Source organism: Clinocottus analis, unplaced genomic scaffold (genome assembly GCF_023055335.1).
Source record: "Clinocottus analis isolate CAN_PGR_092001 unplaced genomic scaffold, fCliAna1.0.p SCAF_3, whole genome shotgun sequence".
NCBI classification, from domain to species: Eukaryota; Metazoa; Chordata; class Actinopteri; order Perciformes; family Cottidae; genus Clinocottus; species Clinocottus analis.
Genome location: NW_027176042.1, coordinates 9,357,672 through 9,428,492, shown reverse-complemented (window position 1 = coordinate 9,428,492; position 70,821 = coordinate 9,357,672). Strand labels below are relative to the sequence as shown.

The following is a 70,821-nucleotide window of genomic DNA, read 5'->3' as shown; positions in this document are numbered from 1 at the left end:
TACTTTTAGTGCCAACATGCGTGATTTTTCTGCAATACCATAAATAACCCTGGTGGATTTGGAAGGGGGTTTGTCCTCATGTTCGAAAGATACGCAGGGAAGAAAATGCACTTGTGTGTGATGAAGAGCTCTCTCGGGTGCCCTACCAGTGGAGAAAGCAACATGCGGTGCACTAATGGGTGCCTTCAAATGGAGAAAACGTGACGCACTGCCACAGGCTGCCATACAGTACATGCTAGAAAGATTTCTGGACGCTGGTGCCTTTTTTTTAAAATTTATTTTTGCCCCTGTCACTCCGACAGCCTGAGCCCGCCACTGATAGATAATAATGGGAAATAATATAACTTTGGCAAAATAACCCAAACATGAGGTGTAGGCAGTGGGTTGCCTAAATATCTCAAACGACCATCTGCAAGTCGTTTTTCATGCTGTTTACACGCCGTACCAAGGTGCAAAAACTGGCTTTTGATTATATGTATATATATTCAGCACCTGGTGTAAATCTGTGGGATAAAAGCCAACAAGAAGGGCTGCATTTAGCTCACAGCTCTGCTGCTGAAGGTTGTTAGCACACACATTCCGTACCGCTCAGCTGGCACCGGTGAGCAGGAAGCATTAGATCAAAAGACACAAGTGGTGTTCAGCATCTCTTGCCATTAAACTCTATAAGCAAAGTGTGTCCTTCTTTCTGACGCGCGGTTAAAAACTAAATCCGTGAGATGAAAAAACAGCAGTAACAGAGCAATGCCACCTCAACCTGCCTGTAAAAAAATCTTTACAGCTTCGTCTAAATTTATGTTGCCTGTCAAATTTTCCAAATGAGATTGTGGTTCTGGCTAAAATATAAAAATGCTCTTGTTTTTTTTTGTTTTTTTTACCAGACCCTAAATAAATCTGCTCTGCATCTTAGATGTGATGTGAATTCTGACCAAAACAAGTGTTGCTGGCATTGATTCATGAGAGCAGGAACAGCCGTTTACAGCTCCAGCCCTCAAAGGTCATTCACAGCCATTTAGTTTGATTTGCCAGCGATTTTGCGTTGGCATAATGTAATTGAAATGAATAGAAATATACGCATACAAACACACTTAATCACGGGTTATATGTTTTAACGTCGAGCATAAATTTACTCACTATATTGAAGAGCCACAGATAAAACTTTTATGATGTGCTGTCATTTAAAGCGCTTTGATGTCATACTGCATTTCATTTCACTGCGGCTTCAAACTTGATTACATCAAGTCTGAAGTTCAATTGCTTGTAAGAGCCACCATCTGACAGCTGTTTTGAAAAGAAAACCACACACACACACACACACACACACACACTACATCCCCTAAACACCACAGAAGTAAACAAGAACTGAGGAAAGATTGGTCTAGTGATAGTGGAATTGTCGGAAAAACAGACTTTAATCACTGGCCACACTTTTTTGCAACGCCGGAACCAAGTGAAGGCGCAAAGTCTATTTACAGTATATGGCGTCTTCCATTAGCAGATATCGCAAAGCACTTCACAGCTTTAAGGTTAAAGTGCATACATCGTAGTAAGACACTGAGATTTAAAACAAGCACAAAGTGTTCTTTAACAAGCTATACACTTGAACAAAAGCCGGTCTGCACAGGCTGTGAGCTGTTTTTTAAAAGTGTACAGTCCGTTGGGAGTGGGTTCCAAAGTCTGTGAGTTACAACCTCAAAAGAACGATTGCCTTTGATGGTCTTAAAGTCCTGGCCGATGGCCTTAGTGAACTGCTGACAAGATGCAGCACTGTAGTAAGTCCGTAATGTGAAAAGGAGACGAACCGTGTTGATTCAAGAGTGATAAAAAGGATTTTGCAATTTCTGAATTTAATGGGGAGCCATTTGTGATGCGCGGCGCTGCCGCAATTTGCGATCTTCGTTTGAGCGGCGCTTGCTTTTGTGAGATGAGCGCCTGTACGAAGCCGTGCTGTCGCCCTGACCACTTGTAAAACGATCAAGAGATGATGTGCGGAGTTTGGTAAACCGAGCCGATAATGACATCATCATGTGGGCCGTATGGTTGATATCAGGCAAAACAGCAGCGTATACGTATTCTGCTGGACTCCAACAGAGAGAGACCTCTGGCTCTCATCTCTGTTTAATCACCTCTCCGAGGAATACACAGCTCCACTGAGCCAGGTTAGCTGCAGGTGACACACACATGCACACACACACACACACCCACACACACAGCAACTTCAATAACAGAACCTTTAGCTACACAACACAGATGTAAGCAGGATATTCTGCAGAGCAATAGGGATGTGCATTAGTGGAAGTTACCTTGTTGCTTTCAGATTGCTGCGTTGACAAATTACAAAACATTTGAATTAAATAAAACTGCAGTCAACATAAATGAGGCGAAGCCTGTGAGCTAGTTCAGGCAGTCGACTTAAGTTCACCATTGCACTTCAGTGCAATATCTTTTAAATGTCCTCTGTGTAGGATTTAAAGGGATCTATTAGCGTGAATGTAAAGAAAATCCTCTGAACATAAAACAACTGTGTTTTTATTAGTGCATTAGTAACACCTTAAATTAAGATCAGTGTGTTCCCGTGACCTCAGAATAAGCCCTTCATGTCGAAAGTTGGTCCTTTTCATGAAGCCGCCATATCGCAACGCCCTGTTTCTACAGTAACCCAGAGTGGACAAAACAAACACTGGCTCTAAAGGGAGCCATTTACCTTTTGACGGTACTTGATGGCCAGTTCTCTGACTTGCTTGTAAAACTGCACACCAGCAGCTGTCTGACTACCGTTGCTCCAAAAAGCAGAAGTATCATAATAAGGATGGACTCTGAGCGATGCTAGCGGTCTTGGAAAGTCTTGGAAAGGAAAGAGTGAGCAGAGGAATATTCCTTTGGTTGCAATCTGCTTCCTCGGCATAAGATGACACTAAACGCGACACACTGTTCCATTAAACACTTCCAACGCACCCTGTCTCATTATGATTCAGTTGATTTGACAAACTTGTTCGCAAACAGTAACTAATTTACACATCCAGCAGACACGGAGCAACGTTGTCATTCATTTCGACTTGTGTTTCTGTCTCCCTGATGACTCTCAGTCCAATATTCTCTCGATTTCCCCTCTGTTTCTTCTTCAAAGGCGAAATGCTGCGTTAGTTGATGTCTGCCGTTTGTCGCTGGGCAGGTAACCTACAGTGGGTTTCAAAGACTGGTTGCCGATAAAAGGTGGCGGCTGCTACTGAAATGACGCTGGTGAGAGCTGCTTTGCGTCACAAATTTCCTTTTTTTTCCCCCCAATGATAATATAAAAATATTACAGCTTTCATTTGGATTGTCTGCATCCCAACGCTGGGTTATAAAAGAGTTGAGCAAGATTCTGTAACAATGAAAAAACATATCCCTCAAACGGACGAAGGAGTGATTGACAGTCATATTCATTCTTTTGGAGTTGTGTTTTTATGGCCACCTCCAATATTCACTCTGTGGTCCCTTTCATTTTTGGTCTCTATCAACACCTGAGGGAAATATCTGGCTCTGTCGCCGCTGAATGCTCCGCTATGTTCACCGGATACTCTTTCAGTGTGTCTGTCTGTGGTGTGGTGCTGAGCAGGTGTACAAGGCAGTAAAGGAGAGCAATGAGAACAGAAAACCAATGAGCTGAGACTTACTATGAAGCTGTAAAGGCAATGGGAGTTGCAGATTTGGGTGATGATCCTCTGTAGGTTTATAACTAAGAGTGAGGCCTTTCACATTGTCGTTGATACATTATGACGAGGATCGCTTATAGCAGCTTGAAACAGACGGACGGGGAAAACACACATTGCCTCATCAGTCCTCTGATTGTCTGGAGCTAAACTGGAGAAACACACGATGACGAGCAGCTCAGCACTTGATCATCTCAATATGGGAAAATTGTGAACTTAATCTGAGTGAATCTGTGTGAAATCATAACGGATCAAGATGAGGGTTTCATTCAGCACTTCATGGGACATCGTGTTAAGTCATAATCCAAATGAAGATTAGTTCAATCATGAACACCGTCTGCATGCTCTATTTATTGACATTCTCTCACTTTCTTGTCCAACTCAATCAGCTGACTGAGGACGGTCACTCTTGCGGTTGCAGTCCACCTCATTCACCTCCAGTTCCTCACCCGTGGGTCTTTCCACTGAGCTCATCAAAATTCCTCCTCAATACCACATCCATCCAGATCGTCATCAATCGCTCTTCACCCCTCGTCCATCGGTGTCCATCGGGGAGACATTCCCGTTAAGCTCATGGCATCGCCACCCCTCAAATAATGACGTCATGATATACACATACATCTTTCTTTAACTTTCATATTAATATTAAATCATTGAATTACTCTAAAAACCTGTTTTCTATTATTTCTCCTCTTGATCGAACTATATTAGGTCTAGAAATTATACATGTAGGCCTTTTAAGAATTTATTGAAATAAATCAAAAGTGAGTCTTGCAATTAATTCAAAACATCGCTCTATTTAAAGCCACCAGACTTCCACTGTTCCAACCATGGTTTGGTTGACAGAAAAGCTGTAATTTACAGAGTTAGATGTAAGAATAATATGCTTTCTCTACCCTCTCCTGCTTCTCTCTCTCTTTCTTTCTCTCTCTCTGCTGTTGCGAGCTCGCTCTACGAGTCTGTCGCTGTGCGACAAAAGTCTGAACAAGCCTCTCAATTACTAGCCTTTTAGATCTAATTTGAGTGAAGAAACAGCAACTTTCTCATCTCAAATTTGGTGTTGGCAGACTGCTGAGGGGAAGTTATTGAAGGTTTACTCATATATTTTGTTTGTTTCCAAATTGAGCAAAAGGAAATAGAGGGTTTCAAGAGCACTGAGGATGCACATATACATCCTTAAAACATGCTCTGAACACAGGCCTTGACACTGGAACAATCCTATGACGTGATTCGATGAGGAAACATCCTTGAAATTCAGCTATTGATCCTTCTTTGACTTTGAGAACTGTCCCCTGAGCTGAAGGACGGTGCTCTGCACTGCGCTCACATGTGTTGACCCACGTCAACACTGTTAATTCTGTCAGAACTGTTGCCATTGTTTGTTGCCGTTAGCACTGTTAGCACCGCTAACAGCTAGCCGTCGCCATGTTCTGAGAGCCAAGGAAGCGATCCTTTTTTTTTTTCATTTCTAGATACGGTCAGAATTTGGAATTCAGCACCTTTAAACAATACATGACAAGTTATGGGATTTGGGTATGAGATAAATTGATTTAAAAGTTTGAATTCTCAATACCAAATCCTCAGTGGCCTTAAATCTGATGATGTTTGGCTCTCTCTGATGCAGCGCAGCTAATCAAAAGGCTGCAAAGAGAGAGCGAAACAAAGAGACAAAACCAAGGCATGCCTGCATTTCTTTGGTGTTTCAAAGTGTAAGATGTTTTCTTTTTGGTTTTTATCTCTTAATGACTTGCACCTGCTGAACAACTGGTGTTTTGTGTGTGTTCTGAATAGCAATTATGTGGAGTGTCAAAGGAGCTATTATATAATAAGTATTGTTTTTTTAACAATCCGATTCTCCGTATTGTTTTCCCCTGACACGTTTACACATTCCTTTCTGTGGTTACAGGAGATAATAGCTGGGCACTGACCTTGTGCTGAACAAGACCTGATTCTTATTCTAACGCTCACCTCCTCCACCAGACTACATGTGTTAGTGTCAAATTCAAGTGTCATTATGCAAAAATCATTTTTAAATGATCTCTGAGCCACACATTTAAAAACACAAAGTCAGCATCCTCACCATAAATCATAAGATCTCAGCTTTCTTGAGTTTCTTGTGGGTTCGCCCATATTCTTGTTAGAGAACGAGAGAGAGAGGGAGAGAGAGAGAGAGAGAGAGAGAGAGAGAGAGAGAGAGAGAGAGAGAGAGAGAGAGAGAGAGAGAGTGACTTGGAGGATCTCTGCAGGTGGCGGAGCTGTTTGGGGACGATGAGCGATGGTGTGTCTCGGGCCCATCTTTAATTCAGATGCCTCATGGTTCTGTGGCGGAGAGAAAACAAGAGACTTAAGAAACAAGATTGATGCTCAAGTGGGAGGCGTGCACAGCCAGTGTGAGTCACACATCTGAAGCCTCATGCGACAGAACAAGTGGTAGATTCGCAGTTCATATGTCATTGCGAATCGATCGCCTGGGCGGTCTGGTTTGATTATTTATTCATAAATCACTTCAGACGCTGTCTTTTTTATGAGTTTGGTTGTGCTGAATTGTGGCTGACATATCAACATAAAATGCAGATGAGAGTATATGAGAATTAGTCGAGTGAAGGAAACTTTCGATAGTGACACATATTAAACATTGTCGGTAACACACAAGAGGGCCCTGGGGCAAAAAAGAGCCTCGTCGGACTCCTCTTCCTCTCGCTCCAGGTTGCATTGGGTCAAATTCAAGGACCTGTCAAGGTCAAGTACTGTAAAGTACAGAATAGATCGAAGCCCCCGAAACCAACCAATTCTGTGTCAGTTTGTTGAAGAAGCGACTGAGACAAATACACATGATATAGCTGATTATATTAATATGAAGAGGGGAACTACCTTTGACTTTAGTTCTTGCATAAATTACTAATTCATGCATACAAATTTAAAAAGAAATAATCCAGACATTTGCCTGGTAGTGTCATTTAAAATTCTGAAATTACTTGTTTATTAAATGATCATTGTATTTTAGGATATATCGTTGACATGTTGACCTGATGATGATGATAGAGGAAATCAGGGGGTGACCAAAACCAACAAGATTCATTTATTTTTGACTGCATAATAAGACAAGCCCTCATAGTACACTGTAATACACTCCCAATACAAGCCCTCAGTAAACACAGAAACTGTACAAGGCTGGATGCCATGTTGTGTAAGTCTTTATCTTTTTTACATGTTTCCTGCCAATAGCAGCAGCTCAAGACACAACACGTGTCTTGTTTCTGGTCTTCCAGCTGAAGTGTGTGTGGCTGTCATCCAGCACTCCCTAACCAGCAAAACAAAGACATGCTTTAGGGGGTTAAAGGGAAGCGTAAGGAGTGGTATGAATGTAGCGAGACGGCAGGTGCTTGAATGAATTGTATGTACAGCGGTTCCCATGTTCCCCCAGAGACCGCACACCTCAGAGAATCAAACACAAAAGCAACGTATGAAAGAAACATGAATCAGAATAAAACGGTATGTCCTCTCACTCCCCATGTCACATATATCCACAATTTAAAGAAATCCAATTTAAACCCTGCTGGTCCGAGTCCACTTAAAAAAACTATAATAAAAAATGAATTGAGCTCTGGACAGCATCACAAAACCACTATGAACTGGTGTTTTATTCTGGATTTACTTCAAGAGAACTGGATCACAATGCCGATCCCTGAGAGCCTCGTCTTCATTTTAACTCAGTTTGAGATTATTTTCCCTTCCCCACTCGTTCCACCCCAGTTCTTCTCTTTTATTTGACGAAAACAACTGGTGCTGTTGTGTTCAGTCAAAAATAAACGCTTCCATAAACTGGATCTGCAACAATGACGAAAAAATTAAATAACGAACAGGACACCCACGGATTATTATGAATGAGTGGGAGAGGTTATGGACTCAAGTCATAACCTGACAGTAATGTATGTTCTTTTCATACCATCAATATTATGATAATACGATAACAAGTGCCTGTAACTGACATAATATACCATATGGAAGGCAATTAAATAGTTATTATATACTGAACATTTGTATTTAACAACAACCTGCAAATTATCTGCTGTGAAACTGTCAAAGAAGCGTGTGTGTGTGTGTGTGTGTGTGTGGGTGTGGGTGTGGGTGTGTGTGTGTGTGTGTGTGTGTGTGTGTGTGTGTGTGTGTGTGTGTGTGTGTGTGTGTGTGTGTGTTGTATGGCAGTGTATAGGAGGTGCTAAACACTGACATTTGTAAATGTGAAAAATGTCATGCTGGTATCTAATATTATCTTGTGTGTGAGTGTTTAAGTTTCGGACCTTTAGTGGGCACACTTTGCAAACAGATGTTTACAGGTGTGGTTTGGATGAATAGCTGTAGTGGATGGTCTTCATGAATGTGTGTGTGTATCCTTCTTTCAATCGTTTTATTTTAAGTTGATACAAGTTATACATTACCTCATAAAAACAAATAAATAAAAAATAATGCACAACAGCATAACAACCAACTATACGAACAATTGGACAAGGACAGAAAACACCAACATAAATCCATCCATCCTCCATATTGAACCTACTATAACAGTTGTTAGTGTGTATCCTGTTGTGTTTAGTTAAACCACTTAGTCCTCTGAACACCCCCTTATCACATTCCATATGTTGAGATCATCTGTGACGGACAACAATTGTGTTATCCCATATTTGTCTCCGCATGCCAAACTTCCACAGCCAAACTAATTTACTGCTGCCACCAGCACTCTTCATAGTTGCCTTGGAAACAAAAACTTGCAGTAGCTTGTCTGTTTAGTGAAAGTGAAGTAATTGATGCATTATATGCTAATCAGAAATAACAGTGTGGGTAGGATGGTGTGGATGTTCACTCAGCTGGCATACCAAGCAGATGCAGATGAGTGTGAAGCTGTCGGTTTCCTGGGCAGACCTTTGATGATGAATGCCAGACGCAGCTCTGCTGATGGAAACGTCTGCTTCCTGCTCAGCAGACCAGCAAAGGCGCAGTCAATGGAATATTAAAATCATTATATCCGAAAATGAAAAAAATAAAATAATAGAGTGTTGGAGGCGGGAAATGGTGGAGCGATAAACAGCAGCGATTGTTCAAAAGGAACCATCTCATCCAGCCGGCATCCCATGCTGCCGTGGTCATCCTCGCTCCTCTCAGTGCCGGTGCGACGCATTTGTTTTTGGTTTTTGAATGTTCTGCAGACATGTAAGGTTAATTTAATTGGCCGCGGGAGTGAATAAGATCACAATAGAGGACAATAGAGACAAGCACATACAGTAAACTGTATCACGTTCATGTCCCCATGTGGACGACGACCGAAATGGATAAAATCATCCCTCTTGTCATTGTTTCTCTTTAATGTCATCATATATTCCCAAAAGGCTGCCCCCTAATGAGCACGGCTCCATACGGAGAAAAAATATATACAGCAGTGCCTCAAGATACAGTGGCAACGATTTTTAGGCTCCTGACAGTTGACGGGGAGAAAAAAGAAGAAGATGAAAATGGAATAAAACTGAAGTGCAGTATTGTGAATTATTTAGAGCCGTAGCAAAGATCTGACTACTTGCTCATTTAGGAAGATTAACAGATGTGGCAAATCCCTTTGTTGTCAATCTTTTACAGTTCCGAGCTGAAGAACTATGAATAAATCGGATGTCATATCTCCACTGGGAACTATTCTTTATGAGGGTCCTCTTTTCCTCTTTTCCCTGCACAGTAGGTCTAAAAATAAAAAAAAAGGATACATTTGTTATCCAACTCAACTGAAGGCCATTGTGTTGCATTTTTTCCCTGTGGCCTTATCTCACTCATTCAAATTCTGCCCCGACAGCAACTTTTGAATCAGTCTTACTGATTACAGGAGGAAACACATTTGTGCAAGTTCCATATAGAGCTGCACATAATGAGAAAAGCATGGCGCTGCTGCCGGACAGCAGATAAGTGTGACCTGTACGACAATGGGAGGATATCAGCCACAGATTCAGTCGAATAGATAAATGTCCTCGTCTCACGATGACGTATCTCTTCAAGCTCGGCGTCTGTGCGGTTTAACTTTGCTGAGTCTCCTGTGTGCCTTTCCTGTCACGATAACACTTTGTCCCGCCTTCTTTAAAACCTGTCCTCCAACCAAGGGGCCCTCGAACCCAATGAAGACAGTTTCACACAGACTTTAATCCTCCACTGGCCGCAGCTTTGCTTCATGGCCGCAGATATACTGTCTGAAAAGAAAGAGAACCTCACATCACCACCTCCTCCTGTCTCTCTTTCCTCCCATCTCTCCCTCCGCCTTCGAGCTATTGTTTAAATAGGAAGCCGTGCGCTCAGAGAAGCTGTTGTCCTGTTAAATGGGGCAACTGAGGAGGAAATGGATAACAGCCAGCCTCGGTAATTGTACAGACTCAATCACTGGGAATGATTTGGCTCAAAGGCCAGCCCCTCCTTTTAGGCGGCTTTATTTGCTGTCATGCCTTCTCCAGCTTTCCCTGGAACTCCTCAGCATGTGACAAAAAAAAAAAGTCCATCGCTCCGCTATTTGCTGTGCGAGGCGAAATGCGAACGTCGGCACGTTACATTGGCTGCTAACCTGCTGAGGCTCAGCTGATATAATGTTTACCATGTTTACTTCTTAGTTTCACCTGTTAGCACGCTAACATTTCATTTTTAATAAATTGAAGCTGAGCTTTTTAATGTCATTAGTTTCGAAGATATTCGGTCATGAACCAAAGTATTGGACAAATGTCAATTCTGGCGTGATGATTGCGCTCGAGGAAACGTTAAAGGATCACTGAGGTCTTTGCATTTCATCTGGAGGGGTGCTTGAATATTTGGAGCAAATCTTCCAGCAATCCCTCAAATAAATGTCAAGTCACTTCACTTTGAACTATAAGAAGTAGAGGTAGTCACTGTGACATCACCCATGGTTGTAGACTACGGTTTTGAAGCCTCAAGTTTGGCATTTTGGCCGTCTTGGGTGTTTGTAAAAGAAGAATAACCGAAAGCCAAATAATATTTTTTTTAGGTCACCAAAATGTACTTTCATGGACTGAAAACACACTGTGAAAGGGTTAGAGTTAAAAGACATAAACAACGTCAACTCTCAGTGCACACAACGGTGTCGTAGCAACCTGTCAATGACAAGGCACACCCAGCTTTACGGTATATTTTACAGTAGATGGGGGCAATATTGACTAAATGCTTTATTGAAGAATACTTACAATCAGGTGTTGTAAGTACATGTTGTAAAAAAAATGTAGTAAAACATGTTTACAATGTTTTACCAACGTAATAAATTTAGTGAGAAGTAGAGTCGTTTTCTCATAGACTTCAATTGAATCAGAGGAGTCGCCCCCTGCTGGCCAGAAGAAAGAACGTAAGTTCATGTCACTCCCACATTGGCTTCACTTTTCAGACCGCAGACAAGCTGCCAGCCTGCTCTGAAGCACAAATGTCAACCTCAGGGTAGAATCATTGATCAACAAAGGCTTCATCTTCTGGGAATCATGAACGGCTCTGCAGAATTATATTACGATAAATCCAATAGTTGTTTGATATTTCAGTCTGGGACCACCATTGCCAAACATACCTCTGAAAACACCTCAGCTTCTCCAGGACATGAATTCAGTGGAGCATTTTTGCATTAAAATGGAAAGACAAAGGAGTGTTTGACAGTGTCTTGTTTGACCAGAAAGTCAAGCACCCAAAGCACACTAATGTGGTCACATGAAGGCTTGAGTCGCCTCGCCGCGAGGTGACATGGACATTATGAACAAACACAGAGAGTGGTTTTATTCACTTTACTTATGACAACTGTTATCAAATGTGGATGTCATTACTGCGGAGCTGTAGACCCATCAATTAGGAGGTGATCCACCCTCTCCTTTGAATATCTATCTATATATCTATATATAGATATATGTATATATATATATATATATATATATATATAGATATATAGATATATAGATATATCTTAATATATGTATATATATATGTATATATATACATATATATATGTATGTATATATATATATATATATATATATATATATATATATATATATATATATATATATATGTAAATACAAGCGATCAATAGCAGCGTGATCCTTTTCACACAAAATGTCAAGAGACACAGAGTCAAACCCAACGTCTGATTGGAGAAGACAACCACAGATTAAAAACAGCCTTTATTACACTGTTCAACACAGGCAACAAATTGGCTAGAAATTGAAACTAATGAGCAATTACCCAACCAATGAACTCCTATTAATGTCTGCTTTCTCAATGCTCTCCAACTGAATCCTAATTTCTACTTATTTAATCAATCTGAATAAATACAACACTTGTTTTTAGTTCCTTAATCTTTCATTGTTTTCACTGGGAGCCTCGGAGAGTCTGCGTCTGCATTCTGATAAACATCCAAGAAAGTAATCTCCGAGCTCCTCCTGAAAGACTGTGAATGCAGTGTACACAAACATATTTCTCCATAATCAAAACATGGCACCCGCTATTGGTTCAGTTTATTTATACATTCATGAATACTTCATTTGCATGCGGCTTGTATTACGAACGTCCTGCCCATATTTCTGCCATATAAAATGTATTATTTACCCTTTACAAAGAGAAGAGTTGCACTCTGCTTGAACCAGCGGCTTGTTTCCGATTTAATCTGGTATCTCTGACCATGCAAATGCACATGAAAGGCCCTTCAACGCGGGACAGTAATGACTTAACAGGGTGTGCTCACAAAGAGAAATCTCTAAAAATATAATCAATTATTCACCTCCTCTCTGTGCCCTGAACAGCGATGATGCAGCAGAGGATGAACATGTGTGCATTGCTTTGGTGATGAATTCAACACTAATCAATGAACACTGAGTTAAACTGAAGGTTATTGTTGTTATTTTAATGAACTCAAGCACTGCTGCGTGGCCTTTTACCATTTTGAATTACACGTTTATAGATTTGCAATCGCTTTCTCTCCAGCAGAGCTGAGCCTAATGTTCAGCAACCTCAGCAGAGCTTACTGAGGAACCTGTGTGAAGATTCATCATTAAAGAAGACAAAAACATAATATCAAAATGACCGGACTTCCCACAGGACTGCATTTCCGTTAATGTGAACAGATGGTTGTGTGTGTGTGTGTGCATGAAAACAGGATGTGGCTGTTTTTAAAAGATCACTACCACCACCCACAGCTCACCGCCTGTAACAACACACACACACAGGTCTTTGTGTCAAAGTGAAGCCACTCATTCTGCATGTGCAATTAATTGTACACTATCGTATGCCTCTGCTGTGTTGGGGTTTTTGTAGATACTGTGTGTATACTTTCCAAGCATTTCAGGCCCAGAGTGTTGGTGCTGCAACAGTCACAGATATGAGGAGGCATCTTATGCATCACTACAGAATAAAAGTGAAGCACCATCTGCAATATTAATGGGCTAATTATGCAAATTAGACACCCAGCTTTCATCAGTTACAAAATAGTGATCTGTGTGTTTATTGTTCAGACCTATCCTTTTCTGGCTAGTGAAAGCTCATGTGTATCTGTCCGCTTGATTGAAAGGCGTGTGCTCGCGTATACAGCAGCCAAACATCTCATGAGTCATAGTTCCTGCTGTCAGATGAAAACAAAGTCCTGCTGTCATGCTTTAATTCCATAACAATGCTGACGGCACGCAGGAGTAATGCTCACCAAGGACAAAGTCACACACAGACACACACACACACCTTTGGATATAAGGTGTATTTACATCTCTGCAGTCCTTGTGTTTCCATAAATTCCTAAATTAAAACTTTATCATGCAAGAAGACAAAGCAAACATGACTGCCTGTGTTGCAGAAGTTCATGTGTCGTGTATGTAGACCATTGCTGTCCCCTAGTGTCGTAAATGGGAACAAGAGGAAAGAGGAAATTAAACGTAAGTCACTGCTGTTCACTTGAGGTTCCGGTTAGTAATATAATAAAATGCAAAATTTAAGTGATCCTCAAGTTGACCCTCCAGAGGGAGGTCAAAGTACAGGTCAGATACTGATTCCTGAAAGATGAACAGGTGGAGATAATAAATGCAAATGAAGCCATTTAGGAGCTGGCAGTGGGCAAGCATTTCTGATTTTAAAATGAGCCACAGAGCAGCCTGCCTGGTTAATTAATGCCACCTTTCCAGTTTGTAACACAGGCTTTCTGTTAGAAATGTTCAATTCTTAAGCCCAATTCAAGTCATCCGTAATGATTTAATCACCTGATGATATTATCATGTTTTCAGACTTAATACAAAGCTCATCCAAAGCCCCAGTGGCCATTTTCACAGGCAGAGTCATATGTGATGCCTCTGTGAACTGATTTCTGTGTAAAATCGCTGAAGTGCCCTTTGAAGTCAATTTTGAGGAAATGCCTTATTTTATAGAGAAAAAAAGACAATTTCTTTGTCTCATGTTTGAATTAAGAATCTATGCGAATAATAGCACAGTGTTATTCAAACACACATCCAAGAAGGCAATTAAACACTCATTTGGAGACATTTTTAAATTGCGACTTTTCCGTGCAACTGCTTGTAATCTATTCTTTGTTGACACACTCATTCATCACGGAGAACACGCTCTGGACTGGATGCTGCCTTCAGACGATCCTCGCTCACTGTACTGTACACATCTTTCTCCAGTTTTCCACTGCGCTGAGCAATGAGGATGGAAATGTTACCAAGGGAACCAACCAGAACGACGGCGTATACGTTCCTACTGGAAGACACTGATAATTACTGAGTGGAAATAACTGAAGGTCACAGGTGACAACACTGCAGACATTACGATACTTAAAAGATGAATGCAGATAACCAATCCTTTCCCGGGAACATTTACAGACATTTCCTGCAGACACGCTTTTTATAACGCACACAGTATATTTGGTCAGTAATTGGGGGAAACATGGGTATCACATACTTTAATAAGTTTCTCTTTCGCAGCAATATCTAATGTGAAAAAATATATTATGAACTCAAAAGGGATTTGTTATGACATGCTACAATTTATTGGGTGGAAAGTAAGTATATTCATTAAAGCCACGGAGCAGAAGATCAGAGGTCGGTGGTGTGCATGAAAAGTCCAGAACAAAGGCCACTAACTCAAAGGGTTTAGGGCGTTACAGCGACTTCCTCCTGGTGTGAGGATCGCTCTTGCCCGGAGAGAGAGCCACGCTGCTGGGCGAGGCCTGTGACGACGCGGTGCAGGAGCTGCAAGAGGCGTGGTCCACCCTGTAGGAGATGGAGTTGTAAAAGACGGGGTTGCTGTGGCCGCCCGCCTGGTCGCTGTGCGGCGGGGTGGGGCTCTCGTAAATGTCCGGGCCACAGCACATGCAGGAGAGCAAGGCCCCGAGTCTGCTGGCTTCTGAGAGTATCGGCCGCTCAGATAAAACGAGTCTGCGCTCCCCCTGGGGAGTGGCGAGGAGATTCGTGCAGCTGCTGCCCCCCTCCATGGGAAGGCTGCACAGGCTGCTGTGTCCGTCTTCCTGGTCTTTATAGCAGATGCCAGCAGTTTCCGCCTCCAACTCAGACAGCTCCCCGTCCCCCTGACTGTCCTTCGGGCGCGGCCTCTGCTCCTCTACCCTCGCTTCAGGCCTCGCGCCAGCCTCCTCGGTGCTGACAGTGAGAAACCTCAGGACCACCAGGTTAAGAAAAGCCCCAATGACCGTCAGCCCGACCAAAATGTACATGAAGCTGAACGCCACATAGGGGGGTCGCTTCTGCAGGGCATTTGTCTTCTGCAGGGCCACAAAATCCCCAAATCCAATGGTGGTGAGGGTGACGAAGCAGTAGTAGTAGGCGTTAAAGAAGGTCCAGCCCTCAAAGTGGGAGAAAGCCGCAGCTCCGATGCAAAGGGTGCCCATGCACGACAGCAGACCCACCAGGACCATGTTCCCCATGGACACCTCCGTCCTCTTTAACCCCAGGCCCCGCTTGGCTCTGCGCAGGAGGTAGCGGACAGCGGTGTTGATCCTCTCGCCCAGGCTCTGGAACATGACCAGGGTGAGAGGGATGCCCAAGACTGCGTAAAACATACAGAAGGCCTTGCCAGCATCAGTGCGTGGAGCAGCGTGGCCATAACCTACAAAGTCACAGTATAATGCAGGTCACACACTGTCAAGGGCTACTTTTAAATATCTAGAGAGATTCACAGTCTCTGCTTCTCAGTTTCAAGTAGGTCATAAACACTGATTAAACCATAAGAGGTTTGATTTCCCTGGTTTGAACCTTTGTCAATCAATATTTCCACATCATCACAGAATCATACGCGCAATGTGAATCTGATCATCGTGACACAATCACCAAAACTTGTTTTTTTTCCCATCAACCCCAGAGGACCAGCCGTAGCCGGGGAATAAGATCTAAGGTCCGATCCCAGTGTCCTTGAACCCTGAACCCTCAGGGTCTTGCTGACATGGCCTGTCAGGGGTTGAGTGTGAGACACTGTCAGGTCTTGAAATGTAAATACACACGGGACAGGCCTTTACTGTAACATCTTACGTTACCATGAAAACATATGATGTACAATTGTGGGTATTTATTATACACTTTTTAAACAAGTCATCAAATAACTCTTTTTTTTTTCCAAATGAGCTTCAATAAATAAATCCCTAGAATAATATGTCTGTTTCCATTCCTCTGATTGTGTACTTATGTTACATCTTAAATCCTAAAAGTTTCTGAGTGAGCACCCATCCTACTTGATTACCTTTTATTTTGTTTACGTCTCCATGCTTTCACTGCGTATTTAACATCATATTGCTATGAATTGTGGGTAATTTCCTTGGGCGGAAAGGGTCCGTAAGGGGCTTAACCTGTCAGAGAGCCCTCAAACATGTGACGGTTTGACAGTGGGACAGAACTAAACTCAACTAAACTCTCACAGACTTGGCGGGAACCCGTCTCAAGGAGTTTGTGAGTGTGGAGATTGGGATTGGGCCTAACAATGGTTTGCGTTTTTAGATCTTATTCTACCCTCTACTGGCCAAAGTGTGATCAGTGTTCACACCTGTTCAACCTTTACTGACCGGATGTGGTCAGTCAGCCAATAGAAACACAGAATTTTCTGCCATGTGGCATGTAGTTATCACACTGCAACTACAAACTGTTGCAATCCAACACAATGCTTAAACATTTGATGTAATCTCCAAATTGGGGATTTATTATTCAGCTTCTCTTGTGCCATCATGTTGTGTTGCAAGTCCACAAATCAAAAATGCATTTAGATGCATTATGCAAAAAAAAAACTAAATGAGGACATTTTAGGAGATACTCCACACAAAATTAAGTAATTGAGTAAGTCACCACCTGAACGGCTCAAAAGCAGCTGTATATAGGTCAGAGTTTCATCCTCAGAGGCTGGGCCAGGTTATATGTAAGCGGGAAATATATTGAAAAGTCCACAGAAACTTATTAAAATTTAGACATTTTCAAAATTACATCACTCCACGTATCTGAGGTCCATGTGGTGAATATGTCCCAGTCATATTTTCATCAAAATGTTGATGAATAGATTTACATTAAATTGGCCCTCATGACTTTGCTTACAAGTTGAAACCTCTCATGAGGTTTGAGACAGGCACAGTGGAGAAGATAATCATACTGCATGAGGAGATTTGAGACATTTTAAAGAAGAAGCTTCTTAAAGTTGTACTATTTATTTTACGCAATGTAAAAACGGGTCGCTATTAGAATTCAGTGCAACCACTGTCAATGTTTGTTTACGTTTTTACCATCAGCCTGGATAATGTACGTGTCACATGCACAGATTTCAGGTGGAACATCCCTTTAAGTGCTTTTTAAAGTCAACATGCCAGTTACTGAGATGTCGTATATGGAGCAAATCAATGGGAAGACGTTAAAGGGCCAGGGCCAGCTTCAGTTTTCTAAATCACACACAACTCAGACTTCGTCCCGTTTCACCTGTTGCTCTACTAAGTGGCCCCGTGGGGGCCTATATCGGGGCTGCACCTGTAAACAGAGCGGACAAGCTGCGTGGCCTGCACGCTTTTTGTTTTGTTTGAAGCGTGGATGGAGAAATGGCAAAAGCATACTGACCAATTGTTGTGATAACAGTGATGGCAAAATAAAAAGAGCCGGCGAACTTCCACTGCCTCCCGGCGCGGTGCGGCTCTGACTGGAGCACCACCCTCTCGACGTCTCCGTAGTCCTCCTCGGTGAAGCCGTACTTCTCCTTCAGCTCCTTCAGCTTGTGCTCCAGCGCGCTTTTCCTGGAACTCTCGCTGTCCGACTCCAGCGCGTCAAATACGGCGGCTCCTATGAGCAGGTAGCAAACAATGGAGACGATGAGAGAGAGGGTCCTGATGTTCTGTGTCTTCATCCTCAACTCCGGAGTGCGCGCAGACCGGAGCGGAGCGGAGGAAGGGAGGGCAGGACGGAGGGTGCTGCTGCTCGGGGGGGGGGGGGGGGGGGGGAGCGGACGCACGGAGGACTCGGGAGCATCCTCCACGAACTCCATTCGTCACCAGCCATGGGTCGAGGCCGCTTTCGGCCTGCTAGGACCGCAGCACATACGCGTGTTGAAATGGCACCAAACCCCATGTGACCTGAAGAAGTTATCTGAGCTCGGTGTGCAGCACCTCGCGGTTCCACAGGACGTTATAGGTGCTCACAGCGAGACCGTATACGCGTGCAGAGAAAGTTATAAACTGTGAAGTGGTGCGTGCATGCGCATGTATTCACCCTATTTGAGTCCCCTAAATAAGATCTGCACCAGCAATATCTTCAGAAGTCCCATCATGAGTTTAAAAGTAGCAGTAGAACTGTATTTAACAAATGATGGGACTTCTGAAGGTCATTGAGCAGATCTTATTGGGGCTTCACGACAAATGAGATTAATACGTACTCACGCACAACCCTCCATTTTTTTATTTTTGAAAGAAAATATATATATATATATATATATATATATATATATATATATATATATATATATATATATATATATATATATATATATATATGTATATGCCATTTCACTTATCAGATTTTTGTAGGTCAGTTACAAAAATGAAAATCCCCAAATGTTAATTCCAGGTTGTAAATAGGAAAACACAGAAGGGGTGGAGGATCTTTGTTTTCAACCAAAGAAATTAAAGAAAAAAAATGCATGAGCATCTAAAATCATCTTGGTGTCCTATATATTATTCACACGTTTTTATATTGTGAATGTTAACTTGTGGAGATCTTTACAGAAATAACTAAAGCAGAACAAATGTTCTCATGAACTTCTGTAAGTAAACATTAGAAGAGAGAGATTTTTTTTGGCCACTTTCCTTCACTTGTACTGTTAGTTCAAACAAATGTTTTCTCTTTTCTGTAAACTTATCAAGCAACCATGCAAAATAAAATGGGTTACTTCTCAATCATCACTTTCTTGCTGCAAACTTTTCGGACCGACTCCTGATCACTGATCCTGGAGAGGTTTGGGACCCACAAATGTGTGTGTGTGTGTGTGTGTGTGTGTGTGTGTGTGTGTGTGTGTGTGTGTACCACAGAGAAGCTCAGCAGAAACAGCTGTGCTCTCCAGACTTCTACTCTCTTGATTATTTTGCCCCGTGAAGCGTTCATGTGCGGAGTATTCACAATATACGCTCGGCTAAAGTATTACTCTGAGCGGTGAAGCATTAGCTGGTGGCAGCGCTGACCTTTACCAAGCACACTTAGTCTCTGAGTGATCCAGCAAGCCTTCGTCATTAACTAAGTCCACCGCACAGACGGAGAGGGAGACAGGCAGGAGTGGTGGAGACGCACGGAGGCCGGTTCATGGAGGCTCTCAGTGGCATCTGCTGGGTTTCTGCTCTGCAAACAGGCCGACTGCTGTAGCTCCATGCTAGCAAGTTATTTCAGTTTAATATCCTGCGTGAAGTTCCCATCTATTTCAGGAAGACATTCCAATTTGTGGGACCCATTCATGCACTAAACCAGGCCATAAAAGAGCCTGAAATCTGTCATTTGAATCCACATTTATTGCCTCCATTCCATATAAAACATATGGCTATCTCTACGCTGTGTTTTTATCTTCCAGAGACAGCGCAGGACCTCATCCCGCTTTAGTAAGCACAAATGAATCTATAGCCGGGCAGATGTTAACAACGTATAGCATGCAGACAAGACTTGATTTTTCCCACTGGCGGTGAGAGCAATTATCTCCTTTTGAAAGGAGTCCCTGGGAGATAATAGCCTTGCCAGAGTCCACTTAATGAGAGCGCACGGTATTATTCAACATCAGTTATTTATGTAGATTTCACATCGTTTGCAGGAAACAAATAGACCAACAGAAGAAATGGTCACATGGCTTATCGGCGTCGCTTCTCTCAAATGAAAAGAGCGATCTTATTTTCGCCCATCAACTATAGAAGAATTACGAGTTTTGCTTTATAGTTGTTGTGGAAGTCACAAAAACGTGGGAACATCAAAAGGCCTCCTGTTTGGGTTCATAACACCATCCGTAGCTGCACACAGCTCGGTGAATTTCACTAACTCCAGGACCTGCGGCTGGTGTTACGTTACTGTTTCCGCCATCGACCGTAGAAATAACCACTAGTTCTGCTTTATAGTTGTTGTGTACATTCCACAAATGTCGGAACATCAAACTCCATCGTGTCTGGGTTCATAATATTATCCGTAGTCCCACAACAGCGTCTGAATGTCAGCCGCTATCAGCGCTCCTTCAGGGGGACCGGCAGCAGTTTGAATCAGCAACGGCGATGGGCGGAGCTTCTCAACGCTGATCGGCTGACGCGGCTATGATTCACGCAATTTTTGTCTCTGGAACTGGGATATTTGAACTCACGTGAATTTGCGCCAACGCTCCCTCAAATGTGTCAAACCGCCGAATAAAGGCTTTTCCGCCTAGCGGCGCATCGTCGCATTGACTTCACATGGACTCCGCGTTCGGTGCGAACAAAGACGAAACAGCTGAGGCACTGAAGGCACAAGTAAAACAATCCTCTGCACTGAGTATGAATGAATCTAGATAGTTTGGATGTGAGTTAGCTATAGTTTTAGAGAAATCGTCCGTATGTCTTTCTCCCAAATGTGACTGTATGGCACTCGGCTTGTGGTGCCAGAAGCACGTTTTAAAACTGCTCTCAACAAAGGCCAGAGGAGTATGTTCAGTCATGATTTCTGGTGAGACACTGTGTTGAGCTTTTCAAGTGTTTGTTTTTGTTGGCTCTTTGATCAAGCCGATGTTCGAGAAAAGGCCGACATCGCAATGCCCGCAATAGCACAGCGAAGAGGAAAGATGAATGTTTATGTGTGAACTGTCCCTTTTAGCCCGTGTTTACCACATCATTTCAGACATCTAACCAAAAGCTCATTCAAAAGGCCGATTGATTTTGAGACGAGGGAACCGGAAGCGCTAAAATGCTCATTTCCTTGTCGTAGGACTCATGAGCACCACATTCAGCAGTAAACTATGCAATCACTGAGAAGGACAAGTGACTTTTTATATATAAATCCCGTGGTTAAACAACTCTCCAGCCATAAAGTAATGATGGCGCCTTATCTCATGTGTTCATCTCACCTTATCAAATCTCTCTGGCCCACGGGACGTTTCATACATCCCTTTATCTTCCACAGGAAGACATTAAGAGCAGGATGTCAACTGACTGGAGTCGAGACACTCATCTGTCCAAATGCCATTCCCGTAGAAAACAAGGCGGGGGAATATACTGCAAACACGATACTATCTTTACACTGATAACAGCGGGGGACAGTGGTAATAACGGCCATTATGATGATCGTATATTACAGTGACATGATCTATTTTGGTCTCAAAAAAAAACAATAACACAGCATCTTTTCAAAGCCTGTGTAGTAAGAAAAGAAAAAAAAGGCTTTATGTGAGCTTGCAGGCATGTCATCCGTGTCACAAAGGGAAACATGCAGGCTTGAACTTTGCAGCGAGTGTGAACAGTCCTTTGAGCCTTATTAGACAAAAGGGCACGGACGTGGTCTTCCATCACTCTACACCACTTTCAGGGAGAGGTGCCTCATTCAGGTCGAGGAAACTGGTGTGTCGTTGGAGTGTTGTGTTTCCTTTTTTATGCGGATCACCGTTTCCTTAAATGACAGTACATTGTAGCTGGCTGCAGTCTTTTGTGTTTTTTGAATTACAGTCATAGTGATATTTGCTGTTTAAGATCACAGAGTTGAAACAAAACTGGGTCTATTTGGCACTCGGGGAATTTTTTTCCAGTGAATGATCTGGTGAGTAGACTACTTCTGCTTTATTGCCCACATGTTAGTTTACGAAATGGGTTGGTAAAAAGCAAAGGTACAAACCAAAATCTAATAATTCAGATTGGATGTCTTCAACAAAAATCTGTTGTGGATGGCTGGAGAATGTAAATGTTCACATTAAAAAAGAGGCCATGACATACAGACCGCTTGCAGTTTTATGTTCCTGTTTAATTAAATGATAAGCACCTCCCAAAGGTCAGAAGGCTCACATAATTGTTGGATATGTGATAGAGAGCCAATTAAAAAACATGTTCAGACTCAGATACAATTAGAGTCGCCAAACTCTTTTTTTTCACTTTTCAGAAATGAGAACCAAGTAAGTATACGTTTACATGCACACAGATAGTTAATGAAAATGATACAAATCTGTGTAAACAACACCCGGCAGGCTCATTTCTGATTTTCCTGACAGCATGTGGACTCATGTTGACAAACAAAAACATGCAGTCCCTAATTTACCCCTGAAAATACACCAAATATCTAAATCAAGGTGTTTGGTATGTGGAAGCCAGAGAGCCTTCATTTATCCATGAACTTGAAATAAAAGGCTTAATTTAAAGAAGAACAAAAAGATGCATTCCTTATATTGTGTTATAAACCTGAAACTGGACTTATATGCTCATGTAAAGCCATGCTGTGCAGTTTGTTTTGCTATGTCACATCAGCTTTATTGATTCATGGGACTACGAGGATTTGGAGAGTACGGAAGAGATCCTGATGAAGAATTCATCTTTAAAAGCACATAAATGGATCAATTAAAGTGTAAATTAAAAGCTTCCCCTGAAATATGGGTTTAATTGTGTTATCGTGGTATTTTCAATGGATTGCCGATCATTTGTGGGGTTCAAAACATTTTTATACATTATTATATTGCAAATCATGAACATAATCATTAACTATTTCATTAAAATGCCTTGCTTATAGGCTTATAAATTAATGGTGGTTCAAGGAAAGCGCCCTTTCATTTTTTCCTGCAAACCTGTCTCCTGTCTTCCTTTGCGACTGAGTCCCACCACACACGGTCATGACAGACAGAGGAATGAGGTCATGGTGAACTGTGGTGTCTCGGGTTTGCCATTATTTTCCTGCTGACATTACACAATAACAACAATGTTTTTTTCATCAGGAAATGACGATGCCTTTGAATGTTGTATCAGAAGAGAAAAAAACGCCGCTCACCGGCTGTCTGACTGAGCTGAGGTGCTGGAGCTACAGACAACTAAGCTCAATGGGGGCACGCACCCGCACACTCAAACTTGTGCAAACATCTGTTTTATAAAGTGCCATTTTGGTCAGATGCCTTTGTCAAGGCAAGAAACAGGTAGCAAGAGAATGAAAGGTTACCAAAAGTACAAAATCAAGAGTTCCACCTCATGCTCTGATCATTTTCACAGCGGGGCCCAGTGAACGACAGCACGTTTTGTACGTTTGTGTGTCCTTATGAGATTTGAAGCTGTGTGTCTTCTAAATGTATGCAGACCCCTCCCTGACCTTCTTTGTTTAGCTTCCCTGGACACAATGAATGAGGATAGAAATGTGATGGACGGGATGAGTTTTGTTTAGCTCAGCTCACTTAGCAGATGTTCATCGGATATTAGTAGCAGCGTTGCTCAAAACGGCAATAAGCGTATGTAGCGATGTTTTAAGGAAGTTACACATGTGTAATGTGTGTTTCTGCAAGTGACACGAGGCTGTTATAAAAAAAATATATAATCATTATAAAGGAATCGTATAATGTTACTGTGACATTAGATATTTTATCAGCACAAATCACAGCGCAGTGTGATCTTGGGGAACCTGTCCAACAGCACCTCCTGCAGGAAGAAAAAAATAAAACATGCTCAGTTGAAACGTGGCCTTCATGTATTATGTCCTAAATGGAGTTGTGCATGAACTTAACTGAAGCACAGTTATGTATTTAACACATTTTGGGGAGTTCATAGAAGAAATAGGAAAGCTTATCGGTCTGATTACTTTGTGGAACACTTTTCAATATTAAAGGAGAGGGATTTTTCTTTTACATCTCTGATTTCTATGTCGGTAACAACACTGTTGGTGACCTTATAAATATTAATCACAATTCAGAAACTTAACCACAATTTATAGACAAGACAAACTTGAACCTCTGACTTGCTAACAACATGAACGCTACTAATCTTTACCTTCAATGCTGTATCTCCTATTTGAATTATTCTTCTCAAACACACCCTCATCTTGTCTAATGCACTGGTTTGATGTTGTATTTCGATAAACTCATTAGATCAAATATTCCTGCACTGATGCAGTCCGGATCACCTGAAAGCCTCTGCTCTGAATTCAGCTTGTCATCTGCAATGAGAAGGGAGCTGACACACAAGGTGCTTACTGGAGAAGTGTGACTGAGAGAAAATGAGGTGAGGTGTGTGTGTGTGTGTGTGTGTGTGTGTGTGTGTGTGTGTGTGTGTGTGTGTGTGTGTGTGTGTGTGTGTGTGTGTGTTTGTGTGTGAATGTCTTCATACAAGCAGAACTGTTAACCCTCACGTGACAATCACGTACTTTACTTCAACTTGACCACGCAAACGGAGACCTTTGTTAGGCTGAACTTGAAAAAAAAAAACGTTTAAAAATGAAAGTTGATGGTGCTCGTGTGTACTAGGCGGTAAGAACTGATTTCTTACCGTAATGCCGAGTACACACGCGTCCGTAAAAGAAATGATGCTATTCAGTTTAGTCCTCAAGTCTCTTGTGGTAGAAGTTCACTTGCAGTCATTGCTCGGGGCGTCGATCCCGACACCAGCTGTGTAGATCAGCTAGTGAGTCTATCCAATAAACAAAACAACACAATGACATCGGCATCCTGTAGATAGATACTTTATTAATCCCCAAGGGGAAATTAGTTTATTATTTCATCTTGCTGCTCTCTCTTTTAACATGACTGTTTTCAGTTCGTTCATGTTGCTGTTTGCACCCCTCTGCCTCTCCATCTCCACCCAGTCTTCACAGGATCCATCAGCTTCATCAATTCATCATTATACCAGCCTTGTCTTCATCTTCATCATCATCACCACCAGGCCTGGACTGCTCTACAGTTGCCCTTGCAAGACTACTGGAGGGGTCCAGGGAGTTTGTCCAAACTAGTGTACATGTGTTTTGTGGAGACAGCTTCAGTCCGGGTTCCTCTTCTGGGGGGTGCTGCGGGCGTGTGGGGAACCGAACCCGTTGCAACAGAACATCTGGTTTCTGTTTGCCGGCATGAGCTGTGTTCGTGCTCTCTGCATTTACTCTGTGAAACTGTGAATAGTTGTTATTCTGTTGTGTATTTTACTTTACAAAGTCTCAATGTCTTTCCCAGGTGAAGGTAAGTCAACACTAAAGAACAAATCCCCTGAAAGTGTCACTTAACAGTTATTCAAATAGTGTTCATTTTACTCTCTCTGTTTATCTTTATAGTCAGGTGAAGGTGGCTGAAGCAGACAGATGTGTGGTAAAAATGACTAACGTCAAGAAAGGTTTCCAAATCTTTTTTACTCGGGTATCGAAGGCCGTGACACAAGAAGCGACTTTCAGGGTCTCCTTGAGGATGGAGCAGACGAGAAGGGTGGACGACCACAGGATGGAGAGCGGTGGTCTTTCTTTCAGTGGCCGAGTAAGTAATCCCTCTCCAAGACTACAGACCCAGACCCACAGCAGACCTCTGAACCCTCTGAGCACCCCAGAGAGTCCGACGCACCCGCTCCAGCCACAAGCCGAGAGGACGAGGAGCGTCCCGTCCCCTCCAGCACAGAGGAAGTAGTTTGTTTTGCTGCTTCTTCTGTGGTGGAGGGTCCAGGAAGCTCCTCACACACACACACAGGAAGCAGTCAGCAGCTGTTTTATCTGCTCAGAAATCTAGAACGAGACTGACAGTTCAAGCGGAAAGAGAAAAAATCATTCTGAAAGCTTGAAAGTATTTAATTTGTCACACAGAATACAGTCTCTTCATGTAACCTATGTACAATATTTATACCCTTTATTTACTAAGTTGTATAATTAAATGTTCAACCAACCTTCTAAATATGTCTTTATATATGAAAAACATATCATAACATGTCTGTGTACAATAAATATTGTGCAATTTATAATTGAATATCTTTTTGATTTTCATTTACTTAGTATTGATACTCGAAATAAGTTGATTATAATAAAATGGAGAAACGGCCAGCAACGTGCAGGATAATTCTTCCCAATTTAATTTAAATGAACTCATAAGCAATTGTAATCTTTATTGATTGTGTACCAGAACAGAAGCACATACATGTGCTTCTGTTCTGAATACATACATGTAGGTGCAAGGAAACAAGATGTTCTGTTAACATAAGGGAGAAACAATGTGGCAACTTAATTTATTAATATCATTATTATAATTAACACTGCTGTAGCTTATTTTAAAAGGAAAACAAACAAAACTAAATGATACGACCGTAGATGTATGACAAACTGACCTTCTGTAACGTAACGTTAACGGACACTCAGGTTAACAAGCAGATAGTTAATATCAAGCCTCCGGTATAAATGAGCCATGAACCTCCAAATGTAACGCGACTGCTTGCAACCGACTTCAAAGCACTTAAATAAACAAAGCAGTTAGATGAAATGTGCAAAGAAGCACGTAAGCCCTCGGTGTTTTAACTGTCCTGCCACGATAATTAATTCTAACTAAACATTTTATACTATGGGCTGTCTTTAACTTGTAGTCCATAGGCCTAGCCGGGACTACAAATCCCTTGAGGTTTTAGCCTCACAGGATTCAGTGATTGACAAGTGTCCCTCATGCTTTTGTACGTTTTATGCTTGCAAACTGTTAATAATAATTTAAAAAAAATAGCTTTGCTCAGAGGCGAGTGTGTAAAACTCCCCCTTACGTTTTACACGTGTGGAAGTGAAAGTATTTGACGTCTCGGTGACGTAACGGCCGTTTTAAAGGCACTAAAACCACATAACTCCTGCGTGGCAGCCGTTTGTGTTGGTAAACCAACTATTTTAAAACTTCACCCACGTCAGAGGTGTGAAGTCTCTCTTTATTTTCACGACAGCCATTGAACCCAAACTAAAGTTTCGGTTTGGCGCAAAGTTCGGAGAAAATGAAAGTGAAACAGAAGATCACGTAACTTCTCAACATTTCGCCCCCCCGGCTCAGACGATTGTGTCACAGCTGCCTTCCCTCATCAAACTGCTCTTTCGGCTGTTCATGGCCGCGTTTAGCCGACTTTATTCTGCTCTTGAGTGGTTTGGGCGCAACGCGTGTTTGTTCTGGCGCTGTGCGAAACGAAAGCTCATACCCATATGGGCGTATGTCCTCAAGCTGCCCTGGCTAAAGGGCAGCGGCAGCCGAGGTGAGCTCGAACGCAACGCCGAAGACCCGCCGGAGGTAGCGCCGTCTAGCCCCGAGGGTCAACATGAGGCCGCCGCCTTCTCGAAGAGAAACGCGGACTCCGACCGAGAGCTGGACCGCAAGTGGCCGAGGTTTCAGGACGGCGAGGGCGAGTTTGACGGCGAGGAGTATCGAGTTGACCTCACAGACGACTTGTACTGTGGCTATGACTCAACGTGGGAGGCCAAGAAGCCGCAGTGTGGCGCGCCCCCGAGGACCAGGCGACCAGCAGCGCGTGACGTGAGAGGGCTGGAGAGCGGCCTGCTGAGAGGGCTTTAGTCTAGACCTGCACTGTTTGATGTATCGATGTAGTCATTGTGAATATATATATATATATATATATATAAATTGTTATTTAGTTATATAAAATAATCTAATAATCTCCTTGACCGTCATTTATTTTCTGTGTACCAGTACAAATTCAGCAGATTTGAAAGTGCTGCAAGAGACATGTGTAACTACAGACATGGCTACCCTGTAAGTTACACACACACACACACACACACACACACACACACACACACACACACACACACACACACACACACACACACACACTATCCTTTGTGTAAGTGGTTAACCAATTACACATTTTTCTTTTATAATTCTCTTTAGTTTCAAATCAGGCAGCAACACTTCAGCCAAGAATATGTAAGTACACAAAATGACGATTGTGTGTCTATGTGACTTAATATTATATGACATGGTTATTTAATATATGAAAATGTAAGTGCAACTCTCCTCTGTCGAGTAGAAAAACAAGCCCAATCTGCAGTTCTACCTTGGATGGCAGTGCTCAGAACCTGACGGTAGGCCCACAGTTTCATTCACAAGTCTTAATGAGCTCTACATTTGTCAGATTAGCATCTGGATCTGGAAAAACAACGGTTTGAATCAAGAACAAGGAAAATGAAGGAGAGGACTGTAAGCAGTGTTTGAATAACTTTAGAACCTTGTAGTGAAACAGTTTGGTAGTTCACTCGATAGATCTTCTGTAGCAGAAACATCTGGTCTGGATTCATCTTGATCTGTGAAACTATCCTAACATCTATTTACAAATTGATTTCCTCCTGGTATTTTGTATTTGTCATCAGGTGTTTACATAAAAGGTTTCCACCAGGAATGGTATAGAAATTATTCCAAACTGGAGTCTGTTCACTCCTACATTCAGTGGTAAGTTACTCATTAGTCAGGTGTCATTTCAAATGTGTAGTTCCTGTTTATACAACGTGCTTGTCTCTCTTTTAAAGGTTGTTCCCACTGGAGGAACCAGGGATGAACTCTATGGCCCCGACACTGACAAAAGAAGAAATAAAGGTAAACCACTAAAAGCTAGCAAGTTTAAAATCTCAAAAGAAATTCTTCACATATTCTGACCGAAGTTTTACTTCTCCCTTCAGGAGTTTTGTCAAAACGACACAGCAAAGGCCAATCTGTTGAAGTCGTACAAGCTCATGTTGGACTTCTATGGTATCAAGTTGTGTGATGAAAAAACCGGCGAAGTTGATAGAGCGTCAAACTGGAAAGACCGGTTCAACAACTTGAACAGGTAATCCGAATATGTTTTTAAATAATCAAATTGTTCACTGAAAGGAAAATCATCTAAGTAATGTTTTTTTGTGTGTGTGTCCTTTTCATTGTTTGTCCATTGACAGAGAAAGCCATAACAACCTGCGTATAACCCGCATCCTTAAGTGCCTGGGAATCCTGGGGTACCCTCACTACCAAGCCCCTCTGGTCCTCTTCTTCCTGGAGGAGACTCTTGTTCACGGAGAACTTCCAGGTGTCAAGGACAGTGTTCTCAACTACTTTCTGTTCGCTGTCCTTGACAAGAGAGAACGCAGGAGGCTGGTCAAGTTTGCCTATTTGAGCTATTCTCGTAAAGAGGAGTTTGTGTGGTGCCCCCGGAAGATTCAAAGGGTATGGTCACAGGGAATTCAAGGCAGGAAACAGGCCTGGGAGTTTAAACCGAATCAGTTGAGTCATTACAGCGAGGACGAAAGCCAAGATGAGGAAAATTAAGCTTCGACATCATAACCCGTCGCACGGCCCAACATCCATTCTAGATGTACTCTTGTATACTCAACTTTACTGTATGTGCAGCACACAAAGCGTTTTTTCCCACCGGTATGCGTTCTGATTTTTGGACACACCTTGTGCGGATTCAAAGCTGCAAAGATGAGAGTTGATTGGAGGGCAGTTGTGGTGAATTATCATCTAGTGATTTAGAGGACGATGCTACAATACTGGCTGATGTTTCCAGGTCAGTCCAGTTCATTGCGCAGTTGTATGTGTCAGTTTTTTGTTTTACTTTAATTCTCACACTTATGTTTCTGTACTTCTATTTTTGTTTGTTTCATGCTTACTTTCAAATTAAAAGATGCAATATTTCAACTTGTAAAAAGCTCAATTGTAATAAGTGTTTCAGCTGTGGTGTGGATAAGAATGGCAAATTGCTCACCGGTTTGACTGTGATTAATAAATAAATTCTACTTTCATATTCAGTATGGTCCTGATCACTGATCTCACACCATTGCATTTATTCCTATTTTAGTAGTAGTGTTATGCATAATGTGATTAGAATCACTTAACACTTTTGTACAGTTAGCAAAAATGTAAAGAAATGCTACCAATACTACATTCAAGGCCTAATGACCGAACCAGTTCTGTTTGGGAAGAAAACGATGGAATAGATTAAATGCCAGTCTCTTGTAATACAGTGAGACACAAACATAAGAAAATGGTTGAATTTAATAGCAGACTACTGCTGAGCTCTTTAAACATCAAACTGCAGTAAAGTGCCCTGATTTGGGAGCAGGGAGAAACAAAGTTTTGAGTCACATTTCAAACCCGTTGATGGAGATTTGGTTCTACAAATGTTTATCATGTCCCCCCAAAGTTTGTCCACCTTTTCAGACTGAAGGTTACAGATTATACGCTCTATCAGCGGGATGTCTAAGAGCAGCTACTTATATTGATGGCACTGCAACAGCCTAAAACACAATCATTGCCTATGTGACAACCAGGACCGGCTCCGAGCTGCAATCCAAATCGCATTATTTTTGTAGGTTTGCAGTTGTGTTTACAAAGTATGCAATATGCATATTATTGGAAGCTACTCCTGCGTCATTGCACCTTGAACTGAACTTGGTTCAGCATGATTGGATACATGGTGTTTTTGGAAACACAGCATTTCACATGCTCTCTATCAGGACACTAAATATTTGGGTATGGATATTGAAACGCATTACTTGTAATACCCAATCACGATATGAAAGCTAAGCAATGTCATGTTACTTTAAGACCAAAACTTAATTACTATTTGACCATTTTTAAATGTTATGACGACAGAAAAACACACTTCATCAACCTGGTTTAATTGGTCGAGCTTAAACAAAATCAGGACATGTCATGAACAACCATAGATGGGATGTATACTGTAGATAGTTGGAGCCTTTAAGTTCAATGCTGCTGGACATAAACACACGAGGGTGTGTAAACAGTGTTTCCTTAATTGACTTTCACATTATCCATCTCAGATATATGGCTTTTATTTTCTCTACTTAGAAAAGTATGATTAAAAACATCAGTATATACACAAATACATTCATATTTACATATTGCAAATGGTGTGTTACTCAGTTACATTATTTTGTTGTTTTTTTTTAAAAACCTGCTTGACAGGAGAATGGTACATGTAATAGGACTCGGTAACCTACTTAATACAGTTTGCAGAAGAACAACTTAGATGGCCCTCGTTTTTTTTCCTTCTTTTTTTCAGATGTGATCAAACAAAGTTAGAAACCTGTAAGTGACAAAAAATAATACAAACATTGTCAAACCTTTTTATCTAGTACGACACAAATGTGGAAATTTAACGAAATACTGCTCATCTACATTTACAGTGATACAACTGGATTTCAACCGGTGATATATTGAAGTGTCTCCAAACCATCATGTAGTGTCAATAAAACAGGCACTAGGACATGTTGTCATTTCCTGCAGTTTTCTCTACCTTCTTGGTTGCATCATTTTTACTGTCTTTTTTCTCCTCTCTCTTTTCTCTGCTTCTGCTCCTGTCCCGACGATCCCTGTCTTTGTCCTTGTCTCTATCTTTGTCCCTGTCTCTGCCTCGGTCTTTCCCACGGTCTCTGCTTCGGGATCTGTCCCGTCTCCTTTCTCGATCCCGGTCACGTTCTCGATCCCGGTTTCTCCCTCTATCACGGTCAGAATCCCTCCTGTCAGAATCCCTGGCTCGGTCTTTTTCCCTGTCTCTCTCCCGGTCTCTCCTTTTATCTGTGTCTTGATCCTTATGTCGCTCGCCCTCCCTCGCTCTGCTGCGGTCCCTTTCTCGGCCCCGCTCAGTATCCCGGTCTCTTTCTCGAGTGCGCTCCGGATCCGGGTCTCTCTCTCGAGTGCGCTCCGGATCGGGATCTCTCTCTCGAGTGCGCTCCGGATCGGGATCTCTCTCTCGAGTGCGCTCCGGATCGGGATCTCTCTCTCGAGTGCGCTCCGGATCGGGATCTCTCTCTCGAGTGCGCTCCGGATCTGGATCTCTCTCTCGAATGCGTTCCGGATCGGGATCTCTCTCTCGAATGCGCTCCGGATCGGGCTCTCTTTCTCGAATGCGCTCCGGATCGCGGTCTCTTTCTCGTCCACGCTCCGGATCACGGTCTCTTTCTCGTCCGCGCACTGGATCGTGATCCCTTTCTCGAGGACGTTCAGGATCGCGCTCTCGTTCTCGAGGACGCTCCGGATCCCGCTCCCTTTCTCGGGGTCGCTCCGGATCCCGCTCCCTTTCTCGGGGTCGCTCCGGATCCCGCTCCCTTTCTCGGGGACGCTCCGGATCCCGTTCCCTTTCTCGAGGACGCTCCGGATCCCGCTCCCTTTCTCGAGGACGCTCCGGATCCCGCTCTCTTTCTCGAGGACGCTCCGGATCCCGCTCCCTTTCTCGAGGACGCTCCGGATCCCGCTCCCTTTCTCGCGGACGCTCTGGATCGCGGTCCCTTTCTCGAGGGCGTTCTGGATCGCGGTCTCTTTCTCGGGTTCTCTCTGCTTCGCAGCCTTTTTCTCGGCTACGCTCTGGATCGCGGTCTCTTTCTCGGCTACGATCGAGATCTCGGTCTTTTTCTCGGCTACGCTCCGGATCGTGGTCTCTTTCTCGGATTCGCTCCGGATCACGGTCCCTTTCTCTAGTTCTATCCCACTCTCGCTCTCTGCTCCACCGCTTGCCCTGTCCCCTGTCCCATGAGGGCCTTCCGGCATGGGGGACTTCTCGCTCCCTTTCCCTCCGGCAGTCCTCGGACAGCTCCCTCTGTCTCTCTTCTGATGGTTGTGAAAGACCAGGAGCAAGTTCTCTGTGCCCTCCTTCAAAGCGACTGAAGCGATCTCCAATACGTGGATCCGATTCCTCTCGGGTGGTGCTGCTTCTCCTCCTCATTTCAGGTGAGTGGCAGCGCCAAGGGTCGTCCCGGTGCATATCAGGACTGTGGGCTCCCATGCGACTTGGGGGACCTATGGGAGCATCTGGAGGAGTTGGCAGTAGAGGCCCACTGTGGCGAACAGGTCTCGCCTCATCAGAGTGCCTATCTAAGCGGTACCGCTCAGAGCCTCCAAAACGCTGAGAAGGGTGGGGTCTATTCTCCTGAGGGAGTGGACCTCGGTGCTCATCAAACGATCCCCGATGTGGTGGTGAGGACTGTGGTCTAGAGCTTTCGTACTGGTTATGTGGATTGAAGTGCTGTCCACTCATCTCGCTGTTGGAAGGTGGGCCTCTTCTGTCCTCATACTGGTTAGGTGGAGGTCCTCGGTAAGATGGACCTAGCGGGGGACCATGATTGTCTTTAAAAATATGGGGAGGGTTTGGATTCTGGTCCACACTTAGCTTAAAAGAGTTAGAATGGTCTCTGTTGTAGTGCTCTGCAGGGCCTCTTGGTTGGTCTACAATCGGGGGTTGTGCCCCATGGTCCCCATACTGAGATGGCGGGGGACCCCTGGGGCCTGCAAAGTGGGATGGAGGAGGGAGTCTGTTTTCAAAGTGACTGGGAGGTGGCCCCGTGAAAGGTGGAGGAGGACCTCTGTTTGCAGGGAAATTAAATGGTGGTGGAGGACCAGTGAATCTTGGTGGGGGTAAACTGTTCTGTCCATCAAAAGAAGGTGGTGGGGGAAGGCCTGGAGGAAGGCCTTGTTGTCCAATGTGCTGTGGGGGAATGGAGGGATTAAACATTTGAGGAGCAGGACCTCTCTGGGCCATTGGAGGGAATGGTGGTGGTCCTCGAAGTGGCATGATACTCTGGAGAGGTGGTCTAGGAGGAGGCTGCTGCTGCGGAGGTGGTTGGGAGCCTGGCCACTGATTCTGATAGGGAGGGAATGCAGTTGGAGGTAGACCATATTGCTGGCTGTTGTCAACCTTCATTGGCAGAGGACCACGTACAAGGGCAGGAACATGCATGGGTGGAGGGGGTCCCTGCATTGGAGGGGGGCCCGACATTGGAGGAAGACCTTGCATGTGTGGAGGCATAGACATCGGAGGCCTTACTATCATGTTTTGTCCCTGCATCTGATGGGGCGGGGGAAAGTTGGATGGCGGGGGAAGGTCAGCTGGAGGTCTATACTCGCTGTCATAGCCTGACGCTGACATGTGACGTGGCATGTGATAAGGCTCAAGCGATTTGGGAGTGTCAACCATTGTTGTGCTTTGATTGAGTACTGGGATTATCAAAGGTATTGTGGAAGTGTTTTTAGGCTCATCATAATAACTAGTGTTTGATGCATCTTGGCTATTCTCCTCATAATCTGAGTCCTCATTAGCTCTTAAAATACTGGCCGCATTTGGCCAAATACTATACATGTCCAACTCGGTTTCTGCTTTGATTGGCTCAGCTTCCACAGTTTTCACTTCTGTCTCATCCATGTAGTTGACCTCCATATCAGGTTCCACATCCTCTCCTAATAATGGAATCGCTACCTCTGATTCATCCGACTGCATGAAGGGTAACGTCTCACTTTTCACTTCCTCAATAGGCAGTGATGTATCTGGGTCTTGTGCAGAGTCTGGGACTTCAGTAGCATTGGACAGCTGAGGTTCTTGAACCACAGCTTGTGAGAAAGGCGTAGAATCCCCCAACAGAGCCGATGTCTCCTCTTGATCCTCAGGTTCATCAGTCTGTTTCTTGCCAGACGAAGCCTGACGAGGATCCCTGCTCTGTCGGGGATCTCTCTTCTGGTTGATCAAGGGAGAAACTGATGAAGATTTCACTAGTTCCTCAACCTTTTTACCAAGCTGCAGGAGCTGAGTATTGGCCAAAAGAGATTTGGTAGTTTGAGTTAAGAGTGTGTCTGGAAGCGTCAATGAGGCACTAGGTGTCCCTATAGAAGATATTGGCAGTTCTAACTTTTTCTGAATTGCTTGTTCCCCAATCTGTTTAAGGCTCTCCAAGATTTTTTGTGGATCAGTTATCAATGCAGTTGCAACCTGAACCTGACTTGGTACTACAGGTTTGACATCTTCAAATATTGAGTCATCCTCTGGGTCATATGCCACATCATCGACTTCATTTGTAACCATATCAGACTGCTTAGAGATTTCAGGTTTGCTTACTACCTCAACAGGCTTCTTAGGCACAGTGTAGCCCCTACTGGGGTCATACTCCTCTTCTGGATCATACGGTCTGTCATCTTCATCCTCCTCCACCTGTTTTTCTTTAGAAATCTGTGCAAACTGCTGCACAATAGGGTCTAGCATTGTAGAGGTCTGGACAGAAAGATCAGCACCCTGATCAGACGGAGAGTTGGACGCTTCTGAGTCATGCTTTTTCTTCCCAAAGAGAGTTTGGAGGATGGTCTGAAGAGGAGTAGAAGTTGCTGCAGAGGAAGCAATAGAGCTGGATGAGGATGGGGAGTCCCTGCCGATGGTTGTGCTTGTAGCTTTGACAGAGGACGGAAAAGAAAGGACCGAGGAGGTGGCCACACTGCTGCTTGAGTTCTCAGAGGATTTAGGTGGAGACCCTGGAGGAGTTGTGCTGAAGGGGATTTCAAGACTCAGCCGTGAGCTTCTTTCTGTTCTGCCTGAAGGAGATGGCTTTGGAAGGCCAGTGTCTTCTAAATCTTTGGTTTGAATCTTGGACCGTTTTTCCTCAGTTTCCAATGGAGCACCGGTACGCTTTCTGTCCTTTTGGCAGATGAGTAGCCCCAAGAGGAGGTTAGGACGAGCTGGTTCAAGTCCTGCAAAATAGAAAAAAGAAACTTTAAAAACACTTGCTTGTGAACTAATGGATACAATTTCACAAAACAGACAGACATTCTTTCTATTAAACTACGAAAGCAAAAGTTTTGTTTATGTATTTCTGACATGCATAATAAATATACAAAACCGGGTGAAGTGAGAGCCTGTAAAAATATGTCCCCAATGCATACACAAAAAAATTACAGTACATAAATCATTATCAGATATAAAAATTCTCGAGTATATTCAATTTTACGACAAAGGGCACTGGTAGGTAGGTGTAGTATTTCAACTTAGTTAGTAGTTAATAAACTTGGTGAAATAAAAAAACTAAAGTAAAGAAACTTGCTGAAATTCAGTAATTGAGCGCAAGCTGCAAAGAAACATTTGTTATCATTAGGCTTGTGTTTGTGATGGATGAAGTAATTATTTTGTTGATGTCCTGCCAGATATAACCAAGAGTTAAAATGAACAAACAGAAATCTCACTAAATCATTCACTGACATTGCACCAGGAAATTGCCAAAACATGACTGCAACGTGTAACCGCAATTAAATAATTCTGGTTTATCTACATTTAAAACTTGTAATTTGATATATCTAAAAACAAAAACAGACAAAATCAAGTTGTGTAATTTATATTTTCTGAAGCTACACAATTATTAAAATGGAAAAATCCTCTTGCAACTAATATTCACATCATGGAGCAAAATATGCAGCTGCAGATGTACAACCTTTTTAATGACCCCATCTGTAGCGGCAATGTGGGTACGGTTCACAGTGTTGAACAATCACTGGTTGCAAAGCTTACATTAAGCACTTATGCTTCAATTAGGAGCAAATCGTAAGCACCAGTGGTTTATACAAGTGGTGCAGGATGCTATCATGTGAACACTAGTGTGGTATAACATTATTGACATTACGTAATTAAATTTCTTGATCACACAGAGGCTCAATTATGTTTATGTAGGAGCCAAGTCTTAACAAACAGGCCGAGACTGGACTCAGATGGCACCAACCTGCGATGCAAACTTACTTTATTATAAATGTGTGATACAAAGTCAGATACACAGCAGCTGTTATTTGCACAGAAGTGTGTCACTCAATAAGGACTATCAGTGCCCCCTGCAGTACAAACCCATGAATCAACACAAGCTCTCATTTCAACCAGAGTCCAACAACAGAAGTTACACTAACTCTACTCACCACAGGTACCAAGACCAAAAAACTAACTGCTAAATAAATAAAATTACACTTGTGTCATCAAAAAGGTATATTTATATGTCTTTGTAAACGCTTACCTGGCCCATCAAACGGTAAGAGTTTGGAGGGTAATGGGTCCTTTGAGCTCAGTGGGATGAGATAGAGGTCTTTGATACGACGGTTGTTGTTAGCCACCACACCAAATCGTTTCCTGCTGCTAAAGTAAGAGAACAGAGAGACATATGCCACCTCCTCTTCTTCTGTGGCTGGGTGGAAACGGATCAGACACAGTTCCTGCAGACACAAAGAGAGCAAAAACTAGTATGTGAGTGATGCAAGGCCTTTCAAGAAAACACTTTTATACAAATTATTGTTTTTTTTCTCCTGAACAAACCTTGGAGAGCGAGGTTTTCAGTTTCCCGACGTAGTCCCACACCGTGCTCGGCGATATCCGTCCTCCAACATGAATGATATCTGGCAAATCCTGCACAACATTGACAACACTAAGTAGGACAAATCTTGCTTTTATGCAAGCCCAAAGACTTTGAATTAAAATTTTGAAACGAAGTATCAGCCCGATCACCGGGCTTTATTGCTAACCTCCTTCAGGTACTCAAAGGATCCCGACACCAGGTAAGCCTTGGTCACAAACTTGGCCACGGACTGCATGTTGATTAACCCTTTCCAAATCTTCTCTTGACCGTGGAGGAAGATTGCTGTCTCCCCATCAGGAGGAGGCTCAGATGTACTGTAACATACAAAACAGTCTTCCTTTTAGAGAAAACCCCAAATCCAAGTGTAAGGCCTTTATCTCCTTTATTGTCTAGACTGCTTTTCTCAAAGATTAGAACAATGACGCTGCCTTATCATGCTCAATTGTAGCACCACCGATCCTATACAGAAATTAGTTGTCTGTGTAATTCATGCATAACCCATGAGAGCACATTGTAAAAAAAACAACAAAAAAAGACTTGATTTGAATGTAAATTCATAAAAGCGTGATGAGATTGAGCACCTTGTTTTTGCCGTTTTGGACGCAGCTACTGAAGGTGGTGGAGCTGGGGGCATCGGCAGCGGCGCCTTGGGTGCCACTTCCACCGGGGCGCTGACGGGAGCTGGGAGGGGTTCAGCTAAGTTGTTGATGGGTTTTTCTGGAGCCGGGTAGGTGACCGTCACAGCGGCGCTGTGCCTTGCCATGCGTGGGTCTCGGCGGGTGATGCTGACAGAGGACACGGTGGGGTTGATGGGTGCCAGGGGCTGGGGCGCCAACATACTGAGGTCTAGTTGCTGTAGCGATTCTGGGACAGCTGGCTCCATGTTCGTGGGGTAGGATGAAGGGATTGGGTAGGCTGAGGGGTCTTGGTGCTGGTGAGACGTGGGAACCTGTGCGTAGCCGGCAGGAGAGACATCCACTGACTTTGATAAATGCTGCTCTTGTCTGGCAGGCCGAGTTTCAGGCTTCTTGGTCAGTTTGGCTTTCTTTGCTAAAGGCTCATCTTCTGACTTTTGACCTAGAGGGCAAGATTTAAAAGAGTCATCCGTTAGATCTGTACAAAAAAACTATCAAGTTGAATTTGAACATGACACTTTCTCGTCTCGCATTGCCTGATTTACCTATGCATATTTTACAGTTTAGGTCAAATAGGTGAGTCCTGTGTTGTGAAGTGGTGTCTTTCAGCATGGTACCGAAAATGTCCAGCATGCCGCTGCCGCTGTTCCCCTCCAAAGCAGAGGGCTGAGTCGAAGCTGAAGGAGGGACGCAATCATCCTGGTCCTGTGGACACAAAAAAGATGAGCCTTCGTCAACACCCATAACGCAGAGAACAAGGGATTACCATCACGCACAACATTGGATTTGAAACAACATAGATTCATTGTTTTAATGCCAAACAAAGACAAAGAAAGACACAGCTTCAGTGAGAAAGTAACAGCATTGGAAAAAAAAGGACAGTTGGCAAGATGACTGACCTGAGGTATCAGGTATATAACAGTTTGTTCCTAAGCACCTCATGTAAAGACGAAAAAGAAAGTGTGAAAGAGAGAGAAAGACAGCATGCCACCACTTACTGCAGCAGAAGCCATGCGAGAGGAAGTGGTGGCAGAGATACATACATCTGTATCAGACGTTGGTGGAGCGTCCTCCATATCCATGCTATATGAGCCCGCGTCGTGCCTGCTGCCCATTTTTGAATGCCCCGAATGGGCCCTCGGACCGGGAGACTGGGCCTGCAGGGGACAACCACATATGCTGTAGCGATCGTATACATCCTAGAGAACAGTTTAACTCCTAAAAACGCTCGACAGTGAGCTGTTTGAGCTTGGCGTTTCGCTTAAAAGGGACGTGACATTTACCTCTGAGGCGCCAGGCTTCTTCCACTCGGATATCTCTTTGGAAAGCAGCTCTTCCGCACTTAGTCTCACTAGTCTGAAGGGACTAACCTCACCACCGACCACCCTGTAGAACAAGCCCTGAGGCAAACAAAACACACAGGGAATTTAACATCTCAGCAGGTGGGGCCATCAAGCAAACTCAGAAAACCGAAGCTCGTCAGGCTGTCGAGAGAAAGGACAAATGTTTATGTTCACTCACTTTGTTTTTAGGGTCCTTCAGGTTCAACATGAGGGACCTGTACTTGTTCTTGTACCTGCTGTCAGTGTTAAGACAGAGGTTGAACATTTCCTTCTCAATTGCGACCGACAGCCTCGTCACCTCAGTCTCAGTCTTTTTCAGATCGTCACTGTCGCTCACCCTGACGGGAACAAGCACAAATATTTTAGTTTGCTGTTTAAAAAGGGAGCAGATGTAATTTTTTTTTTTTAGAAACAAGTGTTCTGGAGGAGGTTTGGTGGGACTCTTACCTCTTGTAGATGATGTCCGTCAAGGAGCGGCGGATGTTCGTCCTCATCTGGTTGTTCGGTGGCAGGGAGGACGCAGAGGGTGCTGAAGCAGACGAATGTGGGGCCCTGGAGGACGAGGAGTGGCTGGAGGGAGCGGTAGGAACCAGAGAGGATGGGACTCTGGAGGATGAGGATGACTTGCCCGGGGACGGAACCTCCTTTTGTTGTGGAGCCTTCTTAGGAATGGTAAAGTTGGACTTGGTGACTCTCAGCGCTCCCGTGACGTGGATCGGACCAGAAGGGAAGCGAGATGGAGCGTTGGCCGGCATCTGGCTTTGTTTCTTGGACTTTGATGCGGTTTTACTCGGTGGTGCTGCAGGTTTCCTCGACACCTTCGAGCTGGCGGTCTGAGGGGAAGGCTTCTTACCCTTTGGGGTGACCTTGGCTGCTTTGGTGACCGGGGACTTCTTGTTTACTTTGACCGGTGCTGCGGATGCCAGTGGAGGATTCTCAGGAGCTGGGGCCGGGTCCTTCTCCTTCGGTTCCTTCTCACTCTGCTTCTCTTCTTTCGGGGGGGCTGGAAACAAAGAAAACACACCAAATATTTTAAAAACAAGCCATCATCCACAACACGAGCAGACGTGACAAACAGAGTGACAGTACTGCAACACTGCAGATTATCAGGATTTGGAGCTCTATAACCGAAGAGACTGCATTGTTTTAGAAATGACACCGACTTAATAGTTGATTTTAAAAAAAAAACACATTTACAGAAATAACTGTGTACAAGCTGAATACAATGCAATACACATTCTGAAATAAACACAAAGTTGACAATTGGGCAGTTAAAAGCCCTTGTTTATTTGTAACAGTGGATGGCAGATACATTGTGCTGTTTATGTCCATTTGAGGAAGATATATTCTTCAGAATCTTTTAACGGCAATAGCATGTATATCGCTCAGCTTACCCTACTCCTCAGGGCACACAGATCCAAACAGGAAGGACGTGATGAGTCTTATAGCAAACTCGTACTTAAACTAGCTGAAACCGGACCAGCTAGATATTCATAACTCCCTCCTTCTCAAACTGTTAAAAAAAAAAAAATCCTATCAGAAGTTCAACTACAAACCCTCAGCTGATGAGGCGAAGAGCTCCGACCCAAACTTGATCCAAATCATATCTTTAGTCCTTTCATTTCAGTAAATTAAGCAGGTACAAATGTATAGTACATTTCTTCAAAATATTTAAAAGAGAAGTACATCTACCAAGCTGCACCAACACCCGTATGACAATACACCCTCATCAAATCTTTCATCTGAGAGTTCATCCTCGATTATGTTGCAGCGGCCTTAGAACAAAAACTATACACCAACTCAAATGCATGAAACGCAACATTGTGCAGAGCAACAGTACTGTGACCCAAAGCAACCAGAGTCAAACCATCTTCTGAAGACAGTCGGCACAATCAGAGAACAGATCAGTGAGACATCATTTCCTTCCTCCTGCTGATCACACAACAATTAGTGGTCTTCCAGATCTTCTGACATGGAGACATTTGCTAAAGATTAACCCTGGCTATTGTATCCTTAAAGGACCTGAGAAAGCCTTCAATGATCCCTTATTTTTTAAGAAAAGTGAAACCAACTGTCCACATTTCATTACAACGTAGCTCTCAATTACACCTCAGATCTCAACAGGTTCAAAATGTGCATGTGGGGTAAAAACTTGAGCACCGGTCTCCCTCTTCTGAATCAGTGTGATCAGCCGGGTCTTCGGCCTCTATCTTCTGCTGTGGCCCTTCTGAACTTCACTGCAGTATCTCCAGGCGGTCAGGTTCCTGTGGCAGAGCTTCATTCTTTTTGGCTGTGGGCCATCTGGGGGCTCTTGAGCATCATGTCTCCAAAGTGTGTGTAGCTTTATCAGTTGCACGTGTTTGAGCTGAACCACTCAGGAAATCCTACAGCAAGCCAACATTGCTCACATAATCAATCAAGGCATCCTAAAATCTGTTATATCACCTTTTATTTCAAAGCCAGTTTACCACCAGTAGTTCTGCATTATATTCAATATGAATAAAAACAACGTTGAAGTCAGCCTGTTACCCAGAAAAATTATGGGTGGAGGGAAATAAGAAAAACACAAAGTTGTGCTGAAGAGCAGCTCAAAATGAACTGTAACTTCATTGGTCCACAATAAATTGGGCGGATTCTGGGCCACCTACCTGCTGGAGAAATGGAGAGGATCTTTTTAATGAGTCAACAGCTGAGGTGATGAACCCAGGAAGTGAAGAGACTTGTATGAGTTGTCACAAGAAATGACACTCAAAAAGACACCCACGCACACATCAGTCCATTCATCACATCGAGACATTTCATGGTGAAGCACAAGAGGTCAGCGTTTGAGCTCACGGCCCTCCTTCATCTCCAGCCCTGCATTTTAACTGCGCGGTATTCAAGAGGCACTGCAGCGATTGTTGCACTTTCAGAAATAGGAGGTCTATTAAAAATGCAGCAGAGGTATCCATACTTTGCCCATTGCATGGGACATGATGCAATAAAAAGGTTAAGTAAAGCTGGATCCTTCCTACGTCTCCCTTAATACTTGGGCATCATTTGTTAGACGCTCCCTGCCTGATAAATATAGCTTTAATTTTCACGCTCCTTCCGTTAGATTAAAACTCAGGATTTTTTGTTGAGAATTTCCAAAGCTAAGATAACAGTATGCCATTGTGTTAATGTTTCTAGTACCTAATAAAATGATAATTAACTAAATAATACAAATTAAAGGCTCTGGATTAGTGCAACCGGTTGAGTGCCCCTTTCAAAATAAATGTTATGGATTATTGAATACTTACCAAAAGCCACAAATGGTACTTACCTTTTTTTAACAGCTCCCAACATTTCATTAACTGACAAAACCTTTTACATTATCAAAATCACAACACTTTGCAAAAAGTCTTTTTTTTAAATCTAGAAAACAGTGGAAGTCATCCCCAGAGGACTCGTGTTCGTCCCCCATATGTACGGATCACTTTTGAATTACGTTAGCACAAGAACAGGAAAATAACAATGTGCTTTCAACAGCCCCAGACCTTCAAAGAGATACATACACTTTTTGTTTAACACTGTTGGTGATATGGGTGTAGTCTTTTCTGGTGTTACTGCAATGTAATTATGGTCGCTGGACCAGGACGCAGTGGCAGGTGGGGGTGGGTGTTCCTCAGCATGCTCATCTTCGCAGTCATCATCCTCTTCCTCCTCCTCCTCCTCATCATCATCATCATCATCAGGCTCATCGCTGTGGTCTTCCTCGCTCTCCGAGTCCTGCTGGGCTTTCTTCTGCGTCTTCCTCCCACCAACGCTCCTCTGAGTGAAACACACATTCAAGCATTTTAGTCAAAGCACTCAGCGAGCAATGTTTGATAACATGACTGCCAAAATAGACATCGTGGACTTGTTAGATTGTAAAAAAAAAAAAAAAAAAAAAGATTCCCTCAAAGAAGTTCCACATGATGCCAGGAAAAAAAATGTCTGTGGTAAACAAACAGCAATTAACTCTTACGGTCTTCAGTATGCCGCTGCTATGTGCGCATAGTCCAGTTCAGAGTAAACTCATAGCATTACTGCTTACGTCACTCTGCGTCTGCAACATTATACATTGCTCTGAATGTAACATCTAAGCTTCAGCAGATCTGGACACATATTTCTTTGAAAAATACAAACATTTTAGCCGAACAGTGGATGTAAGTCAAAAAGCAGTTCATGAAGTTTACACCGCATGGAGAGTTTCCCTATATACATGACTTGAAGCAATTAAAGATTGCAATGCATGCAGGGTAAAATACGTTTGTTAAGAACACATCGGTGTTTACTCGCTTTCCCCGCCCTTGAAGGTTCAATCCAAAAAATCCATTTGGGCTTTCAAAGACCTGAAATTACATGTTTTTAATCCAACTCTGACCGCACAGGGGACTGTTTACTCCTGCAGAAATTTGATGTTATTGCAGAGGCTAAACAAGGTAATATTAGGCTAATTAAAGAGCACAAGCACAACATTAAACTATAAATTACAGTAATGGCAAAAATAGTTATGGATGACCTATACGCCTATAGTTAGTTAGTCATTTCCCATCGTTACTGTCACTAGCATATTTAATATAAACAATACAGGACATAAAAAATGCAGACTAAGCATTAGGAGCAATAATAAGTGAAATATTAGTTATGTTTAAAACAGACACATCACCTGCCATTGTCATGATACGTTGGAAAAATTATTCACTTATGACCCATGACGTGGCATCAAGAAAACAAATGTTCACTTGGACTGGAGATCAATAGCTCTAATGGCTACAACATTCTTTATCTCATCACTCGTATAGTAAATTAATTTGTAAAGCAAAACAATTGGGTCATTGGGGTCTAAACATATTTCTCGACACCTTGTAATACTTTGATCTGCATGCATGCAGTGCTTTTGTCCATTTCACGATCCAGTAGAAATAATCACTTGTTCCCTTGAGCCGACTGATCAGTTAGCGAGCCACATTTGCATCAGATCCATTTGACTTTACCTGCTCCTCTGCAAGGTACCAAGACATACAGTAACACTGAGCCAAGCACCAGTCAGCTTCTTATGAAACAGCCGATAGCAACACCAAATTTAGGTCGCTAACCCACTAAAATCTCTTAAGCATCACGATGACACTAAACAGTAGCCGCTGCCGGTTAACGTTAGCTCCGCAATGTCATTTCCAGGTAGCATTTTAGAGCAACAGTAAATCTTTCTGAATCGGTGCAGTCACGGCAAGGAAACTAGCAGTCACAAATCTAAATTGTATACCTTTTAAAAATGCATAATATGACTGAGAACTGTGGAAGTGTAAAAATTTAGGCGATGATTGATGTACACTTGAAGGTTGGCTGTCTGATAAGCTAACAAACAGTAAAACTAGCCACCATGATGTTAAAACCAAGTATAAAAAAAAGCCTGTGAGGAAAACATGTCTCAAAAGTTGATAAAAGATATAATATCTATATATCTACACCACTGTGACAGACTTCCAATGCTATCGCTGTTATAACGCTGCAACCCTGCACAGCCCCTCTTATTAGGTGGAAGGCATGAACATGACAGTCAAAACGTTTCAAGCGGTCCAAGTTACCTTTGGCGCGGACTTGGTTCGCTGTGGCTTGTCCTTCTGCTTGGGCTCTTTGACATCAGTGATGGACTTCATGGCTGCAGCCGCATGTCTCAGGATACAGCCGTTTCCACAGTAGACAGAATCCGGCTGGGCGTTATTCTCACAGCCGGGCCCGATGCACTTGGGAAGGGAGGAGTCCTCGGTAGCCTTCTCCTTCAGCACCTCCAATGTCGGCGTTGTTTTTACCTCCACGTTTGACGCCACTTTCTCCTCCGTGTCTGGGAGTGCTTTCGGCTCGGCTGTAGCTGCTGCCTTCTTGTCCATGGCCGGCGTCGATTTCTGGACTGCTTTTGATTGAGCTTGCTGCTGTAGGGCCTGCTCCAAGTCAGTACACAATAACAAGTAACAGCTAATGACTAACAATGTCATACTGCATAGTTTTTGACAACAGCTTACTGAATTTACTACTCATTCTACCGATAACAGGGGTTTTAAAAAGTGTGTAGTATGTTTTGCAGAACTGTTTCAAGCTGTCTGGTGCCATCACTAAACATGAATTTGTCCACGAAGCAACGTAATGTTTTTGGGAACTAATCTGCTTTCTCTAAACACAGAAAAAAACACACGCACAGATTCAAATCGCACAATTAATCAAAATCACAATATAGCCCACTGCAATTTAAAAAGAAAATCTCTCACAAATCAAAATATTTGTTAAAGGCAAAATAAGTAAAAATACAATTTTCTATAAAACGTTAGTCCTGCAGAAATGTCCTTGCTTACACATTGTATTCTCCAGACTAAGAAAGTATATTTGTTTCGTACAGATCCCACATAAAAATCATACCATAATCACTTTTATTTGTTTTTTAATGAAAATGGGGATGAATAAATTATCCTTTTTAAATCATATTGCAATTTGATAAAATTGTTCAGGCACACACAACAGCTTAAGTCATGAAGCACTGTACTGTAAGTCAGAGATTCAACTACACATTTAAGTCTGTTAAATGTTGAAATCGACTTTCATTTGGTTCAAGTGTGAACCGTTTACAGCAATAAATATTTAACAATGGCATCATATTAACTTTGAAATTACACAGCACTTAACATGCCACTGACCATATAACTAGAACTTCATTGCTTTACAGATTCCTGATACTTCTTTCAAGAACTCATGAATTAAATGACCAAATTTAAATATATATGGGCCGTAGTGATACTATAAAACCTCGTGTTTGACTGTACTTTGTATCCGACTGTACTATTTTAACTATTCTGACATGTTTTACGTCATGTATTGCATATGCATTGTGTTTTGTCCCTTCTTTGGACCCCAGGAAAATTAGCAGCCACCAAGGCGTCTGATTGGGATCCAGGTAATAAACAATAAACATACACTGACAAAGCAATACGCAAAGCAAATAAGAATGATTTAATAGCTTGACTCAGTTGACAGTTGTAACCTACCGGCTGAAAGATCTTTATCTTCTTCTTCCCAGTTGGATTCGTAGCTTTCTCTATCCTGCCTTTGATGCCGAGGTCCTCTGCTCCCTTCTCTTCAGTTCCAGCAGTGGAAAACAGGGAGGCCGCCAGAGCCTGAACAGCTGACAGATTGACGTCTACCCCACTGGTGTTAGTTTTCTCTGCAGAATTCCCAGCGTAAAAAGCGAGAGCAGAAATCGTTGCTTTGGGCTTCCCGATATCTGTACTTGTCGAGAGGATAGATGTGGCGGGCCTGACCACCTGGTTTTTCTTGGCGGTGCAATTAGGGCAGATGTAGTCTTCGCCATTTCTCTCCATTAAGCGACCACGAGCCTCGGTGATGCCCACGCAGTCCCCATGGAACCACTCCTCGCAGCGGTCACAGCAGATCATAAACCTAGTGAGCACAGAATATTCATAGAGCTACATTTCCGCAAAGTAAGCCGTAACAAAAACTCTGTTTCATCCCTCATGGAGTAGATTAGGGATATAACATGTGAAAGCAGACAGTGGTTGTAGATGACAACAAGGAAAGGTGCAATGAAGACCAAATGATATGCTCATTAAAATCTAATTCCATTATTAACACTTTAAAAAAGGTGCGATATAGATAGAAATATACTTTATTCATCTCGAGGGGGAAATTAGTTTGTTGCAGCAGCAAGTTACAAAGTAAACATAAAAATATGAAGTATAGAGAATGCTCAATAAAAGATGCAGAGCCTTTATATAGCAGCCAACACCGTGTGTGCTTTTACTGGCTGGCTCATGGCCGCCGCTGCTGTGTTCAAATAGCGGTTACAGGTAATAATGCCCGTCGGCCGTGGCATTCGTTTTGCACATGCCCTCAAGTTCTCCCTCGGGTAAACAAGGTTAGCTCTGCCAGCCTTTTTGCCATAGCTAGCATGGTTAGCAGAGACAGCGGTGAGTCGCTGGTGCAACCATAGCCACAATAAGAGCTGTTGAGATCAATAGATATGCTCCAAATCTCTCGTATAGCACTTTAAAAAAAGGACCAACGTGTAAGATTTAGTGGGCTCTAAAAAGGCAGAAATGAAATACATGTTCATTATTAGTTTAATTTGTGTATAATCTACTTAAAAACTAATAATTGGTGGGTTTTTGCCATGTTAGAAATAACCCTATCACATTGCGAATAGAAACCCATGTTTCATGGTCATCTGTAACCTCCACGCTAGATGCCACCACATCCCACGCACCCGTCCTTAAAACAGACACCGCAGTCATTGTGAAACACCAATCAACACCAATAAGGTTTGAAAAAAAAAACAATACGATACCTTTTATTGTGTTTCTGGCGACAGATGCAGTAAAGGGCATTGGGGTCATAACCTCCCTCGTCCGAATCAATGGACGATGATGAGGATGAGGAAGATGTAGATGTCGAGGAGTCATTCTCATCATCGTTGTCCTCTTGTGCCTGAGGCCTGTGTGCCATTCCAACAGCTTGGATAGCTTTAGGCTTGGTCTCTCTCTTGATGGGAGTAGTGGTTTTGTTGAGGATGGCGGCGGCGGCAGCAGCAGCAGCAGGAGGACCTTTAACAGGGGTAGGGCTCTTATTGGCTGCCCTCTTTTTATTGACGTAAGTTCTTATTGGTCCACGCTTGACCAACACTGCTGCAGACTTGTCTGTGCTTTCCTCGTCAGTCTCATCATCAGTCTCCCCCGTTTCCACTTTATCATTTTCATCTGCGTGTTCGTCCTTCTCAACATCTCCTTTCCTTTCAGAGTCCTGCTCTGGCTGAGGCGGTTCTGTATTGGAGTTCCCAAAATCTTCTGGACAGGGAGAACTCGCTTCGTCTTTTTTCTCCACATCTCCATCCACTAACTGGGTTTTCTTAGTAGCATCTCTGCTGTCGTCCTCATTCTCAGAGCTCCCCTCATTTTTGATTTCCACTCCACCGCTGCTCCGGGTTTGTCTGCCACCTTGACTTTTCCTTTGGACCTGTTTCCTTGTGCCACTTCTCGTCCTCCTCTCTGGGGACTCTACCTTGTCCTCTGTGGCCCTGGTGTCAGCGTTACCATCAAAGCTGGCCTCTGAGGCCGTCTCTACATCAGTTGGGGTTTGTGAAGGAGGATCGCCGCTTTCCACACTAGGAGGGGCGCTCTTCCTTTGCCCTCTTTTGGCAGTCGAGAGGAATTCCTCTAGTTTGTCAGTGCGCTTCGGCTGCCTGCCACTGCGACGTACAGGACAGCGGTTATCATGGCTGTCGGTTGCTGCCTCCACTGGCATCTCTCGCTTTGCAACAGTGGACCGTCGGAAACACCAAGTCTTCTTTACTTCACTGTTGGCCTTGGAGGATTTATTATCGGACTCGTCTAGTGTCTCTTTGACCAGATTCTCGTTTTCTTTTGGAATCTGCTCTTCCGTCCCTTCTTCAAACCCTGTGAACAAAAATTTAAAAATCAAAGGATGTGGGCAAAACAGATGACATGCAACACAACATGGCCAAGAAACTACTAATTATTTTGAAATCAAGCATACAAACAAACCAAAACAAAATCAAAGGTGATTGCTTGGTTTGAATGAAACCCTTACTTGCCCTACATTTTCACCCAAATTAAAATAAAATGTAAAGTTCATAGAACCAAAACTGTGCCCAGTATTACTGCACCATCCCCACCCCTTTATTGTGAGGGGAAAAAAAAGCTCAGCCAAGGTACCTTGAGAGCAGGTATCCATAGGGTCCTGGCTCTGCTCTGGCTCAGGAGCTAGAGAGAGCTCAGGGCTTGCATTCTCCTCCATAGCTGAAGGAGTCAATCACTACTTTCAAACAGATAGTCTACAGTTAAAACAAGAGCACAAAAGACCAGCTATGAGTCACTCTTTTCATTTCATAATATGGAAAATACTGAGGGTTGCAAAAATGTAAATATACATGTTCCTCTTACATTCTCACCCCAAAATTGTGTGACAAATATGAACACTAAAAGTTTATTGGAAGCAAACAGAACTAGTTGACCAGATATTTAGAATGGCGGCTCTATTGAGGGCATACAATGATGTCACCACTACCACCAAAGAGCTGATCAATCGTGTTACAGCTGATTGGGGAGGAAGGCTGTAATAGTATTGTAGTATTAGTATTTCAAGTTCAGAAGCGTTTCTAAGCATTAGGAAGAAATGCTGAGGCTAGCCTGACAGAAAATATTTTGTATTATTCTTCGTATTTTGTTAATTCTGATTAAATAGCAGAATAGATGCTTCACCACGACCCGACCCCCGATAAGCAGCTGATGATGGATGGATGCTTTACAGTTTTATTACCTGTGGTGACCTGTTGCCTTTTGGAAAAATGTTTGCTCAGTGTTCATACAGTATGATTCAGAAATTGTTGAACTAGTCTTAGTCCCCAGCATAGGGATTGTGTCTGTTTTTGACATCGACACTACGGTCTGTTCTAAAAAATGTAAAAGATATGTATCCATTTGCATTTTAGATTTTATTTAATTGTAACCGGACCGAACCCTGACACCTGAACCGGGATATGTACCAATCCACGACTTATGTGTACCGCTACACCTGTAAGAAGCCAAAGCACAAACGTAAAGGCCATCTGCAGGGCCACTATATCAAACTAATATTATTATTATTGCAGATGTATCGTATCGGTGTACATCTCTGCAGATAGGTAACTATTTCAATGAACGAGTAAACAATGGCTGAGTTACTTTAGTAACTGACATTTTTTTCCCAGTCCTAAAAATGTGTGCTCGTAAAGCTTTAACTTGTAAATTAGCTATTTATAGATTTGGCAGAATTGTCCATGTATGAGGGCAGACACTGAGTGTAGCATGTTCCTTACTCATGGGGACAGACAATGGCAACTTGCGTTTACAGTCACATCATATGCATCTCTACAGTCTAATGCTGTAAGCTAAGGGTGTAGAATACTGAAAAAAAACAAGTTTTGGAACATTGCGATTATATTTGAAAATAGACTGTCTTTACCTGTGGTTCAGCAGTGATGAGTTAGAGTTGTTTTTCAGACAAAACAAAGACCTTGCACCAGTAATCATCGGTCTTGGTACAAGGTGAAAGGATCTACCAGAAATAGAAAAAACACAAGTTGATATTTCACTTCAGCCGAGATGCTGTGAGGTCTTGTTTACATGATAAAAACAATATGCAAAGTTAATTTACCTGGGATATTTATCAATTCAACATCGGCTTATTTAACTTTACATCATAAAAATACAACCAAATTTGAATTTGGACAAACAAATATTCACGGATTGCATACATTGCAAACTGATAACCAAGAAGTGCAACAATGTAGTGACAATAATTAGGAAACCTCAGATAATAATCTAAATATTTTGATATCAGAAAGCATACCGTTGAAAGGATCAATGTACAATCCTGACGTCCAATTTTAAATGATCCATGGACACCGCAAACATAATAATAATTTTACCAAAGACAAAAGAGTGATCGATCAGGATTCTCCCTGTAGTGGTGTGCCTCTCTGGTCACGACACCGTGCCACATGAATGGCAGGAAAACTGTTGCCATGAGAGGTGGGAGGGGCAAGGGGACGACCATCAAGTGAAGTATAGCTAGTAGACGTACACATGCCTGCTTTCTAACACGTACAGAATCAACGATACTATGTTCGCTAGTGGCGTATTGAGGGTCCGGTAATTGCTGCTCGACACCGAAAGGCTGCACCGGGGGCCTTGTTGCGCATACTGTAACCTCAGTTACAACACATCTTGAAATCAGACCCAAATCACACACAGTTTTCACAATCAAGTCTTCATAGTATGCGTGAAACAATCCAGATTATATCGACGACAGCAGACTGTAACGTTACCTCATGCACACGCGAAACAGCCACTGATGGCCGCAAAGCGCACCTTCTGCTCATCGCTCGACCGTTAGCTAGCGTCCCGTTAAAACACAAACACGGTGACCGGTAATGGGAAGCATTATTTTTAAGACGACTTCACGGATACGTATTAAACACGTTTCAATGTGTCTGCGCGTCGTCCTCTAAGTCGTCTTTGTTTCCATCTCGCGATTAATTGAGCGTTCCAGAACGTGCACCCACAGCCAGCTAACACTATTAGCCACCACGAGCATGGGCGAGCTAACGGCAAACTCAACCTGTAGCTATGAACCGTTAAGCTAACGTTAACCCCTCGCGCATAATGTCACCCACTAAACCAATAAAATGACATACGTTTTTTCTGTAGCAAAATGCCATATAAGACTTATCCAAGCGAACATCCAGATTGGAATTAAATGGCGTAGTTTGGCTGTAACTTGACCAAGTTAACGTTACGGCTAACGCTAATGTAAGGTTACAGCGTAGCCTCGAATACCCGGAGCGGGACAACGCCTGCAGCACCAAGACCGTGTTGTATCCACGAACAAAAAACAGCACACTTCACATTGCAGGAAAGATGAGATGGTTTCATTCTACCCACCTACACGCTAGAAATACCGATGATATGCCTTCGCTCATCGGTCAGTCCTCCATTTTCCATTCCCGCTGGATCTAGCTAACTGACTGCGGCAGATGGCTGACGGCTTAGAGAACACGCTTAGTGGGTCAACAGCGCCCCCACTGGCCAGGAGGGCAACTGAGCACACAATGCTTAATGCTGTTAGGCTTCAATGTACGCGCTTACTCGATACAAGTTAATACATATTTTGTTAATCAAGGTACGTGGGTCACTTTTAAATACCCTGTAGACATGAGAGCAGATAGTTGTTGTTGGTTGTTTTTCTTTTACCGTGTGACCGTATATGATCGTTTTGAACGTTTATTCTGTTGTATACTTTGTCAGGGTTTTTTTGCTGCTGATAATAAAACCCAAAGAAAGGAAATGAACGGTCTCCTGTCATGCGCGTGCGAGAGAACTCTGTGTCTGCAGCTCTTTAGTGGCTTCATGAAAACACAGACGAAACGCCGTTTTTTTCCTTTATTGGAAAAAAACATCAACTTGGCCTTATTTTATGAATAGTTACCTATAGCAAAGTTGAATACATTTTAACTTACTATTATACTATGGTTCAGGTTGAAATGTGTCTGTGAGGTAACAATGAGTAGGAAGCTGCAATTGCAAAGTTTAAATTAAGCAAATTCACAAAAGTCAGATTTTCTAACTTTTGTCTGTGCTTCTGATATGAATCGCATAAGTTGGATCTCTCGGAAGTCAGTATTTAATGTCCTAACTAACTCCTGACATACATAGTCATGAAATTTCAGCGATTAAAAGAGTTAAGAACAAAGTCAGCGTGAAACTAACAAAATATTTAGTCTTATGAAATTTACATATATAAAAATAATTCCAACACATGAACAAGTTTCTCTCAGACAACAATGTAATAAAACCTACGATGGCACTGCTTTTGGAAAATAGCTTCTCAAGTTGTATAATCTTATCTTGAGTTTCAGAAATAAACTGTTGAAAACCAATTTATCTACTAAACCTAAACAATTATTTATTTTTAAATATGAACTTGTTTCAGACTGCTTCATTCCTTAATTAGACCACATTGTAACAATAGAAACAGCTTGTTTAAAATGTTTGTATTTGTTATTTTCTTTGCAGTATACAGCAGGCAACAATAGAATAACAAATAAATTAACATAGAATACAAAATAAAGAATTTACAGACATTTCTGTCAACAGTCTAATCTAAATCTGGGTGGTCCATTAGCACGGGTTACATTTTTGCAGTCTTAAACTGTTTAATTGTTGTCCTTTACACGAGATGAATGTTTTGAGACACTCAGGCATGCTTTTAAGATACTGACAGCTCTTTATAGACTGCAAAGCAGTAGGTGAATATGCAGTATACACTTTTTAAACTGCCCCCTCTAGTGGTTACTAACTATCTGCCTTCAGTTTTGATTCCACATTTAAAATGTAAAGACCACTGTGCACTGGGGGGCAGTATGTGAGCCCTGAAAGGCAACAAAGATATATAAATAAAAATAATTTAGATTGCTCCCTTAACAGCTGCTCTAACAGAAAAATGTACGGATACATATCCTTATAGTGAGAAAAAAAACCTATACACATTTACATTTTCAAGTACGGTAAACTTGTTCAGGATAAAGTGACAGCAACGTTGTCCGAGCTCTTCTCCGTGTCATTGTCTTTGTCTGGTGGTGCAGAGACTGCCGTGTCTCTCAGCGAGTTCGGGCCACTGCTAATTGGCCCTAAAACTTTGTTTGGGGGGTCTGCTGTCGACTCAGCCTCAGGCTCTTGCTGTGGAGCTGTGGCTAGAAATAGAACAGTGAAAAGTCACATATATGAACATGTGAGTGGTGATTGTGTAGGCAAGAAAGAGACTGGAGAAGAAGAATACAAAAATGAATAACTCGAGCATGTGTGAATGCATGTTGAAGCTAGCATGTGCTGTTACCTGACTGAGTGCAGGACTTCATGTGTTCTGGCCAGTGGGCTTGCTGACACGGGTAATCACAGTAGCTGGTGTTCCAGCAGCAGTAGAAAATGGCCTCTTTTCTGCAGTTGGCACACCACTGTTTCTTCTTTGTCTCGTCCACTGCTTGTTGCTTCTCCTGCTCCGTCTGTTTCTTCACCTCGCTCACCAACCTCTCTCTCTCCTGTTCCAGACTTTGCCTCATCTCCGCCATTGTCAGTTCTACAGTGAAGGGCACAGACGCATGATCAAACACAAGTGGGGGATGTATTTCGCGGGATGTATTTTACTGATTGACAAAGTTCTCACCAAGATTGTGTTTCATTTCTGACAGCTCTTGTTGATGCAGCCACTGTAATTTTTCTATTTCGATTCTCAGTCGTCTTATCTGAATTAAAAATAAGTTAAGTAAATGGTCACACGCAAAGCAGCTATTATGGTCTCAATAATATTTAGTTACTCCAGGGCCAAGAGCAAACACTTACCTCTGCTATTGTATTGCCTGAAGTACTCTTCGAGAGGTCATTGTAGATTTCAGTCATTGTACCTTTGATTGCATCCATTATCTGAAAAGAGTAGAGCTTAATATTTGAATTTCAGAAAAAAGTATCTTATGGACGTCCAATTAACATGGAAACTGCCACACTTTTTTTTTTTTCACTCGTCATCTTCAAGTTTTATATATTTCAATTTATGTCAAATATGCAGTTTGAAAGCTATCAAGAACTGCTATCAACTGAATCTCAGTTTATTATAGACACCTGAAATTTGTAAACCCCCGGGAGAAATATACACCAAAATGCTGTCAGGGCTTTTTTAATCTCTTTTATTTGGCCTCAGAAGGATCCGTTAGTGCTGAAGTCCAGTGGATTTGGTGCTTACACAGCAAATGTAAATGGACATTTATACTAACTTTGTTTGTGTACTTGGCAATGTCTGCAGCTACATCCGCTGAGGCTGTGGGGATATACAGGTCGGTTGCCACCGGCGGAGACGTAACAGCTGTGCCTAAATTTGATGCCGACATCAAGGCAACAGAAGATGGGCTACTGGATACTAAGGTGACAGCCGACGTGGATGTGATGAGTGGAGTGTCTTTTTGTTGAACAGCTGGAATTAGAAAACGCTAACGAATCAAAGACATGGAAAAACTGATTATATAATTATATTTAGCAAACACTTAGTTGCTGTCAAGGGTAAATTGTAATTTCTTCCAAACACCATTCATGAAGGAATTTTCAACATTTACTGGCCCCCACAGTGTTAAGTCAAACATGAATAATTGTTTTCTACCTTTAACAGCCTGTCTGGTCTGATAGCGTGTGCTTTGAGACGACTGCTGTGCTGAAGAGGAGGACACTGCTGTCGAGCTGTTCCCAGTGGCCTGTGCCTGGGTCAGCACTGGAGCCTGGCATTCCCTGGGAGACGACGCCTGCGTCTCAGTGTCGGCCGCAGGTGGCTGGTTTTGTTGCTGTCGCTGCACCTTCTGCATGTGCCACTTCTGAGAGGAGGTCTGAAACTTGGCAGTGGGACTCCACACCACAGCTCTCTGCACCACCGGCACCGTCTCTCTGGGCAGCAGAGGACGCTGTTTCTTCAACGCTGGTGTGGTCAAGGCTGAGGAGGAGGAGGAGGAAGAGGGGGGTGTTGCGGTGGCACTGGACACAGCTGCAAGGCTTATGGTTGCGGGTGAGGGAGTAGTGAAGGAGACCATGGTGACAGGGATGGCCATGGGTGACTGTGTGGAGACGCTGGAGGGAGCTGTACTGTTTTGAGACAGGAGTGTCGATGGGGTCAGGGCTTTCCCTACAATGGAAAGTACATTATTTACCAGTTCCTCCTGTTCAAAGTTGGCGATCTTTCCACTTTTACATATGCTAAAAATAAACATGCCATTCTGTGTGTGTTTGATTATTTGTTGGGGGATCAACACAAAAACGTACAACTCTCACCTTCAGTTTTACCAGCGGAAGACTCTTTAACGGCGGTGTTGCCTTTCCTGCTCCTCTTCCTGTCCTTGCCTCCCTGTTCCTCTCCGAGGTCAATAACCAGCTCTCTCTCTGAGTCAGAGTCATCCACGGGCACAGGCTTCTTTGTCTCTTCTTTTACCTGACCCTTCTCCCTGAGACTAGGTGGCCCTGGAGGTGCTTTGGTCTTTTCTGCGCTCTCTTTTTCAGAATCTGTGCTTATTTGCTCTTTAGTTGGAGCATCGGGTGTTGTTGTAGTGGCGTCGCCTGCTGCAGTCTCGGATGACACGGGCAAATCAGCTTTACTCTCTCGGCTCGCAGACGATTGGTCTTTAGCTTTGCCTTTGGTAGAATCCTTCTGGGCCTCATCACTGAGTGCTGCTTCCTGGCCATCTTTTGTCTTTTGCTCCTCATCACTGGCATACTCACTGTCACTGGAGTCAGATTTATCAGAGTCCTCTGAGTCACTGTGTTCCACACCTTTGTACCCATCAACGGATATCTCATCTATACCTGCAAAACAAAGTAAATGATGTGGGATATATCACACATCATCACATATTCACATCCCAAGATGTGTTCTGTGAAACAACTTTTCCATTTGGGCAATGATTCTGCTGACTATCCTCAACAGAAATACTTAAGACATTGTTATTTTTTTCCATGCATCCTCCACTGACCCAACTGTGCCTTGCAACTCTCGATAGTTTTGTCCAAGTTCAGCTGGAAACGGCTCTTGATCTGTCTCTTTGGAGAGGTGAGGACTGGCGTGGCTCCTTGTTTCTGCTGAACCGTCTCACTAAGCTCCTTCAGGTCCATTTCTGCTTTACTCCGATCTGGAAGATTGCAATGTAAAATAGTTCCTAACAGCCGTATCTACACAAGAGAGAGACTTCAATTTGAGCAAAATCGTGTCCAATGGTGACCTGTATTAGCTCACAGATAATGGACATTATTATGCATACTATATAATTGACAAAATATTCACCAAGATTTAGGTTTAGTATGCTTCCTGTCGGTGGTGTCTTCTCCTGCTTGGGAGCGCCAGGAGCTTGAGAGTGGAATGGTTTAGGGCTGTCTAAGGAACTGCCTGCAGGACACGGTCGAGGATGGGCAGGTGATGCTGTCAAGAAAAATTCATCGTTAGATTAAGTCCCCTGACATTAGACACAACATACCCATTGCTACACTAAAGAGAACCCGGTGAAATACCTGTACAGTCCATGGACTCTTCTCCTGTACTGTACTGGCTGTTTGGAGCCTTTGTCTGGGACTTGTCTGCTGTCTCCGTTTCCCCATCTGAACCAGTATGGGCAGAGGAGTTGGTGCTCATGGGGGAACGAGGCATATCACTGAGGGGGAGCCGTCGGCCTGCTGTGCTCCCTCCTACTCCGGCCCCGGACAGCATGGTCCTGGCCAGAGAGATCTTGGGTGATGCCGTCATATCAAAGCTCAGCTTTATCTTCTCCTGTTTCTCAGGTTTGATTGGGGTGGATGACGGGTTGGAGGGATCCAGCAGCATCTGGAAGTTGTTGTCAGGAGTGTAAGGTGTCCTGAAGGGGGCATAGTTAAACACTCCAAACTTCTTCCTCATGTTCTCCACATAGACCTCCATCTCTTGCATGGCACTGTTGAAGATGCTCTTGGTCTTCTTCACAGAGAATGGAATCTCTTTGGACATGAGGTAGCAATTATTTAAAGGCACCCAAGCCCTACGTGATAAAAAATTCACATCATGAACAAATTGTGACGTGTGCCAAACTAACAGATAACTGAAGCACAGAGGACTGATACCTGTCATGCTGACCAAAAAATCGAGCATCTACTTGTCCATCTTTGTCCCGCAGAGCTTTAGCTGGCCAGAATGGAAATCCTTTCAGTTTGGCCCAAACTAGAGGGTGTGGGTTACTCTGCAGACATACAGTAAGGCTGTATATTAGTGATCTATTCTAAAAATGGTAAACAATCGGAGGAAAACCACAACAGAAACTTCAAGTCACTCAACTAGCTTACACAAGGCTCACAGAACCAGTTGTCCCTCTTTTGGCAAGCAGACAGATAACACTCAGGACAAACTTCAATCTCATTCATCTGCAATTAAAGAACCAGAAGACATATGAAATTAAGTTTTCAGCTGTCACGTCTCATGTTTCAAATTAATCAACCGATCAATATCAAATATAAAGATATTTTTTGATCCAAACCAGATACACACCTCATGTTCACAGATCTTTACTATCACTTTAGCTGTAGCCGTAAGTTTGTGATTGCCTGAAACAAGGACATACGTTTATATTAAACTATATAAATACAAAGTAGTTATGCTGATAATCCAATGTGATATATATCATATTGTATAATAACAGCATGTTATTATTTGACAACATTATATTATTCAAATGAATTATTAAAAGCAAAAATTAACTAACATCTGAGCATCGAAAGGTGGAACATAGTTGATTTCGATGATCAATTAGACTATTCATGTATGTCATTTTATTAAAATCATGACATCGCTTTAATCTGCTGGATTATTCTTAAAGGTTTTCACCACACAATAAAACATACCTCCATTGTATATAATACAGTTGTGCAAAATCCATTTTGCATCTGCCAAGAAGGCCTCTGTGCAGCCATACATTTTCTTTTTAACATTCTGCGGTGGAAAAAGTAAAGATGGTGCCCGACTGACAAACTTTTTAACATTGTTACATTCATACTATCAAAGAAGAGTATGTGAAAGATGGTGGATTACCTTCTCAAGAGTGCAAAGGTCCATAGGGTGAAAAATGTACTCTGCGTAATCTGGATGCTGTTCAAGCGAGACCGGTTTCTGGAAGGGTTCGGTCTGTGGAATCGAGTGGACAGAAAAGAAAGTGAAGAAAAATAAACTCTCAGGCCAAACCGACCGCACAGCCTTCTACCGCACATGCTACCACCATGCTACTACAAAAACAAATCTAAAAGCCACTTCAAACAAAAGCTGAAAAACCAGTGGAGGAAGAAATCATGATGGGGTCTTGTTAGTGTTGTAATTGATTACCCAATTAAAAGTCTTTCTCTGCGTGGAAGCTGCATGGGGGGAGCGAGATGACAAGCGGGGATGATCCTGAAAGAGAGTGAGAGGGGCAGCTGTATCCTCACCACCAGCTAGCATGTTCACCTTCATGGTTTCCAGCCATGACAGGCTCATTCTAGCATAATGACTATGATTGTTATTAGTTCTGTTGTTAGACACAATTTGCACATGCAAATCAATAATGTATCATGCTGGACTGAGTGGCAGATCTTTGTGGGTGCAGATCTTAACACCTGGCACAACTGATAGGAATATAATGGTTGCATAAGCAATCTAAAAAAATAAGACTGGTCAGAAAAGAGCGCATGCCAATGTCTAGGTGATACATCTAAATGTACAATTAGAAAACGCAGCAATGGGAATAAACAGTGTACCCCATTTGTAATTAGATCATCTGCCACAACACAATGTAATCAGTTTGGTAGCATGTATTCCCTAGAAAGACAGAGAGACCAGAGTACTTACACCTGGCTGTTTCATCTTCTGAAGGGCAAACTTTAGTAGGTAAGACAGCTGCTCTATAGTTAGCATCATCATGGCTTTGCTCTGAGTCTCTATACACTCAGCAACTGTTATTTTCTGAAAGACATCAAGAGGAAAATAGTTCTTATCCCATAATTGCACAAAATGTATGTGTTTTTTTTTTCTTTAATTTACATCCAAACTTACTGAGAGGCCCTCAGTAATTAAACAAATATCACTACAGGTTTTTCACACAATGCTTTGAAATATGGTTTACGACGACCCGACACTGTACATATTCCTGGGTGAGTACCTCACACTCCGGACAGAACCAGTCGCCCTCGGGCTCGGCTGGTAGTTTGAGGCACTTGGCGTGGTACACCCTGGGGCAGAGCTCACAGCAGAGCACCTGGCCCTCGCGGTGGCACAGCCAGCAGTAGAAGTCGTTCCTGCCGTCCTGCGGTACAACATCAACAGGGTCTGTGGTGAGTGCTGGCTGCTTCACATAGTAAAAGGGACCATGTCTTAGCTGTGACTGGAATGCAGGCAAAAGAAAGACAAAGATGGGAAGGTCAAAATCAGGCCAGAGATTAAAGAAGCCAAGCAGACATGCACAGCATCACAAAAAGAAGGCACACATGTTACACACTAACTGGTTTCTGAACACAATCATCCCCAATGTGCAGAAGGGTAAACAGTGAGGCCAGGCTGGATCAAATCAAGGGTTCAGATGTTTCAGTTCCTACTAATCATTTACAAAGGTCAACTTAATACGTCAAGTGTAAGATACTAGCAATCATTTACCGACTGTGCAGTTGTAAACTGCTTCACACACAAAGGGAGCACAGCATGCACTTAGCACTTTCTCAGATTGCGTTTGACTGAAATACTGTCTATTTTAAATAAATTGTTGTCAGCTTTCTTTCAGACCTCAGAAAACACACTAAGTTACTCGTGCCAGTAGTATCAAATGTGATTGAACAATTAAAACAATACAGATTCATATGAGCAGATAATCACAACATTAACACTGTAAAATACAGTGACATAACATGCTAGTGCAAGGAAATACTGAAATATTTAGATCTCAACAGAGCAGACAAGGTTGAAATCACTGCCCCAGATATTATGTAACCACATCACAACATTTCGCCACTGGTAGAGTCAGACTTTCAACAGAAGAAATTAAATAATATGAATAAAAGTGCACAGAATTACATGAGAATATCATCCATTCATCAAATGTCAAACATCCATAAACGACCAGGAAATCCAACCGATCATAGCTAGTGAAAAGGACAAAAGTACATGAAGCTGGACAAGTATCGCTTTGACCCAACCTCAGTTAACTGCACTGGATAAGGTTCACGGCAGAAGGGACTCATTCCTGAAGAACTGTCTACATACACAATATCTCCTTTTTTTTATTTAACTTAATTTCTCTACAATAAATCAATCGAATTAAAAGAACCCCTTCCTCAATGGAGCTGCGAAGTGGCCAACAGTTAAGAGTGTGGTTATAGCTTCCAAGTGTATGTGCCTAATGTGTGTTGATGTCAAGCAGCTGGATATCCCTACAAAACAACATGCATGCTCAGTGAACCTACCCTGAATTTAAATATTGACAGTATAAATTACTGATCACACATGTTATCGATTGTATCAGTGCACCTACAATTATCATTCACTGAATATGAGTGGCTGAATGAGACAGCTTTAATATATATATATTTTTTTTTATATTGCAGTGTTATGAGTAACAATATAAAAGCAGAGAGTTTTTAACTGATTTTAACAGGATGTGGTGTGCCAACGTGTCTAAAATATCTTGCTGAAATAAGACAAGCAAAGAAAGTTCTTTTCTGTCAACTAAAGCTCAGAAAACAAGAAGAAAGTGAAGACAAATTCAAAAGTAAATAATACTAGCAGCAGACTATGCAATAATGTCCTGCCAAGTATGTAAAGAAAAACTTAAAATACATATAATAAATTTATAGTACTTCATATAATTTAGTTGTAAATCACTTTAAATAACATGTAAATGCAATCTTTTTAGAGGCAGTGAGCATCACAAAGTGTTATGCATCTGATGGTGGCAGGAGACGCCTCAGAGCTTTAGCAGGTAAAACCAAAACTATCCACATTGGACGTAAGAGCAGAATGAGTTTTAGTGATCTGATTAGTGATTGAACTGACACTTTAAGACAACTGTATAAACATGTAACATTTTAGGTTTCAAGCTTTACTTTATAAAAGTGGTTGTCTGGTGTGAGTCTGACTATCAAAAGGGAATCCATCAATCAGGTTGTGAGTGATCATCGGTTTGAATCCTCTTTGTTGGTGACTGGTACCTGGTCTTTGCCGCTGCTAACAGCACCTGGTTTCTTCTTCTTTTTTATGGGAGGGCAGGGGGATGTTTCAGCAGAGGAGTGACCATTAGACGAGTGAGAGGGACTCGGCATCCTTCGTTTGTGGGTCATTCGTTCCGTTGACCCCGTGTCCGAAACTGCACACAAAAGTACAACGAAATTTCTTTCAGCAGGAAGAAACACCAGAGATGACTCAAGATACCTTTTTTGCACTTCCACCCATGGGTGAAGCCAGTAAGCATGGTGAGTTAATATAAAACAAACAAAACCAGATTAATATGACTGCGTAGAGAGACACAGCGCTTTGCCACACTATTCACAAACAAACCTGGTAAGTACTGTGTGTTCTTACCCTTGGATCGCGTCGAGATCTCCATTCCGTCTGTTGTAATCTCAGCTTTCTCCTCTTCCTCTGCCACACTGACCCAAAAAAGAGCATCGTCAAAGCGTTACCAGTCAAACATAAACTACAGCGAAAGATTTCTCATATCTATCACTGTTATTATCATAAAGTTAGGGGGAGGCTATTTGAAATTGTTCTTTAGAACAACACATTCTTCAGAACACATTGTTTAGAGCTGCGGTCTCCAACCACCGGGCCGCGATACTGGTCCGTGGGTCCCTTGGTACCGAGTCGCATAGAAAGAATGAATGAAAAAAATGTTGATTCGTTGATGATCAAGGTTCGTTGAAATGTTGATCAAGGTCAAAAAGATGTTTCATTTAGAAAAATGACCGGATACATCTGCCTGTGCGTCTGACCTCTTGACACACGTCACGTGATACGTTACTCCAAAAATGAAACTTAAAAATACGTTTAAACTCTGCCGGTGTTTTGGATTAAAATCAAGAAAGAATATCCTAAGATCACCACAAAAGCTCTGAAAACCTGCTTCCATTTCTAACATCCTGTCCTTGTAAAGCAGGTTGTAAGTTAGGGAGTAGACAGGACGAAAAGTTTAAGTTATAGAGTAGACTGGACTAAAGGTTTCAAATTATGGAGTAGACTGGACTAAACTTTTAAGTTATGGAGTAGACTGGACTAAAGGGTTAAGTTATGGACTAGACTGGACTAAAGGTTTAAGTTATGGACTAGACTGGACTAAAGGTTTAAGTCATAGAGTAGACTGGACGAAAGGTTTAAGTTACAGAGTAGACTAAAAACAAGGTTGAGGACCACTGCTTTAGAGGTACGCTCCAACATCACAGTCAATTAGCCGAACAAGCTAAACCGCCATTGGAGGCCAAATGAAAGCTCCAGTAATTTAAACAATACATTTACCTAGTTTCAAAGTTGCAAATAGTGTTACATTTACTCATCTGAGGCCAAATCTCAGCTTTTTATTTCACAACACAGCTGATTGTGTCATTCAAAATACGATCTTGATCATTGATGACCTCCACTTCTGCGCAACATGTAAATGCTTGTTTTTTTCTGCAATACATTTATTTTAAAGCTTGTTAATAAACAGGCTCACCCACTTGTTAATACATTTTCCCCGTTCTGCTACAATGGGGTTGTTCTCTACGAGAAAGGTCCATTTTGCTAGCAGGCTGTTTCTTGACATGAATGTAATCATGGTTTGATTTTGGCGCTTAGTTGGAAACAAAAGCATCAAAAACCCTCTGTAAAATTTCAAATTCAAACTACATCTTACAACGTGCTATGTTTATAACAAAGGTTTCAGAGACTTAGAATTATAAAGACAGGAAATTAAATTATTACCAGCAACGGGAAGCTAGATTGTGTCTATGAATGATTACATTTTAAACCAAGTATGTATTGTATTGGATAGGAAAACGCTGAAAATGTTGAGTGCGTGCGGTTGACAAGAGCACAGTTTTCAACGTTTTCTACTCGACTGAAGGTTTCGTGATTTCAATAAGCACATCCAAAAATGTATTATCACAAAATAAAAGAACTAGGCTGCATGACAACTTAAAATATAAAGAGTCTCCAAAATAACTTATGCCAGACAAGGAATGTATTAGAAGATAGATGGGAATCTGCAATGATCATCAAAAAAAAGAAAATATGTCTATAATGTAAAAAGAATTGATGTGTAAACAACCCAGACTTTAATTCTGTGCATTTGTAGTCACAGACTATTTTAAGTGTAATTAATTTACTAAAAACATAAAACAAAAACAGATAATATGGCCAGTAGAATTATTATTCATTTTTTTCTATATATTTCGGGCTATTATGAAATCTTTTGGCCACAATAATTGTGTTGTAAAATCTGCATATTGATTTTACAGCAACGATATCACTCAAACCATCCTAATGTCAAGCTCTGAAGTACAATTAGGTGACTCAGTCAGACGACTTCTCAATGTTGACAACACTTGATTAAAGACAACCAACACTGAAACCAAAGCGGCTCAATGTGCAGGGCCCAATCATAAACATCAGGAGCCTTTCTCATGACCACAGATCTATAAATAGTAAACATGACAACACAGAACAAAAGAATCGCCAGTGGCCGAACCTTCTGACACCCAGAGAAAGTAAAAAGCATGTAAATGGGAGTTCCCTGCTGTTTTAGAACAACCGCACCACATTCATTGATCATGTGGCCTAATAACAGACAGCATGTCAGAGTGGATTGCACAATCACAATCCGAGTCCTTTCGAGCAGCATTGTTGAAAATGCAGGCTACGACGTGCTAGGAACCACCTTCTGTTCAGAATCCGCCCAACAGGTTTTTCTCAGTATCAGTTCAACATGATTCACCTTGGTTTGCAGGCGTCCTGTTGTCGATCCTATTATTATTGCCATTTTCTCTGATGCCAAAGCAGAGCGCTGGCCTTGTCGTTCAGATGGCTTCAATTCTGCCAATTTTTTATTTCACTTACTGCCGAGGAAAGCCCCATCGAAAAGAAGAATAGACAGAAATTCATGCTTGCATTTCAATAATCTCGTTCACTAACCCTCCTCCACACAGACACACACCTCCTGCCCCTCCATCAATAAAGAAGAATGAAATATCAGACAGGAACACTGCACATCTGCACAGGCAGACAGGAGAGCAGTGTGCAGTGCAATGGCTGTACTGGCCTCCTCATCTAACCTGTCTGGACAGCCTCGCACAATCTACCCCAGCAACATCCTGTCATGTCCAGGGCAGGAAACACAGCAACAGAAGACAAAGAGAGAAAGAGACAGGGACAAGGACAAAGATCAATACTACTACATCCTGACAACGACATTTCTAAATCAAAGACCAAAGAGCACACAAACGGCCTATTGTAACCTACATACAAGCCTCTCCACACCCACCATTGCCACAACACCCATGCTTCAACGTAGGAAATCAACAAGCATACCTTTTTCTTTCTTTCTCTCCTTACTCACATAGAGATTCTTCAGCCTATTCTTTAATCTTTTTCAATTATTGAGGGCGTAGGGGGATGAGGGAAACGATGGGTCCAGGTTTCCCAGAAGGCCTTCTCTCCCTGCTGCTCTCTCCTGCAATTGTCAATCTTTAACCTCGGCTGCAGGCTGCCGATTGGCTTGAGCACCACACGGAGGTGGCTGATTGGGTGCTCAGCTCGGTGTGCCACACAGGCTCTCTTCTCCCCGCTCTCCTCAGCCACAGTGCTGCAATGCAGAAAGGAGACTGATCCTCACTGTTGCTAAAAAAAACCCCAGAAAAACCAAGTGTGTCACTCTCTTTAAACTCCATGCAGACATACACCGGCCGTGTGCCTTTTATCAGACATGTAAGATGCAGCTCTTGACAGAGAGATGATCTGATTCTCTCCCTCACTGTGCTCTCAGCCAGTGGATGTGTATGGCATCCATTTTGAACACACACACACTCCCTCTCTCTACCTCTCTCTCTTCCTCCCTCACTCACTCACTCTGACCACTGTGCACACCGCACACACCGCACATACACACGGCACCAGGCGAATCTGCTGTAAAAGACCACATGCAGCTTATTATGTGCCCCAGCATGTTGATATGCAGCTTGGGCCTGATACTGGACACAAAGAAAGGACTGCAAATGTCACAGGCCTCCCAGCAGCATGAGCAGCATAACCCCCTCCCTCCTTTGCTCCCTCCCTCTTTCTGCAACGCTTCTTTAACATAAACTATCCAATAATCAATATCTGTCTGGAGATTTAAGTGTGAGCAACATCCACCAAGCTGACAAAAACACAAATAAACAAAATTGCAATATACATCTTTTTCCATCTTTTTTCGGAAGATGAATCTGTTTGACTGAATGTGTACATTTCACTGAATTACTGAAATCGTAAATGTACACAATGGAAGACCAGGCCAAAATATCAAGGCCAACTACATTATCCACGCAGGTCCAAGAAAGTCAACTGGTGAATATTTTCAAAGAGAGAGAACTGAAAAGGCAGTGGAGGTCTGCACCAATCCCCACACCATAGTGGAATGAAGGGATTAGACGAATTAACAAGCACCATTCACAAAACACTGAGGAGGGGGATTTTCTGTTCCAGTCAATGCAGCCTGCTCCTGAACTCTGGTCAAGCAACAGCATGTGCACCATTATATCCAGGCCATAGTTCTCCTGCTCATGTTCAAGACAGCCATCCTCCACTAATAATGGCAAAACAAACGTCACATATTCTACCTAGAAAATATGAAATGTACAAGAATAATAATATTGATAAAGTAGAAATAGATAGACTAAATTATATCTGATTCATGCACACAGAAAACCAATACATATACATAATATCTATCTATATCTCTCTCTCTCTCTCTCTCTCTCTCTCTCTCTCTCTCTCTCTCTCTCTCTCTCTCTCTCTCTATATATATATATATATATATATATATATATATATATATATATATATACACACACACACATACACACAGAATTCAATCTAACCTGTCAAGCCTCTCTGGATGAGATGAGGTTTCAATGCAGAGCCTTTGCAGAGGAAGTCCTTCCCCTCTTCTTTCCTTCTCTCTCACATACAAATACTCAGTGTGCTTGGAGCAGAGGGACAGAAAGGGGAAGCTCTCTAAAATGGCTGACACTCGGCAGCAGAGAACAACACTGGGAGGCAGTGCACACCATTAGGCTCAGGCAATTCCTCCAACTCCGGGACAAATAAGCCGCTCCAACATATTTAGTCCCAGGATAATTGGTATTTTAGAAAACTAGTGAGCAGCTTACAGGTTTAGTCCGGCGAAAAGCATATATATTTTATTCACCCAGTAAAAAATAAAGTAATCATGATTAGGTGAAGTGGGCTTGGGGTGAATCGTGTAAAAATGAGACAAGTAGATAACCCTACTTACTGTCTGTATTTCATTGCCATGTTGGTCTGGCAAATAATTAGCAACAGTGCAATGCTGCCTTGCTTTCGTGCCAGTTTGAGGCCTAAATTAAACTTGCTGTGCTGTCAGTTTACCATCTGCTAATTCCTCTGGGGACTACCATGTGCACTGCTCCCTGTCTGTCCCATCCTGCTCGGATCCCTCACCAGGCCTGCCATCTTGACAGCACAGGACAGGGGCAGCCACAAAAACTCAATCCTCTTTTGATCTTGAGAAAAGAAAGCAGGTTATAGTTAGTACCCTACAAACACAAAATGACCTTACACTTGACCTGTGGCCTCCTACTGTCTGTGTCCAGACGGCCAACCAGTTAGCAGAGGCAATGTGTGTTGTAATGTGCCATGCTATGCTCTCCTTCCAAGCTCCACTCCTGTGCTGTGGGGTGACAAACACTCTTCCCCCTCCCCCAGTCTGTCAGACAAACCTGTGTTATTACTCAGGCACGGACCACACACAGTGGCTGATGCCTTATCAACAGTATTGTGTATGTAAAAGAATGAAAATAGGGCTTACCTCTGTGGATGCATGGCTACAAACTCTGTGTGATATGTCAATGCTTATTAAAACATGGAGGACAGCCCTGTCAGCCCTCAGCCTGCTCAGAGCACAGCCACGGCTCTCCAAGCTGTCCGACTCACTGCTCCAATATAAGGCACACTGAGACTGGCCACGCATGCTGACAAAATGAAAGGCAGCTGCTGATTGGCCGGTGCATTTCCTGGTTGCTTGTCTTTTGTTTAGCATGGGTGAGCTAAAAAACGCAGTACTCAAAGCATGAGGAGCTCGGGCCGGATCAAAACAGTCAGCCTCTGCACACCTATCAGTGACCAAGAAGACCACATGCAGCAGGGACAGCTATGATGGGTAGTCAGCAGATGTGCACACAAAGGAACAGGCCTGTGGCTGTGTTCCTAAGGAGACATTTGTCTCACTAGTTCCCACCCTTAAATTCAAGCAACCATCAAAGTGGGGCTGCTATATAACTGCTATATAAATAAAAGCAAATAGTAAGCAGGCAATGAATACAATGTATACCTATAAAAGTATTAACAATAATGCTAACCATGCAGACTAATATACAGTCATGTGATCACTGGCTCTTGAACTGGTGCGATCATATGTTAACAAGGTGTTCCCACAAAGGCCACAGTTGTACTGTTAAAGATACAGTGACCTCAGGGTCTGCTACATTGTTCCAGCACGGGGCATTATTTAACAAGATCGTTCAATGACTTAGAAGAAAATGTATGGTCCCTGAGAATATATTGGACGCACAGTTCACCTGCATTTGTTGCAATTTGCTGCCACGCTTATGTTTTCTAATGTATATCTTTAGAAAACGTGGTCTTATATCAACATTACCACAGATCACAACTTTGCTTTTGAAAAGTAATTACACAAAAGTCAAGGAGGAAGTAAATAATTATTTTTTAAATAATTAAATAATTTTGTTACAAAATTAGCTATTAAAAAAGAAACAATCCAGTCTCATTTTGACAGACAGTTGTGACTTTGTAGTGACTGTGTAGTGTAGTTCCACACATGTGTGTGGTACAGCCAACAGCTGGAACTAATATGTTAAATGTCAGAGAGTACAATAAAGATGAATGGGTAAACTAGAAAAGCAAATTACATAGCAATAGTAACACTAGTTTAAATCAAATTTGAACACTTTGTATGAATGTTTAAAGGACACTTCTTCTACTTCTAACATGTGTGTTAATACTTGTATTTCGATTTTTATTTTATTTTTGCACTATTCTTTGTTCAGTGTGGTTTGTTCTTGTGCTGCTGTTGTGACATGACTTTCTCCATGGGGATAATAAATAAAGTGTCTATCCAAACGTAAACCTGCAATATAATAATAACATAATAAGCCCCCCCCCCCCCCCCCTCTTCCTCACTGATCAATTTAATAATTCCGGAAATCTATATAATGAATGTGTAACTTGACAGAAAACTGTCCCTGTCATTAATAGGTTCAACGACCTCTTGTGGCAGACCTTCGTAACAGCTCAATCACACTAACCTGGAGGTCCTCCAGTGTTCAAGAACCACCGAATAAACCAGTTTACCATTTCATAACAAAAGTTCAAAAGAACCGTACAGATTGACGCACGAGGGGAATGCACGGGAATATACAATGTAAGGAGGATTATAATACTGGGGGAAGCCATCCTATCGTCTCTCACTAGGACAACAGTGAGCTCACCTAATAAATATTTAAAACCACTTTGAAAAGCAAATATTTAATTTAATTTGGTGGGAAATGGCCGTGGACAGTCTGTGCGGGTTGCCAGCAAAGTAAGGATACCAAATGTGTATAACGTTATAACTACTATATATAAGTTATATATATATATATATATATATATATATATATATATATATATATATATATATATATGTATATATATATATATATATATATATATATATATATATATATATATATATATATATATATATATATTAATACACAACGTCTCGGTGTTAAAACCACAACCGGGTGAGATTGACTTGCTTGCTTTAAAGTTAGCTAGTCTTTCTCCGCTGCTAGCTAAATTGTAGCTAAAGTGACACAAAAAATAACGTTGCTCGGCGTATTCACTCTAAACTATATAAACTCGTAATAAATGTGCGTTTCTTACTCAAGGCGACGGTTTCTCTGTATAATTGTGAAGCTCCTCGCGCACTCGCCGGTTAACGGTCACGTCAGACACCTAACAGGTAACGTTTATACATGTGTGTCGGAGACACTACGCCATTCGTCCATTTACTCACTAAACTAACGTTACATGTTTTAACGAAACATTACAACGACTTGAACACCAGACTGTTGGGTTGCCCCGCCGCATATCGTGTCACCTTTGTCCGTCTCCACTGGGAGCTACCGGTCGGAGTCCAGTCGGCAGACGACGACGCGGTGAGCTGAGGAAGAAGCCGGCCCGCAACGAGCCCCGCAGTCCCCAAGATGGCGCCCTGTAACGAGACTTTGCTGCTCTGGTCAGAGCTGGGGGTCTTCCTTGAATTCAAGACTTTGAATACAAAACATGTTTAAACACCTTTGATAACAAATTATTTTCATCAGTATTAATATTGTACTATTTTCACTGTAAGTCAAGACATTCATCCGAGCTTCCATTGAAGAAGCAAAACAGTAAACCTGCAGAAAGTTATGTGTTCAGCAAAAAGAAGCACACGATCCGATGTGTCTTGGTTTGGGAGGCAATTATACACTTTCATGTTTCCATTCATACATTTTAAAAGCAACGTGTTTTTGTTGTTGTCTTTGTTTTTCTTCCCCAAACAAACAATTAATTCAATGATGCGGATCAGAATGTGATTATCTGGTAAAGTAAAAAAACACACACACACACACACACACACACACACACACACACAGACAACTCTGTGTTGCCAGTTTTTGGTGACTTGATTTAAAAAGGACAGAAAGTGAATCACAGTAGAGAAGCCAGAGGAATATTGCCGATTTGACTATAAATTATACTCATTTCATGTTTGTTTTTTTTAAAGAAAGAAAACAAAGTATTAAAATCCTACCAGCAGCTTATGCGACAATCTAGTGTAAACATGTTTAGACCTATGATCATGATATGTGAACTTAATTGTAAACCAGGATTTTATATCTCAAACCCAGTGTTGGCTGATAATAGGTGCGCAAGATGTGTTTGTGCCATATGTATCGGCACAGTGATGCAGGTTTGGGGGGATGGGGGTGGGCCTGGAGAAAAGAAAGACTGTTTGCAGGTAAACTAATCTGAATGCATTAATGATTATGGGGCTATCTCCTGTCCTTTCAAACTGTTATCTCCTGTCCTTTCAAAGTAGAGAGGCTGAGTATAGAGAGGGGGGTGGGGACGGGATAAAGTGTCTCACACTCATTGAGGGGGAAGG

General features: G+C 42.5%; 4 protein-coding genes across 23 annotated transcripts; 1 reads left to right on the top strand and 3 right to left on the bottom strand.

The window, feature by feature from the left end:
• Positions 1-14,838: 14,838 nt before the first annotated feature.
• Positions 14,839-18,059, bottom strand: LOC137796753 (potassium channel subfamily K member 15-like). The gene is made up of 3 exons (XM_068594859.1): positions 17,777-18,059; positions 15,224-15,800; positions 14,839-15,091 (listed from the first exon to the last, which is right to left on the bottom strand). The coding sequence occupies exons 1-3, from the start codon at positions 18,057-18,059 to the stop codon at positions 14,839-14,841; spliced, it is 1,113 nt and encodes a 370-aa protein (XP_068450960.1).
• An 8,999-nt stretch (positions 18,060-27,058) lies between these two features.
• LOC137796548 (opioid growth factor receptor-like) lies at positions 27,059-29,881 on the top strand. Its single transcript, XM_068594545.1, has 8 exons — positions 27,059-27,617; positions 27,792-27,854; positions 27,993-28,028; positions 28,132-28,186; positions 28,472-28,550; positions 28,628-28,694; positions 28,778-28,926; positions 29,033-29,881. Exons 1-8 carry the CDS (start codon positions 27,195-27,197, stop codon positions 29,397-29,399), a joined length of 1,239 nt encoding a protein of 412 aa, XP_068450646.1. The 5' UTR covers positions 27,059-27,194; the 3' UTR covers positions 29,400-29,881.
• An 857-nt stretch (positions 29,882-30,738) lies between these two features.
• On the bottom strand, positions 30,739-51,842 carry dido1 (death inducer-obliterator 1). 5 transcript variants are annotated; one of them, XM_068593434.1, is made up of 17 exons: positions 51,725-51,842; positions 50,244-50,336; positions 48,956-49,074; positions 47,572-48,676; positions 46,256-46,667; positions 44,807-45,160; positions 42,752-43,007; positions 39,663-40,218; positions 39,394-39,553; positions 39,156-39,272; positions 38,871-39,029; positions 38,418-38,577; positions 37,819-38,314; positions 37,404-37,551; positions 37,198-37,287; positions 36,902-37,097; positions 30,739-35,600 (listed from the first exon to the last, which is right to left on the bottom strand). In XM_068593434.1, the coding sequence occupies exons 3-17, from the start codon at positions 49,035-49,037 to the stop codon at positions 31,357-31,359; spliced, it is 8,535 nt and encodes a 2,844-aa protein (XP_068449535.1). In that variant the 5' UTR covers positions 49,038-49,074; positions 50,244-50,336; positions 51,725-51,842; the 3' UTR covers positions 30,739-31,356. The 5 variants fall into 5 exon arrangements, with proteins under 5 accessions (XP_068449535.1, XP_068449537.1, XP_068449536.1 ...); XM_068593436.1 differs by having other exon boundaries at positions 38,916-39,029; XM_068593435.1 differs by lacking the exon at positions 51,725-51,842 and adding an exon at positions 50,631-50,864.
• Positions 51,843-52,818: 976 nt separating this feature from the next.
• On the bottom strand, positions 52,819-69,920 carry zmynd8 (zinc finger, MYND-type containing 8). Of its 16 annotated transcripts, none has more exons than XM_068593748.1 (23): positions 69,772-69,868; positions 66,978-67,111; positions 64,902-65,175; positions 61,923-61,990; positions 61,553-61,707; positions 59,515-59,736; positions 59,205-59,318; positions 58,704-58,769; positions 58,416-58,508; positions 58,229-58,316; positions 57,876-57,931; positions 57,674-57,751; positions 57,455-57,570; positions 56,873-57,372; positions 56,649-56,783; positions 56,341-56,496; positions 55,646-56,173; positions 54,987-55,499; positions 54,607-54,803; positions 54,179-54,259; positions 54,003-54,081; positions 53,676-53,915; positions 52,819-53,532 (listed from the first exon to the last, which is right to left on the bottom strand). In XM_068593748.1, the coding sequence occupies exons 4-23, from the start codon at positions 61,945-61,947 to the stop codon at positions 53,357-53,359; spliced, it is 3,618 nt and encodes a 1,205-aa protein (XP_068449849.1). In that variant the 5' UTR covers positions 61,948-61,990; positions 64,902-65,175; positions 66,978-67,111; positions 69,772-69,868; the 3' UTR covers positions 52,819-53,356. The 16 variants fall into 16 exon arrangements, with proteins under 16 accessions (XP_068449849.1, XP_068449853.1, XP_068449844.1 ...); XM_068593752.1 differs by lacking the exons at positions 66,978-67,111; positions 69,772-69,868 and adding exons at positions 64,309-64,429; positions 64,646-64,684 and having other exon boundaries at positions 64,930-65,210; XM_068593743.1 differs by lacking the exon at positions 64,902-65,175.
• Positions 69,921-70,821: the final 901 nt, after the last annotated feature.

Bases quoted from the DNA above. Each gene is read 5' to 3' on its own strand.
- LOC137796753 (XM_068594859.1), bottom strand. From the start codon at position 18,059: ATGAAGACACAGAACATCAGGACCCTCTCTCTCATCGTCTCCATTGTT. The intron at 15,801-17,776 runs GTCAGTATGCTT...GTGACTTTGTAG, and splicing joins CACTGTTATCACAACAATTG to GTTATGGCCACGCTGCTCCA. The intron at 15,092-15,223 runs CATCTGCTATAA...TGAGCGGCCGAT, and splicing joins TTGGAGGCGGAAACTGCTGG to ACTCTCAGAAGCCAGCAGAC.
- LOC137796548 (XM_068594545.1), top strand. From the start codon at position 27,195: ATGGCCGCGTTTAGCCGACTTTATTCTGCTCTTGAGTGGTTTGGGCGC. The intron at 28,187-28,471 runs GTAGGCCCACAG...ATTTGTCATCAG, and splicing joins GCAGTGCTCAGAACCTGACG to GTGTTTACATAAAAGGTTTC. The intron at 28,927-29,032 runs GTAATCCGAATA...GTCCATTGACAG, and splicing joins CGGTTCAACAACTTGAACAG to AGAAAGCCATAACAACCTGC.
- dido1 (XM_068593434.1), bottom strand. From the start codon at position 49,037: ATGGAGGAGAATGCAAGCCCTGAGCTCTCTCTAGCTCCTGAGCCAGAG. The intron at 40,219-42,751 runs GTATGTATCTCT...CTTTGTTTCCAG, and splicing joins AACAGTGTTAAACAAAAAGT to CCCCCCCGAAAGAAGAGAAG. The intron at 38,315-38,417 runs GTAAATCAGGCA...CTTGCCCTCTAG, and splicing joins AAACTGTAAAATATGCATAG to GTCAAAAGTCAGAAGATGAG.
- zmynd8 (XM_068593743.1), bottom strand. From the start codon at position 67,006: ATGGTAGTCCCCAGAGGAATTAGCAGATG. The intron at 57,373-57,454 runs GTATCAGTCCTC...TTTATCACGTAG, and splicing joins TTTTTTGGTCAGCATGACAG to GGCTTGGGTGCCTTTAAATA. The intron at 53,533-53,675 runs GTAACAGCACAT...TTCTATTTCTAG, and splicing joins GAAGTCCTGCACTCAGTCAG to CCACAGCTCCACAGCAAGAG.